Source organism: Rana temporaria, chromosome 9 (genome assembly GCF_905171775.1).
Source record: "Rana temporaria chromosome 9, aRanTem1.1, whole genome shotgun sequence".
Classification (NCBI taxonomy): domain Eukaryota; kingdom Metazoa; phylum Chordata; class Amphibia; order Anura; family Ranidae; genus Rana; species Rana temporaria.
This window is the reverse complement of record NC_053497.1, coordinates 119,462,887-119,534,975: the sequence shown is the minus strand read 5'-3', so window position 1 is coordinate 119,534,975 and position 72,089 is coordinate 119,462,887. Positions and strand designations below refer to the sequence as shown.

Below are 72,089 nucleotides of genomic sequence, written 5' to 3'. Positions count from 1 at the left end.
GGGTATTTCTGCTTTGCAGTTAGGTGACACAGCGGGGGGAATTATGGAGCCTGGACAAATACTTCTTCCCCTGTAAGCCTGAGTTAACCCTTGCTGCCCCTCCCCCTGCCACATCTGCTATGGCAACGTCGGTGGTGTTTTTCTCGCCAGGTTTGAAGCGACTGGTGGCCAGATGGGGGGGGGGGGTATATTAGCGCCCCCTCCCTTGCCTGCTTCTGGGGATATCTGACACTATTGTCAGATGATGCGGGCTTAACCCACGCGCACAGTGAGAGCGACTCTGATTCAGGGTCGGTTACTGATGGGAATTGTTGGAGCTATTTTTTCTGCGGGCGTGATACTCAGTACTTGAGGATGTGTCGGTGGTATCTGCTGTGCCAGTCCCTTTTGGGTCCCGCAAACCGCCACGCACTGACAATGCGTTTCCTTTTTGGGACAGTTTGTTCTACAAGGAATGGGATACGCCTCAGACAGTTTGTGCATTGCGACTCGTTATCCCTTTTGTGGAGGACCTTTTTAATAAAGTGGGTCTTTCCTCCGTCTGTGGACCCTCCCGTGTCTAGGTTGAGCCTGTGGATGGGGCTCCTGCCTTTGAGGACCCCGCGGATGGGAGAATGGTGGCTGTGGCCCGCTCCATCTTTGCGGTAGGGGGTTCGGCTGTGAGACCGGTTTTGCCCGGGGCTCTGGTGTCACGGACTCTGACTGTACGGGCAACACTTTTTTGCTGGAGGAGCAGGATGCTTCCGAGACCTGCAAGGACATAGCTGAACAATTAATTCTGGGTCTGAAATTTGTCTGAGTCGGTCCTGGTTAAGCTCTTGCTTTCCAGGGCTTCCGCCTATGCGGTGGTACTGCGCCGCCTTGTGTGGCTGATATGCTGGTCTGCGGACCAGTCTTCAAAATGGGCTTTGGTGGTTTTACCCTTTGAGGGTGAACTGTCTTTTTGGGCATCCCTGAATGGCATCATTAAGGATGCCATGGGTGGCAAGAGCACACTGTTCCCACAGTCTGGGAAGGGCTAGGGGCCTCGCCATGAGCAAGGGCCCTCCTTTACTACCCCCAAGCGTTTCCCCCCTGCCCTGTGCAGTGGGGGAAGGTTTGCAAGGTGCTAAGACCCCCGCTGCGGGGCAGTAGCGCACCTGGTACCGCAAGCCCAACAAGTCATACCTGCTCCGCCTGAAGGTCTGCCCCGCGTCTCGGGGTAGGGGGGACCGGCTCGGCGGAGGTCTCTCCTCTCTGACCGTTGGGTTTGTGAAGTTTCCTCGGGGTACAAGATAGTTTTTCTCTCTTGGCTACAAACAATTTTTTTTTCCCCTCCAACCGGCTCTGTTAGGGGCTGCCCAGGATTTTCTGGTCGGGGGAGTGATTGTGCCCGTTCCCTCGGTTTTACTCCAATCTGTTTGTAGTCCCCCAAGAAGGAGGGGGTCCGTCCAATCCTGGACCTCGAGCCCCTCGTTTTGTCAATTTCAGGATGCTGTCGATTCGCTCGGTAATAGCGGCACTCCGTCAGGGGACCTTCTGGCGTCCTTGGATGTCATGAACGCGTAATTGCATGTTCCCATATGCTCAAAGCACCAGAGATTTCTGCGCTTTGCGATCGGGGAGGACCATTTTCAATTTGTGGCCCTCTCGTTCGGCTTGGTGTCGGCACCGTGGATTTTCTCCAAGGTGCTCGCCCCGATACTGGCCCTGCTGTGACAGCGGGGGTTTGGTATCGTGGGATATCTGGACGACGTTCTCCTACGAGCTTCTTCCGACTCAAGATTAGTAGAGGACGTGTCTATCACGTGTCAGACTCCAAGAGTTCGGCTGGTTTCTGTATTGTCCAGAAGTCAGTGTTGGTTCCGTCTCGGACGGGAATACCTGGATTCTGCCGAGGTAAAGTTTTTCTCCGAACGGAGAAACTTCAGACTCTGCAGTGCAGCAGTTGTCGATCCAGAAGTGGTCATTGCTGCGATTCTGCATGAGGGTTCTGGGTCTGGTGATGACCTCTTTCGAGGCGGTTCTGTTTGCCCAATTCCACACCAGGGTGCTACAGAGGGAACTGCTGTCACAAGCTCCCATCATCTCTGGATTACCAGATTCAATTGAGTCAACTGGTCAAGTCTCCCTTGGTGTGGTGGATGGTGTCTCCGGTGCTTTGGAATGGGAAGTTGTTTTCTGCCGTGCCACTGGACAGTGGTCATGATGGATGCCAGCCTCTCCGGTTGGGGGGGCGTTTGGGGCACCCAATCAGCCCAGGGGCGCTGGACTCGGGGTGAGTCCCGCCTACCGATCAATATTCTGGAGCTCCGAGCAATCAAGCTGTGCCTTGCCAGGTGGTCCCTGGATCTGCAGGGCCGACCGATCAGGGTCCAGTCCGACAACGCCACGACCGTGGCGTACGTCAATCATCAGGAAGGCACGCGGAGTTCAGCTGCAGCGACGGAGGTCGCGCACATCCTTCGGTGGGCCGAAAGGTATCGGCTGTGTACATTCTGGGAGTACAGAATTTGGCAAGCCGACTTCCTCAGTCGCACTAGACCTAGGAGAGGGGTCTCTCCACCCGCAGGTGTTTCAGGGTCTGTGCAAAAAGTGGGGCACTCCGGACCTGGACCTTCTACGTCTCAATCGGTAGGTGCCACAGTTCGTGGCCAGGTCGAAGGACCTGTGGGCGGATTTGTCATTCGCGTTGGTGCCTTGGGTCACTATCGCCTAATTTACGCCTTCCCTCCTTTGAAGCTTCTTCCTCGCCTGCTGCGTACTGGCATATTTTGGACACTGTGCGGCATCCCTGGTCACCATAGGTGGCATACCTGGTCATCCATCTTTGGTGGCCATCACTGGTTGTCCAGTGTGGGCATCCATGGGGGAGGCTGCACTGAAAATCAGCGCAAACCCCCTCCTATTAGGAGAGCTGCCGATCAGCTCGCATCTGTCAGATACAAGGCTTTTCCTGTTTACACTGATACGTGATTGGACACGGCTGATCATGTGGTAAAGAGCCTCCATCAGAGGCTCTTTACCGAGATCGGTGAAGCAGTGTGTCAGATTGATACGCCGCACCACCGATCGTCAGCAGTTATCCTGAAAGATGTCATATATCGCCCAGTCAGGATAACTGAACCACTGTCCGGCTGTCATTTTGCTATAGGCCTGGCGGGAAGTGGTTAAAAGAGAAGTATGGTTGTTTTTTTTTTTTTAATTAATACTAACCTCTGTCTGATACTGCATCTGTCCCCCGCTGTCTCCTGGCTCGGTTCTCACAGCTCCCCAAGAGGAAACAGTGAGAATACATACACTGTTTGCACAAGTCAATGATCTAATGCTGGTTTTAATTTTGCATCTTGTAAGCATATTTTGATTTTGGGGGGAAATTGGTATTAATAAAGAAACAGTATTGCACTATGCAGAGTGTTGCTTTGTTTTCCATGGTGTACTACTGCGCTATCTTATGAGGAGCCTTCATTGTGCATGAACAGGTGCCAATCAAGAATTCTTTGGAGACACCAGGCTTGGTTTTCTCATACCTGTGGTGAGTGTATTACCATAGGGGAGATAAGTGCACATGATGTAACGGTGTCGGTATACAGGGATGACATCGGGCTCACTTTTGCTCTTCATTGGATACGGATCACCCCACATATGTTATGGACTACATGTTTTTTATGCAGTGATGATTGTGTATTACCACATGTTTTATTCAATGTCATTCAACTTTTTGCACTAAGTATGTTTGGTTACTTTTAAACGCTGTTAATGCTTGGATGACTATCAAATCTTTCCTGCATTAATTTTTTACAGTTCTGGGGTTGCTGAGGGCTTGGGGTATTCCCAGGGGCGGACTGACCATTCGGGCACTGCCCAAAGGGCCCCATGCCACTAGGGGGCCCCATCAGGGTTGCCAGCCTCAGTAAAACCAGGGACAGTATGTAAAAATCATTTTTTTACATCTGTCCCTGAAATGTCCCTTACTGACATCCTTTTGGTCTAAAAATCCCAAGGTTATAGCTGGATGGATTCACCATCCTTTATAATATGTAAGTGAACAATTGTATATGTGTGTGTATATGTGTGTGTGTGTGTGTGTGTGTGTGTGTGTGTGTGTTATACATGTATGTAATTAACTCTATGTATTCTTACGCTCCAGATGAACTAATTGTCCTTCTCTACACACCCCTGAAGGAGGTTATCCCGAAACGCGTCGGGTGTAAAGAAGGTTCTTCTTGTATTTACCTATATGGTGACAATCTTTGGAACTCTGTATATGGTGACAATCTTTGGAACTCTGTATTTTAATTTAATATTTAAACATTTTTTGATGAATATGTACAATTGTGAATAAAACCTTTTTTTACGCTCAATATCCTGTATATTTTGAAATATTATTAGTGCCCTAAAAGTCCACCCAGGGGAACCCCCCTTTTTCTTTTCTCATATTTACTGGATGTGGCACAAGCATACACTTGCCATTCACCCTCCTTTCTTCCAAGGTTATAGCTGCCCTGCTTCTCCAGTACCGTCTCAGTGTGTGTGTGTGTACTGTGTGTCTGTATTCTGTGTGTATGTATACTGTGTGTATATTGTGTGTCTGTATACAGTACTGTGTAGCCCCATAATCTATTGCCTGGGGACCCCACAATCTCTTATTGCCTGGGGACCCACAATCTCTTATTGCCTGGCCATGTCAGTCCACCCATGGGTATTCCCATAGTGGGGTACCTGCATGACCTGCTGCTCAGGGTGCAATTGGCTCAGGCAGTGACATCCAATGTCCAACAGATGGTACAGTGCCCGGAGAGGTTTGGTTAGGTACTGAACACAGGAAAGGGGTCTTAAGCTCTGCAGAATGTGTTGCCATTCGATAAATAATTGATGCAACTAAAGGGATTGCGGCATTGCATATTACTAAATGTAAATTCAGCAGGAGTACTTCTTTAAAGGAAGAGATTTAGGGGTTTATTTACTAAAAGCAAATCCAATTTGCACTACAAGTGCTCTTGGCAGTGCAGTCGCTGTAGGTCTGAGAGGAACATGTAAGGAAAAAAAAAAAGCAGCATTTTTACTTGCACATGATTGGATGATAGAAATCAGCATTTTGAGCTTCCCCTCAGATCTACAACGACTGCACTTCCAAGTGCACTTGCAGTGCAAAGTGTATTTGCCTTTAGTAAATAAACCCCATTGTGTTGCTAGGTCTGCTTTAAAGAAGTCTGTCCATACACTTTTTCATGCAGTCAGCAGTTTTTGTGGATAGCGGACACAGATCTGGCTCCAGTCTCAGTGGGGCTCGGAGAATGCATATGCTTGGTCAGCAGTTGCACCAGACTGACGTGTTCTCTTGGGAACAGAGCTGCAGAAGGATATTACCGAGCACCCACATATACTGGAGCAACGTTTCCCCAAATCAGTCCTATAGATGGCCATATCTGGGTTGTCTGTTGAGGTCTGGACATTTTCCCACACCAGAGGCTAGCAATACAAAGTGTAAACTTCCAATAACAAAATACTGTGATTTAAAAAAATAAGCTCACCTACTTTTTTACTTTCAATAGATTTTTATTGTATATTGAGTGTAATATTCACTTACAGATAGTATACACACGTCAGGTAAAACATCATACCTGTGGGATCATTCCCGTCAAGTCTATACAACAAAGCGAGCAAAAAGAGGTAACCATATAATCCGATAAGGATGTAACACCCCTGAGAACTGATTCCTTGAATAAACAATTCAAGTGGAATGAGCGGGGGCATCCACTGATGTGAGGCTATGTTCCCGAGAAGGCCTGGCCCGGACCCCAGAGCTACAGGGGTCCCCTCACCCTCAGCACCCGTTCACCTTTTTTTTTTTTTTTTTATTGGGAGCCTAGAGCATTGCAGCCATGATATCACAGGTGCAATGAAGGGCTCTTGCAGACTGTGGCCCGGATTCAGAAAGGAGATACGACGGTGTATCTCCGGATACGCCGTCGTATCTCTGAGTGTGCGTGGTCATAACTATGCGACTGATTCAGAAAATCAGTTACGCATAGATTTCCCTAAGATCCGACCGGTGTAAGTGTCTTACACCGTCCTATCTTAGGCTGCATATTTACGCTGGCCGCTAGGTGGCGTTTCCGTATAGTTAGCGATGAATATGCTAATTAGGTAGATACGCCGATTCAGAAACGTACATCCGGCCGGCGCATTTTTGTTTACGTTAGGCTTTTTCCGGCGTAAAGTTACCCCTGCTATATGAGGCGTAGCTAATGTTAAGTATGGACGTCGTTCCCGCGTCGAGTTTTTAAAATTTTACGTTATTTGCGTAAGTCGTTTGCGAATAGGGCTGTACGGAAGTTACGTCCTCGTCTAAAGCAATGACGATTTGCGGCGTAATTTCGAGCATGCGCACTGGGATTTTTTCACGAATGGCGCATGCGCCGTTCGTAAAAAACGTAAAATACGTGGGGTCACCATTCATTTAAATAAAACACGCCCACATCATCCCCATTTGAATTAGGCGGGCTTACGCCGACACACATACGTTACGCCGCCGTAACTAAGGGCGCAATTTTTTTCTGCATACGGAACTTGCGCCCAAATTTACGGTGGCGTACCGTATCTGAGATGCGTTACGCCACCCGGAAAGATACTCCAATGTATCTGAATCCGGGCTTGTGAGTGTAAGCTGTCTGCTCATACTTTGTACGAGCAGGCAGTTACACACTGGCAGGTAGCATCAATTAGCTACCCAGAGTGATCAACAGTGCCCTGGTAGTTCATTGAGAACTACAAGCCTGTCGGTACTTGTGGTTTTCACATTCACAGAAAACTGAATGACTGATGCTCACTGTCAAAACAGTGGAAAGAGTGCATGGGTTGCTGCATTTGTAACATGTCACCCCCTGAATATGGGTGTAACATTTTACGAAAGGTGAACTTATTGTTTAAAAAGAAAAAAGCAAGTACATCCTAACAGAGTAATGCTGTGTACACACAATCGGAATTTCCGACAAGAAAAGTTTGATGTGAGCTTTTGGTCGGAAATTCCGACCGTGTGTAGGCCCCATCGGACTTTTTCTGTCGGGATTTCCGACAGCAAAAATTTGAGAGCTGGTTCTCAAATTTTCCGATGGGAAAAGTTCTTGTCGGAAATTCCGATTGTCTGTATGCAATTCTGACGCGCAAAAAAAACATGCATGCTCTGAATCAATTTGACGCATGCTTGGAATCATTGAACTTCATTTTTCTCTGCTCGTTGTACGTCACCGCATTCTTGATGTTTGGAATTTTGTGTGACCGTGTCTAAACCTCTATATTCACTATAGACCAGCCCTCAAAATTTCCACTCGCCTACTAGCATTTGGCGAGTGAATTTAAGCTGGGGGCGAGTGACAGGGCTGCATGACCAATCTCCCTCCAATCTGTGCCTACACTTAGAGTCCCGATGAGATTGGCGGCCGAAGAGGAAAGATGCATGCTCGGGAAAAGTAGTCTGGTGAGCCGCGCACAGGCAGAGCAGTACACAGGTGCTCTCCTTACAATTCTCATTAAGCCATGGGACCTAACAGTATGACCTCTCTGAGCCTGCCCCCCTCCCCCGGGCCCCGACCAATGTAGCTGGAGAGCAGAAAGTAATGAGTGAGGTGGAGGATTGCAAAAATTACCACTCCGGTGCAGTGCTCACTGAAAGTTGCCCTGACATGAGAGCGGCAGCCTTCTAGTTTGTGCAGTTTTCTTCTCCTTGTGCTCTATGTAAGTGTCCAACAGTTTAGCCTGAGCACTGTGAACAGACTGGTCTCAATGTGCTGTGCGGTGTCAGTGTGCGCTGTGCTATGGTGTCAATGGCTGTGCAGGTGTGTGGATCTCAGCGCTGAATTGTACTCCAGCCTGAATAAAAGGGGGAAGTGGGGACATGCAACCGTGGAGCCGCACACACAGGCTCCTGATGATGAGATGAAAGGGAGAGAGAGAGAGGATGGATGGGAGTTGCAGAGGAGACAGCAAGAGAATGGGGAAGAGACCCAGTTCTAGTGCCCTGTCCCTCTGGTGTGCTCCCAGTGCCCTGTCCCTCTGGTCTGCCCCCAGTGCCCTGTCCCTCTGGTCTGCCCCAGTGCCCTGTCCCATTTTGTTAAAGTTGTTGTTGGTAATATTTAATTTTGTAACTTGATTCTGCATAAAACATTGTCATTCCATGAGATAATCGTCGAGGGCATGTTTACGGGTGCAATTAGGCGCAGGGCAGTGTATGAATTAGGTGGGGCAACTGGTGGCGAGTAACTCTTGAGGCCTGGCTAGTAGCTCAGGACTTGAAATTTTGAGCCCTGCTATAGACTTTAGAGCCCTTAGACCGTCCCATGTGTATTGAACTCATATTTTTTAGTGTATTGCATTAAGACATCCTGTTCACTTGCTTAACTGTCTCTGGATTCAATACTATATGAGTAATTGACGGGGAACAAGTCAGAACTCTTCTGCGTACCTTTTCTACTTTTGTGCCACAGGAAATATTAAAGCCACTGGACCAGCATGACAGCCAGGCACCAAGCATTTTTAGGAGGTCAGTTTCATATTCTTTCAGTGCTTTTCTCTCAAGTCTTCATGAATAAGTTATTCACATGTAATAATAAACAGCAAAATGATCATAGATTAGGCTTTACTTTTTATTATTGCAAAGCTGTCCTTAAAGCAGGGGTTCACCCTAAAAAAATAAAAAAAACATTGTCTACCATGCCATCCAGCATACTAGCGTGAGTATGCCTTTATTTTTATTTTTTGTGCTGTACTCAGTTTAATCCGTTAGTTAAGTTTCGGACTCGTTCCTATGAAGAGGGGAACATGATTGACGGCCGGTTATGGCGCGTCACGCTTCCCGAAAATAGCCGAAATAGGACTTGGCTCTTCACTGCGCCTGCGCAGTCAGCTCCTAGTCTGTGCGCAGGCGCCGTATAGCGCCGTGAAGAGCCGAGTCCTACTCCGGCTATTTTTGGGAAGCGTGACGCGCCATAGCCGGCCGTCAATCATGTTCCCCTCTTCATAGGAAAGCCTACTCCCCGCGGGGAGTCTGAAACTAAACGATTAAACGGAGTACAGCACACAAAAAAAAAAAGCATACTGTAGCTCACGCTAGTATGCTGAATGGCATGGTACAAAGTTGTATTTTAGGGTGAGCCCCTGCTTTAAAGTGTTTGTTACCCTAAAAAAAAAAACAACACCCACAGACCCTAGCTAAATGCCCAAAGCGACTGCACCACCTGTCTCTGTACAGGTCCCTACGTAGAGGGTTTTCGCCCTTTAGGAGTTGGGCTAACTTTTGTTTGAATGTAGACATTTCTTGCCTCGGTTAATTCCTTAATGGCAGTCTGCATCTCCGACGGGGGTAAAGGTGCCAAAGCCTCCTCTTTTACGTTAAGCAGTTTGTGCCTCTTTGTCACGGTGACTGCAGCCTCTGCATCTTCTTCCTCCTGTGCCATTTCTTCTACTACTGTGTCACTGAAAGAGGGAAGGTTGAGTCTTCGCTAGTTTCTGTAGATCTCTCCTATCGGTACCAGCCCCTTCCTCCCACAAACTGGTCCCACAACAACTTGTCTGAGGTGCCTATATCAGTACAGCCATGCGCGGCTTTCTTCTCTAGCCATTTCCTAAGGTTTTGAGGACTACCGCAAAGTGTGTGAGGCTTTTGTCCTGCTGCCGCCTGCAGACGGAAAAACCTGAACCTCAGTTCCGGCACTGTCACGTTCTCTTCAAGCAGGCCTTCCAGCAGCGCTACAATTTGTTCTAGGCTAGCCCGTGAGTTTCCAGTAGCACCATCACTGCTTTGTGAGCATCATCCTCTAGTGAGGTAATGGCCAGCTCTGCGATCAGCGGGGTGGGGACCCGATACAGGCAGGCGGCACTCTCCAGACTCTCTTCCCACTCTGATAGGGAGATGTTGGACCTGTTGAATTTGGGCACTAAGGCCAAGGCTGCTCCTAGTGGGGCCATGGTGGCCCCCACTCCTCTGTCTGCACCAGCTGCAAAATGGGGCATTACCTGCTGACTACTGCCAAGTGTGAGCAGGGTGCAGTGTGGTATGTCGGTGAACAGGGATCACACAGAAGCCAGGGTAAACAGTGTATTCACAGGAAATCCCAACAAGGTAATACCAAGCCCGGCGGGTAGACACAGCTGACCGGAGACACTTACAGAATCTGCAGAAAATATCTTTTAGTAACTAACTGGGAGGTCACTCCAAGCAGAGGACAGACGTAGCCCCTACTCCTCCGGAACGTCTCAACACTTTCCCTGACAGACAGGAAACCTGTCCCTTCACTCAACACTCATAAAATGTGCACTGGGCAAGTCAGGGCACCAGCGTCCAATCGGATGGTTGTTCCCTTGACGACAGCAGGAAGTTGTAGAGGAATAAAGTTGCTCACTCCTTTCTTCCCCTTCTGCACTGTCGCTAGAGCCTAGCGCCACCTACAGAAGGGAGTATAGACTGCACCTGAATACAGTTGGCCTCCAAATTCTCCAGATCTCCATCCAATCGGGAAACTGGAAACACAAGTCCGATCCATGGAGGCCTCACCTGCCAACTTGCAGAACTTAAAAGATCTGCTAGACGGCTTGGTGCCATATACCACTGCATACTATCACAGGTCTAGTGGTGTCCATACCTCGAGGGGTCAGGGCTGTTTTGGCAGCAAATGGGGAACCTATCAGTGGCGGTCGTTCATTTGGGGGAAACCGCCCCCCCCCTAATCTCTATGTAGGGTGCCAGATGCATGGATTTCAATGTTTTTTTTATTGGCTTCAGAAAGGGTGTGCTCGGGCGCAATGAATATCCACTAATGTCTTCCTGCTTCTCCTCCCAGCCAATCAGGAAGCGGGTCATGAGACCCGATTTGCTGGGAGTCCTAAGACCCAATTGAGGAGAAGCGACCGCCAGGACCCAGGAGAAGATGCAGAGGGGAAGCCGCCGAAGCCACGTCCTGGATGGGGTAAGTGTGGTGGATGGGCAAGCAGGTTAACGATCAATTGATAGGGGGAAGTGAGGGGACCAGGTTTGTTTGCTTCCATTGCCCCCCAAAAAAATTGAGCACCAGCCACCACTGGAACCTACCTAATAGGTGGGTAGTCATAATAGTTATGGCTGATCGGTGTAAATAACAGCTGCCTGGATAGAACTTGAGAACTCGTAGCTGACTAGTCACTAGTGTGATTTGACCACGCTGACTCCCCTGCTCTGTCAGCTTGTTCCAGGGTCACAGTGACGACAGAGGGTTATAATCACACCCAACCAACATTCAAAGGAGGACAGAAGCGATAGCTCCGCCCAGCACTGTCATCATGCCCGGCCCCCTTTTATTCCTGACACTTGTCTTCACTCTATTACATCACTGAAGGATCACGGCGCTTCCCGCGAAACTAACGTCACCAGACGGCTCCGCCCGCCCCTTGTCCCTTCGCGTCAGATTCACAGACCGGCCACGCCCATTATTTCCCCTGATTGGCTGACGTGTGCCGGCTGCGCGCTGAGGTCTCCATCCTGACGGCGGAGTTGATTGGCTACAGAGCGGCTTGGGGCCGGGGCTCCGCCCGCTCTAGGTGTAGCCTGTCGTGCTCGGCGTGTGGGGGATAGGCGGCGCGTGGCACCCCCAGCTTCTCCCGCGTGTAGCGGCGCGAGCTCCGGCGGTAGGGCAACACGCGCCTCTTCCCGCGTCCGGAGCGGACCGACCTCTGAGAAGAGAGACACGAGCGCCGCCGGGGCAACGAGGACAACCGCCCCCTCCTTCACCGGCCATGACAGACTTCAAGCTGGGTATCGTGCGCCTCGGTCGGGTGGCTGGCAAGGTGAGCTCTGGAGCTGACAATACACCCGGACACGGTGTGGGGGGGCATAGGCTCACCCTTCTGTGGGAGGGACCTTCTCTGCTCCTCCCTCTGTACGGCGTGAGGTAATGTGAGGGCGCCACGTGCAGAGCTCTATTCCCTTATGTGTGATTACTGCACTTCACCACCAGGGGGAGCGCTGTCATCTGTGTGGGGTACCTGACTTTACTGTACACTTCCACCAGGGGGAGCGCTGTCATCTGTGTGGGGTACCTGACCATTACTGTACACTTCCACTAGGGGGAGCTCTGTCACCTGTGTGGGGTACCTGACTTTACTTTACACTTCCACTAGGGGGAGCGCTGTCATCTGTGCGGGGTACCTGACCATTACTGTACTGTCACCTGTGTGGGGTACCTGATCCTTTACTGTACACTGCTTCCTGGGGAGCACTGTCACCTGTACCTGACTGTTACTGCACACTGTCACCTGTACCTGACTGTTACTGCACACTGTCACCTGTACCTGACTGTTACTGCACACTGTCACCTGTACCTGACTGTTACTGCACACTGTCACCTGTACCTGACTGTTACTGCACACTGTCACCTGTACCCGACTGTTACTGCACACTGTCACCTGTACCCGACTGTTACTGCACACTGTCACCTGTACCCGACTGTTACTGCACACTGTCACCTGTACCCGACTGTTACTGCACACTGTCACCTGTACCCGACTGTTACTGCACACTGTCACCTGTACCCGACTGTTACTGCACACTGTCACCTGTACCCGACTGTTACTGCACACTGTCACCTGTACCCGACTGTTACTGCACACTGTCACCTGTGTGGGGTACCTGGCCGTTACTGTACACTGCCACCAGGGGGAGCTCTCACCCCTGTGCAGAGTATAGGTATATGGACATCTAATACTACTGCGTGTTGCCACTAGAGGGAGATCTCTCACCTCTGCAGGTATAACATTACTGTCCATCAAAGGAAGCTTTCCTGTGCAGGGTATAGGCATGGGACCATCTAATATTACTGTGTGCTGTCACTAGAGGGAGCTCTGTTGCTGGAGGTGCACTGTAATGCAGGGGCATTTTTACCATCTCCTGACTTACTGCAGTCAGTGGGCATGGTCATCTGCCCAGAGCACAGCGTGACATGCCTCCCCGCCTCAGCGCGCTCACTACAGACCTGGGACTGCCTGCAGACATGTGGAGACATCTGTGAGCTCTGCACCTGCAGGTAGGAGCTACACCATCACCCGGGGAGCATGGCTGTCTGTACACCAGAGGAGGGGGTTGGGGGTGACACCGGAGTAATGATAGTGAATGTGATTAGGGGGCAAGTGGACATCTTTTATTACACCCAACAGAGTTTTAGATTCAGTTATTTTCATCACAAAACGGAGCTTATAAGCTTAAATACAGTATTTGTAAATCCGACAGACTGTTTAAATGTTAAATTTAATGTGAAAATCAGAGGTGTTCATAATGCATAAGCAGAACTGCATGGACCAGCCATCTGCGTGCAAAGTGGGGATCAGTGGGCAACTCCAGCGAAGCCCGCTCTGTGTGTGAGGCCTCTAAGGGTCCATGCACAGAGGCTGCGTCTACAAAACCCTTCTTGTTTGCATTTTTGATTAGAGCTTTCTGGCAGAAAAAAAACTCTAAATACTCTGTGTATAAAATGCTCTATATTTGTTTAACCCAGTGTGCATGAAGCCTAATAAATCACCCCTGATCTGGTTTACTTTCCATTTCCTAATTCAGGTGAACCGATTGAGAGGCGTACCAAGTTCAACTAGTTAATCTTTTTGGATGTGCTAGATCAGGGCTCAAAATTTCAAGTCCTGAGCTACTAGCCAGGCCTCAAGGGTTACTCGCCACCAGTTGCCCCGCCCAACCCCTACCATGTCCCGCCCCCTAGACACACCCTCATAAATTATCTCACGAAATTGACAATGTTTTATGCAGAATTAAGTTATAAAAATAACCATGTGCCATGTGGAGCCCTGTGTCCCCAGTGGAGCCATGTGTCCCCATTGCAGCCTACCTGTGCTGGGTAAGAGAGTGGAGAGCCAGGCAGCCGCGACTCTCCTCTCTCTTCCCCTAAATTCACTCCTTGCTCGCCCCCCCCCCTCTGGTCCCAGGCAGCCCACACTCGCCAGCCCTCAAAATCTACTCGCAAAATGCGAGCAGGCCAGTGGAAATTTTGAGGGCTGTGCTAGATACATCCAAAGGGTGAAGCGTTAAAAAGAGCAGTATGGCCAAAGCTTTTTTGGAAATGCTTCTCTTGTGGGTCACAGGAGTGCACTCATTTGTGCTCTCTTGTGACCCAGAATCAATCAAGCTAAAGCCCCATATTGTTGAGATCCACTCTGCTGTCTGAAAGCTGGCTCCAGCTCTCAGTGGATAGCTGAAGCCAGCTGCACCTGAACCCTCTCCAGTGATTGATCAAGGAGCAGAAAGTAGGGATTTGCAGTCACTGCGGTCAACTTTGAGAAGACGGAGAGCTGAGTGATCAGCGGTCATGTGATCCCTCAGTTCTCGGTCTTGGAACCAGCAGGTAACATCTGCAGCATGATAGAGGTGAGTACAACGAGGAAAATAATTATTTGATCCCCTGCAGGTTTTGTACATTTGCCCACCTACAAAGAAATAAAGGGTCTATAATTTTTATCATAGGTGTATTTTAAATGCTAGAGACCGAATATCAACCAAAAATCCAGAGAAAACATGAGAAATTTTTATATAAAGTGAGTTGCAGTTCAGTGAGTAAAATAAGTATTTGATCCTCAAGCAAAACATGACTTAGTACTTGGTGGAGAAACGCTTGTTGGCAATCAGAGGTAAGAAGTTTCTTGTAGTTGGTGACCAGATTTGCACACATTTTAGATTTTGGTCCACTCTTCTTTACAGGTCTTCTCTAAATCCTTAAGGTTTCTTGGCTGTCACTTGGCAACTCGAAGTTTCAGCTCCCTCCATACATTTTCTATAGGATTAAGGTCTGTAGACTGGCTGGCTATGACCTTAAAGTGGAGTTCCACCTACAAAAAGTGTAGCTGCTGACTTCTAATATTCAGACACTCACTTGTCCCACAGTCCAGCGATGTGGGCATACGAAGCCCTTCTCCTCTCTGAGGGGCCGGCATTCTAACTGTGGGCGCCCGGCTGTGGCTTCAGAGGTGAACTTCCTTGCAGAGCCAGGGGAGAAAGTGGGTGCTATAAAAACAGAGTACCCACTCCTCCCCCAAAAAAATTACATGCCAAATGTGGTACGTCAGGGGGGTCACCTGAACTTAAAGCGGAGGTTCACCCTAAAAACAAGTATATACCATTCAATCCAGCATACTGTCGACTTTTTTTTTTTTTTTTTTTTGGTTTACACACCGTAGTATAGGTAATTCCCCCCCCCCCCCCCCCCCTGACTTCCAGGTAGTGAATCCCGCGGGAGTGGGCGTTCCTATTCAGAGACTAAGTGATTGACAAAAGCTTCCCCCCCCCCCCCCGGCGCAAAAGGCGCGTCACCAGTTTCCAAAAAAAGCCGAACGTGGATGCGCAGGCGCCGTATAGAGCCAACTCGTAGTTCGGCTTATTTCGGAAACTGGTGACGCGCATTATGCGCCGGGGGGGGAGCTCTTGTCATTCGTCAATCACTTAGTCTCTGAATAGGGACATCCACTTCCGCGGGATTCACTACCCGGAAAACCGGGGGGGGGGGGGGAAAAACCTATACTACGGTATGTAAACCGGAAAAAAAAAAAGTCAAAAAATTGCTATAATATTGTGTGTCTGCACTAAAATATTATCTTTTCCAAAAATGTAGCAAATATTAAACGGCTGTGCACACAACTACCGTATCTTTGTACTCTCGTCTGCTTTTAGAAAATATATAATGATTTGGGGGGTTTCAATTTTATAGCCAAAAACATTTTTTACGAGAGTGCCAAAAAATGAAAGATTGCCCTAATGCTGAAGTTAGTTTAGGATTACGTATTTAAACCCAAGAACATAATTTTTACATTGTATGTTGCATCTTATACAAAAAAATGGAGTAGCGCTGAATAAAATAGAATGAGGGCCTTCAAAGGACAGAAGGCTGTGTGAAAAAACAATGTCAATCAAGATAGTGTGATATACATGAGTGAAGACAGTTATTAATAGTCCAAGTGAAAATCAGGTTCGGAGCGTGACACCCCAATGTGAATCAGGATAAGTGAAGTCTGGCTCCAATATAGGAAATGCGACTTGCTGACCCTTACCACAAAGAAAGATCCTAGCGGACCTAGTCAAGCTGGATTCGCTGGGTATGCTGGAGTAGACCTTATCTGTATATACAATCCCTCCAGGGGTCACCAATCGATCAATGAAGCAACCAAAAAAAAAAGAAAAACTCATATAGTGTAAATCCGTGTATGATGAACACATAAGTGCATACCCCAGTGACTGGTAACAGACAGTGTGAACATGAACAAACCACCACCAGTACACACACTGACCCTTACCAGAGCCTATGATCCATCAGGATCAGTCAGAGCATAGGGGATATACACAGTAGGCAGCGGTGGAACGTCTCAGCCAATGGTGGAACGGGAGATGCAGCAGGTACGATATGTGAGAGGAAGAAAGAAAACTCACATAGCGTAATAACGTAGGAGTATTTAATAAAATACTAATATAATTGCGGGGGAAGAGAGCTCCGGCGGGTAACAGAAGCAGAGAGCGGCTCTATAACAAAGATATTTGGCACAATTATATTACAGAAACACACAAATTGTACATTATATAATACTGTAATAGAGTAGATTATAGGATTTTACTAGCATTTTAACTCAGTTCACACTGGGGATTCCTGACAGGCAGGGAGGGAGAGGGGGGGGGGGGGGGACATCACATACATAGTAAGACCACCCCTGAAAATAAGCCCTACTGTGTGTTTTGTTGGCATAATTAATATAAGACCCGGGCTTATTTTCGGGGAAACACGGTAGCAAAATAAGGCAATGAGATCTATGTTGTGTCTTGTCAAGCATGATTAGGATTGTGCAAGATCTATAATAAAATACTTGTGAGGCTGGGTGTGTCTCCACCCAATCTGTAGTGATCCCAGCCTCTCCTCTCAAGTTTTCAATGCTTATATATTGTTTAGATTTTCAGGGACCTTGTGAGTTCCAAGTCCATATCGTTGATTAATTTTTAAACTTGAAAACTTTGGTATATGCAGTGTGTTTATCTAAAAGCTGGTTAGCCTTTTACAATTTTTGTATTGATGTTTGTCTAGTGACAACCTCCACTATCACCTTTCCCCTTAATTGGTTTGAGGCTTCAGTTCCCATTGTTATATTTCTGCTAAGCTGGATGACAGATTGACTGAAGACATGTATGGATGTTTAGATACACTGTCAGTAGTTTTCTCCTGAGACTGCAGTTTCTTATCTTGTACTTATTGAAAATGTTATTTCAATTAATACATTTAAATGCTCAATTTAATAAACACTTTTTTTTTTTTTTCTTTTAGATCAAGTATACACTAATTGATGAGCAAGACATCCCTCTTGTTGACAACTATTCATTTGAAGTAAGTATTTTCAAGACCTTTAAATTGGTCAACCCTTTAACCACTTACCCCCCCGGACCATATTGCTGCCCAAGGACCAGAGTACTTTTTGCGATTCGGGACTGCGTCGCTTTAACGGACAATTGCGTGGTCGTGCGACATGGCTCCCAAACAAAATTGGCGTCCTTTTTTTCCCACAAATAGAGCTTTCTTTTGGTGGTATTTGATCACCTCTGCGTTTTTTATTTTTTGCGCTATAAACAAAAATAGAGCGACAATTTTGAAAAAAATGAATATTTTTTACTTTTTGCTGTAATAAATATCCCCCAAAAATATATAAAAAAACATTTTTTTTCCTCAGTTTAGGCCGATACGTATTCTTTTACATATTTTTCGTAAAAAAAACATTATGGCGGACATTTTTTACACATTTTTGGGACCATTGGCATTTTTATAGCGATCAGTGCTATAAAAATGCATTGGATTACTATAAAAATGCCACTGGCAGTGAAGGGGTTAACACTAGGGGGCGGGGAAGGGGTTAGTATGTCCCTGGGTGTGTTCTTACTGTGGGGGGGGGTGGCCTCACTAGGGGAAACACTGATCCTCTGTTCATACATTGTATGAACAGAAGATCAGCATTTCCCCTGCTGACAGGACCGAGAGCTGTGTGCCCGGTCCCCGCTCTGTACCGATCGATCGCGTGTGCCCGGCGGCGATCGCGCCCGCCGGGCACGGGAGTCGGGGGCGAGCGCGCCCCTAGTGGCGGCTGAGAGAGAGGACGTTATACTACGTGCTCTCGCCCAGCCGAGCCGACCTGCCGACGTAGAACGGCGGTGCGCGGTCGGCTAGTGGTTAAACAATTTTTCCAGTGTTTGGTAGATGGTATGGTAGATTTTATGCAACCTAATATCCTTCAAGGATTCTGAGATCTTTGCTCATTTCCCAGCTTTTCTCACCTACTGAAGCTGGTTTGAGGAGCTCCCACTATTGTTACTACATCATATTCAAGATAATATTCCAGTATGTGAAATGGAACCACAAATTGTAGTAGGTGGAGCAAGGTGGACAGGTAGAATTGGCAGCTATAGCATCGATATCTTGTTCCTGGAGTCCCCAATAGACCTTTTAACACTTGAAGACCAGCAATGTACCCACTGCAGGCATCTTTCCGGAATTCTTTTCTTTAGCCGGGGCTTAGCTTTTTTGTAAAGGCAATCCTAACTGCTAATTAGCTGCTGGGTTGCTTTTACAAGCAGTGTGATGGGACACCCCTTCCATGGCTGTTTCCGGGCTCCCTCGTCCCACCAACTGACTATAGAGCTGATCAGAGACTGGAACGCATACGATCATCTCTATGGTATTTCGTCACTTCCAGTTTCCTGGTTGCAAACAAACCCTGTGATTTGAAAAAAAGCATTGGACCATACCGATCCTGGTATGAATTGTAGCCGTAATAGAACCCACCCCCTGGGAAGCACTCTCCCAAGGGGGTTAGCTTGCGGGCGCGCTCCTGTGATGCAGTCCGTGGCCATAGCCGCCAAGTGCATCACTCGGCCATGGCACGCCGCGTCATTGAGTTGATTGACAGCAGCAGGAGCCAATGGCTGCGCTGCTATCAATCATCCAATGAAGAGCCGAGAAGCCAGCGCGTTCATGACTTGGGACTTTCGAGGGCTCAGGTAAGTAAACGGGGGCTTGTAAGCATCAGATGTTTTTTTCACCTAATGCGTAGAATGCATTAAGGTGAAAACACGAAACTTTACAACCCCTTTCTTTTAAAGCGGTGGTTCACCCTTAGAGGGCACTTTTTCCCCTTAGATTCCTGCTCGTTTTACTAGGGGAATCGGCTATTTGTTTTAAAATATGAGCATTACTTACCCGTTACGAGATGCATCCTCTCCGTCGCTTCGGGTATGGGCTGCGGGAATGGGCGTTCCTTCTTGATTGACAGTCTTCCGAGAGGCTTCCGACGGTCGCATCCATCGCGTCACGATTTTCCGAAAGAAGCCGAACGTCGGTGCGCAGTATAGAGCCGCACCGACTTTCGGCTACGAGTGACGCGATGGATGCGACCGTTGGAAGCCTCTCGGAAGACTGTCAATCAAGAAGGAACGCCCGCTCCCGAAGACCCATACCTGGAAGCGACGGAAGAAGATGCATCTCGAAAACGGGTAAGTACTGCTCATATTTTAATACAAATAGCCGATTCCCCTAGACCAGGGATATGCAATTAGCGGACCTCCAGCTGTTGCCAAACTACAAGTCCCATGAGGCATAGCGAGACTCTGACAGCATCAAGCATGACACCCAGAGGCAGAGGCATGATGGGACTTGTAGTTTGGCAACAGCTGGAGGTCCGCTAATTGCTTATCCCTGCCCTAGACCGAACGAGCAGGAATCTAAGGGGAAAATGGAAAAATTTTTATAAATGGGTGAACTCCCGCTTTAAGTGCTTCTTTTGACCCAGATGGCTGTCTCACTGTTGCCAACCAGTTTAAGTTAGTGGCTAACTTGACCCTTCTGTTTCAGGCTCGAATGGAAGTGGATGCTGATGGCAATGGGGCTAAATTTATGCCTATGCATTTGACAAATACAAAGGAAGGGGTTCTGGTGCCCGCTTCACGAGTTGCTATGGTATGTATTTAAAAAAAAAATAATAAAAGCAGATTGTGTAATTAACATAAATACATTTTATGCATGTGTACACTGCTTTTTACTTTTGCTCATAACAGCTAGTGGCTAAAAATGCTGCCAAAAAAAAAAAAAAAATGTACACAACATTGTTTACTGCTAGTGTCAGTTTCTGTGCAGCAACTTTGTGGAAAGGCTGCACTGGTTGGCACAGAACACCACTCTGCTTTCAGGGAACATCGTGGGTGCACTTTGCATAGTGTGACAATCCTGAACGTTTCTGAAGGGGATCAAGAAAATCATTTATATGTTGTAGAAATGTCTGTGGACAAAATACTTGCGTGATGCAAAATACAAATTCACTTTATTAACCCTTTTATACAGGCATACCCCACTTTTAAGTACACAATGGGACCAGAGCATGTATGTAAACGAAAATTGTACTTAAAGTGAAACAATACCTTTTTACCACTTCTAGGGTGTAGTGGGTGTCAGGGGCACACTGGAACAGGCGGGCCTATGCTCTTGGAGTTTCAGCTCCTTCTACTGCAGTTACAAAATGTCTGTAGAGTACTTGTAAGGCACTTTACATACACTCGCGGGTATGTCCTTACTCGCGAGTGTATGTAAAGTGAGTGTACTTAAAGCGGGGTTGCCTGTACTGAGGCTGATTGTAGTCTTAATGTATGCAAAGCCAAAACTGAAGTGTTGAGCAGTGGATACTTACTGATAAAAGTACTCCTGTGTTTGAAGACATCTGCCTCTGGGCACAAATTTTAAAATGTATTGCCTCCTAACCACATAGGATATAAATTCACTTTGTGTTTATTAACCACTATATGCAAAATTGTGTACCTTATTTATGTCATTTGCTTAAAGCCGATATACCGGGGTGATGCCTGGCATCGGCCGCTACTGTTTAATGAACCGCTCGGCTGTTATCACCGGGTGTGGGAGGGGACATTATCCATCACCAGGAGACTGGCGCGACCATCCGACATGTCTGACGGCTGTGTGGAGTCCTGAATGAAGCCGGTAACAGCTTACATTGAGTCTCCTATGTAAAAACACGGCGTCTTTCAGTGTATTCGGCTGCCGATGGCGTTGATTTAAAATAAATGTCAGTATTCCAAAATGCAGATTTTTGGTGGCATTTTGAATAGTAGTGGTGCACTGCAATTTCGGCCACGATGGATTATCGGCCGAAAATGGAAGCCAAAAAGAGGATGGGGTCAACCCAGGTGCCGCCCATTGCGGGGGTATTATGCCCCAGTCCTCCCCAGGCTGCATCTGACTGGCACTTTTAATTTTTGCTAATCTTTACATTCTTTTTCTTATTAAGTAAATAATAACATTTGTATAGCTGAAGACTGACTTTCTATGTTTGTAACCCTGTTTTCCAGGCAACGGCACAAAGGCGGCGATGCTGCAGGATTCCAGGTGTTACATTTAAATGGTAGTATTTACGGTTGATAACAGACTAGACAATCTACAAGTGGTTCCTCGGGGGTGGAAACATGCGATAGAGGAGGTGTCCAGCAAGCAAAGGTAAAGAAAAGACCAAAAACTTGTGCCTTTCATCTAGCTGTTCAGGGTTGACTTTCCTTTTTCAAAGACATATTTGTCTTGTATCCCCACTTGTATGATCACCTTATGCAGTCTGAGAAAGTTAATTTTTGGCAGTCAGACTGCATTAAAATCCGTATTTAGTATAATTAAAGGCAAAATGAAATTTTGTATAAAGTGGAGAGGGATTAGAACACCTGTCAGTTTTTATTGCGGTCTGTGTGCCTGTTGGGGAGATTCCTCCTCCCTATTTGTCCTGTTTACCATATCCTTGAAAGAAAATCCCAAATTTTGTGTTGTCCTCAAGGATTCCCTTAATTTGCAGGGGTTTCCTTTCACTCCCTGTTTGGCTATGGGACAGGAAATGAAGGGAAGACACTACAATGGGACAAGGATGATGGAAATTGGGGGTGGGTGGGGGTAGAGAGTTTTGCCCATAGTTCTACTTTACGGTTCTCTTGAGTTTTAGAGCATTACTATGCTGTGCTGTGCTAAATGGTCTTTTTGGAGATAGAACATAGCTAGGATGGAGGGCAGGCTGGCCACTCATGTACGTTTTCTTGTATTATAGGGAACAGTCTCTCTACTGGTTGGCTATACAGCAGCTTCCCACTGACCCCATAGAAGACTTGTTTCCACTGCTGAATGTTACCCGTTGCTACAATGCTAATGGAGAAGTGGTGCGGGAAGAGGAGAACTCCTGCACATATTATGAGTGTCATTATCCTCCTTGCACTATGATGGAGAAACAGGTATGGGTCATCTGAATGATCAGTGAAATTATTTAAAAAAAAATCTTTCCTTCCTTTAATTATACAGTTTGTTTTTGGTGTCTGAAAACAAACATTTGTTTCTCACAACAAATAGTTTTTATTTTGTTTAATATTGTACATGACCGTCCCTAATTTCTTCTACACCTTTTTGCTCATAATCCAAAGTACTTGATATCACCAAAGCGGTGCCTGCATACCGGCTTTGGCTTTGAATCCTGCTCGTTTCGCGAGACAGCACTCGCAACGGAGTCAGGATTTTTAACCACTTTAAGCTCGAACCATTTGGCTGGCCAAAGACCCAAGCACTTTTTGCGATTCAGCCCTGCGTCGCTTTAACTGGCAATTGCGTGGTCGTGCAACATGGCTTCCAAACAAAATTTACGTTCCCCCACCCACACACAAATGGTGATTTCTTTTGGTGGTATTTGATCACCTCTGTCGTTTTTTTACTTTTTGCGCTATGAACAAAAAAAGAAGGGACAATTTTGGAAAAGCAGTATTTTGTACTTTTCGCTATAATATCCGCAATATTTTTTCTGCGTTTAGGCAGATATGTAGTCTTCTACATATTTTTGGTAAAAAAAATCGCAATAAGCTTATATATTTTGCACAAAAGTTATAGCGTCTACATAATGGGGTATAGTTTTATGGCATTTATAATTATTATTTTTTACTAGTAATGGCGGCAATCTGTGTGTCCTAGGGAGTCATTCTAAGTGTTAGGGGGAGGAGCTACCAGTGACACGTCGCTGATCACTGTTCCCTATCACAGGGAACATTTGATCAGTGACATGGCAGAACAGGGGAATGCTTGTTTTACAAAAGGCATCCGCCTGTTCTGCCTTTGCCAACCGCAATCGCCGGCTGCCTGGAAACATCGAGTTCCCAGGATCCATGAGCACGCTCATGAGGCAGGGCGCGCTCACCCGCCCGCTGGGCATCAAATTTAAAGGGACGTACAGGTACGCCCTTTTGTCTGCCCATTCTATTGTGCGTGCGCTGGTCGCCAAGTGGTTAAAAATACAGTGCTCGTATTGCGAAACGCTTGTCAACTGCGTTACTCACAATCTGAGGTTCCACTGTATAATGATGCAGTGCGCTTAACCACTTTAGCCCCGGGCCTGTTTTTCAGAGTCGGTGTTTACGAGACAAAACCATTTTTTTTTTTGCTAGAAAATTACTTAAAACCCCCAAACATTATATATTTTTTTTTTTCTAACACCCTAGAGAATAAAATGGAAGTCATTGCAATACTTTTTGTCACACCGTATTTGCGCAGCGGTCTTACAAGCGCACTTTTTTTTGAAAAAAATCACTTTTTTAAATGGAAAAAATAAGACAACAATAAATTTGGCCCAATTTTTTTATATATTGTGAAAGATAATGTTACGCCGAGTAAAATGATACCCAACATGTCACGCTTAAAAATTTCGCACCGCTCGTGGCATGGCGTCAAACTTTTACCCTTAAAAATCTTGATAGGCGACGTTTTAAAAAATTCTACAGGTTGCATTTTTTGAGTTACAGAGTAGGCCTAGGGCAAAATTAATGCTCTCGCTCTAACGATCGCGGCGATACCTCACTTGTGTGGTTTGAATACCGTTTTCATATGTCGGCGCTACTCGCGTATACGTTCGCTTCTACGCGCGAGCTCGTCGGGACGGGGCGCTTTAAAACATTTTTTTTTTTCGCTTTTCGCATTTATTTTTATTTATTTTACAAATTTTTAACACTGAAAAAAAAAAAAAAAAAAAAAATTATCACTTTTATTCCTATTACAAGGAATGTAAACATCCCTTGTAATAGAAAAAAAGCATGACAGGTCCTCTTAAATATGAGATCTGGGACAAAAAGACCTCAGATCTCATATTTAGGCTTAAATGCAAAAAAAAAAAAAAAAAAATTTGGAAATGTCATTTTTTCAAATGACAAAAAAAAAAATGTTTCTTTAAGACGCTGGGCGGGACTGACGTATTGACGTCACTTCCGCCCAGCGGAGCTATGGGGACGGGCGAGGAGATTTTTCCTTCAGTCTCGTCCCCGCTCACCATCCGGATGGTCGCGATCTCCTCCGCCGCTACCGACGGCTCCGGTAAGCGGCGGAGGGGCGCGGAAAACAGCGGCGGGAGGGGGGGGGGGCCCTCTCCCGCCACCGATAACGGCGATCTCGCGGCGGATTCGCCGCGGAGACCGCCATTATCGTTAAACACGGCCGCCCACAGAAGAGATGAATATCTCGATTGTGGCAGCAGCTGCTACCGTTACCGAGATATTCATCTCTAAAGTGATGACGTATAACGACGGTGGGCGGTCGGCAAGTAGTTAAGAGGGACCTGGCGGCAGTCTGCTGCTCAATTCTTATTTTATTTTTTACCACATGCTTACTGGGCACTTAAACACCCCCTCCTGCCCAGACCAATTTCCTGCGTCGGCGCTCACTCTTTAAATGACAATTGCGTGGTCATGCTACACTGTACCCAAATGATTTTTTTCCCCCCACAAATAGAGATTTATTTTGGTGGTATTGATCACCTCTTTTTTTTTATTTTTTGTAAAAAAAAAAATACAAACATTTTTTATATTTTTTTATAAAATTTTGCAAACGTTGTATCGGCGTTTTTTTCTCCTCACGGTGTCAGTGTGAGGAGAAATAAAGATTACCAAGCTTTGTTTACATCACGTGGTCAGCTGTCATTGGCTGACAGCTGATCAAGTGGTAAGGGTCCGGGATCGGCTATAGTGTGGACCCCTAGTGGTTAATATTCCTGCATGGTAAAGTCATAATGTGGTATACTAGCATATTATGTGAAACTTACCTTAAAACTAAGCTGTTCCAGCGCTGTGATGTCGGTGCTGCAGCCGCTTCCATTTTCACCAGTCTTGCTTTCCGGCTCTTGCGGGCTACACATGCGCCGCCGTTCACGGCACAGGGTTTGGAAGGAAAGGCACCTGTGGCCGTTCCTTCAGAGCGCATGCGCCAGTGATGTTACTGGCTGCACGGAATGTAAATGTTGATATTTACACTACCTATAGGTAAGCCTTATAGGTTAATGTCTTTTTAGTAAAACAAATTATCAATGCAAATGATTTTGCAGTTAAATATGCATTTCAAATTTTCAAGCCTGCAAAGCACTGATTGCGAGTACAATGGCAGGTTCCTGACATCTATCTGCCCCTGTACGGGCAGACGGATACCGAGCTACAGGGAGTGTCGATGAACTACGAAGGTGCTCATCAGCGTGCTTGTAGTTAATTGAGAACTACAAACAGTCTGACGCAGTGGCAGACGGGACTTGTTGTTCATTCACAGATCTCAATGAATGATGAGGCTGTGTGGGCAGTGCCTGTGCTGTTTCTAAAATGACAGTGGCTACGGGAGAAGAACCCCTGCCTGTTGTCACAGGGAAGGGGGGATCAAGGGGTGGGGGTGCTGAACATGCTAAACCCTAAATATGGGGGTGGCTCAAAAGGTGAATTTAGCCTTTTAACATGTTTAATGTGGGGGGTGGGAAAAAATATCTAGCAGCAAAAGGGTTAATTTTGGTTAATTGCCATAATATATATATTTTTATTTTTTTCAGTTGCGTGAATTTAACATATGTGGTAGATGTCAACTAGCAAGATACTGTGGTACCCAGTGTCAACAGAAGGACTGGCCTGCCCACAAAAAGCACTGTTCGGAGAAGGTGCGAATCTCTCAATGTGAGCCGGAACCAGAACGGTGACCCCAGCCATGTCATTCTGTACTGCAGCACGCTTCGTGTTTGAGGGGTGAACAGGATGTGTTCTGCACACTCACAAGTGACTGGTCAGTGGTGCCAGAGGCACTGAAGAAAATCCTGTGATGCTTGAGCGGATTTAGGGCTATGATGGACAATGCCGCCTAGAACTGGCTCTTTTGGACTATGCCGCCTGGAACTGTGACGACTAAAGGAGTGGGGTGTTCCATTCCAGTATTAGCATTTGTCTCACAGACTACTGTGAAAGCTCCAACCAGGAGCTTGTAATTTATGTTGTTCGTAAAAGTTTAATGTACAGTTTTTATTTTATTTTTTGGTTTTGATTTTTTTTTTTTTTTTTTTTTATGGTTGAGGCTACAAACAGTTGATCCCAGATTCCAGAGTGTGAACTCTTACAGGCTAATGTTCAGCTTTCCTTTCCAGACCTTACTCGCATTAACGTTTTCACAGCAAAAAACGCAAAATGCTTTTGGATATATAGTCTGGTCTACTGGGAAAATATGATGTGCATGGAGATGTTCTAAAAAATTAAAAAGAAAAAAAATGAAGTGTTGTGTTTTAACCATTTAAGCTCCAGAATGTTTTACCCCTTTCATGATCAGAGCATTTTTTTCGCTATGCGTCACTGTGCTACTTTACCTGGTAATTGCACAATCTACACTCTTGCACTACTCAAATTATATATAAATCAGATGCGCACATAAGGCCTCAAATTGTCGTCCACTAGATAGATGTTGACAGCTGAGCAGAAGAGAAAATGCAACACTCACAAAAATTCAACCATAAAGTAAGATGGCAAGCTGAGCAATAACTATAAGTGTGGCCTTGCTGTTTCAAATGGTGGGGCTGGGAAGTTCTGCACCTAGCCACGTGTCCATAATCTAGCGGCTTAATGCTATGTTCATTACAGCACCAGAAGGCAAAATGTAGCCAGTAGGGTAACCAAACTTGTGGGCATCTCAGATGCACAAGTACAGCCCCTAGGACTGTCAAGTAAAAACATCCCCTGAACAGTATTGCTTGCTTTTTTATAGAGTGGTGTAAAAATGAATAAAAATAAACCCAACATCAATGCAGGAGTTGCACAAAAGGATTAGGAAATTTGCCCATCCAGGAATTCAATGTTGCCTCACCAGGGAAATTTTCTCACCATAGTGACACTGTACTACTCTTGGAGTGGGTGATCAGGGATTTTTTTAACACGGTTATGGAAGATCACTATATAAGCAATTGTTTTGACTCTCATGAATGGGTTAACCATTCATGAACAGCTTGCTTTTAGTTGTGACTGGCTTCAGCTAATCACAGGGTACAGGTAGCAAGGTACCATGTGATTGGTGTGGGCCAGTCACAGATCACAACCATAAGAAAGTTGTTCATGAATGGAAAGCCAGTCATGAAAATTTGTTTACTTTATCACGTGATTCCATTGAGTAATCATAGCGATCACATGATGCACGTTTACCGGTAACAAATCGGTTGCACGAGGAGCGCATACCTAACTTTCAGCAGGCGCAATGATGAACATGTACATGATTGTGCTGCCCCGCCACAGTATATTTGCTATGGTGGGTTGGCAGGTGGTTAATCACTAGCTGCCCAAGCCAATTCTGACACTTCTCATATTCATATAAAAAAAGCAGATTTTTTAGAACTAGATAATTACTACCCAAACATACATTTTCTAAAACCAAAGGCCCAGGATAGAAAAATGTTTGTAGTTGACAATTTTTTGTAAAAAAATTCACTTTTACCACTTCCTGCCGTCATTATACAGCTGCTCTTTGAAGAGGGATATCGTTGTTATAGCAGCAGCTAGCTACCATAAGCCCCGGTATCCTCTTCAACAGGCGGTCCGCTTTCAGATAAGTAGTCTCTGCGGCGGATTTGCTGCAAGATCAGCAACGCGGCAGAGGTGATTGTGTTCTGTTCCCTGTTGGATATGGAGATGAGTGAGGGGAAGATGGGCCCCCACCCGTCTCCATACCATAGCAGAAGTGATGTCAAAACGTCACTTCTGCCCATACGTCTTAAAGGGAATTTTTTCATTTTTTTTTTTTTTTTTTTTTCAAATTACTTTTTTATTTTGCATTTAAGTCCAAATATGAGATCGGAGGTCTTTTTTTCTTTTTGACCCCCAGATCTCGTATTTAAGAGGACCTGTCATGCTTTTTTCTATTACAAGGTATTTTTACATTCCTTGTAATGGGAATAAAAGTGACCCTTTAAAAAAAAAAAAATACGGTTTTAAAAACAATGAAAGTAAAATGAAAAGAATTGTTTTATTTATTTTTTTAAAGCGCCCCGTCCTGACAAGCGAACACATATGTGAGCAGCGCCCGCATATGAAAATGGTGTTCAAACATGTGAGGTATCACTGGAGTGAGAGCAATAATTCTAGCCCTAGACCTCCTCTAACACAAAACATGCAACCTGTAGAATTTTTTATGTCGCCTATGGAGATTTTTAAGGGTAAAAGTTTGACGCCATACCACGAGCGGGTGCAATTTTGAAGCGTGACATGTTGGGTGGGTATCAATTTACTCGGCAAAACCATTATCTTTCACAATATAAAGAAAAATTGGGCTAACTTTACGGTTTTATTTTTTAATTAAAAAAAGTGATTTGTTTTTGCAAAAAAAAAATGCGCTTGTAAGACCACTGCGCAAATATGGTGTGCCAAAGTATTGCCATGACCGCCATTTTATTCTCTAGGGTGTTGGAACCCCCAAACATTATAATATTATTTTATTTTCTAGCAAAAAATAGTTTTTAACTTGTAAACTCCAAATCTCAAAAAGAGGCTCGGTCCTTAAGTGGTTAAACAAGGCACAGCCCGCATGAAGAACAGTGTTCATACCGCACATGTGAGGTATCGCCGCGATCGTTTGAGCAATAATTCTAGCCCTAGACCTCCACTGTAACTCAAAACATGCAACCTGTAGAATTTTTTTTTTAAACGTTGCATATGGAGATTTTTATGGGTAAAAGTTTGTCGTCATTCCACGAACGGGTGCAACTTTGAAGCGTGACATGTTGGGTATCGATTTACTCGGCGTGAAATCTTTCACAATATAAAAAAAATTGGGCTAACCTTACTGTTTTTATTTATTTTTATTCAAAAAAGTAATTTTTTTTTCCAAAACAAAAGTGCACTTGTAAGACCGCTGCGCAAATACGGTGTGGTTGTTAGAACCCCTCAAACATTATATATATTTTTTTCTAAGTAATTTTCTAGCACAAAAAAAGATTCAAACTTGTAAACAACAAGTTTGGAAAAATAGGCCTGGTCTTAAAGTGGTCAACAAATTTTTAGTGCAGCTAAACGCAATAGAATACCCAACTACTGTAGTTTTAGTGCACACAAATACAATCATTCCCATTTTTATCTTTTTTTGTAAAAGATTGTTACGCTGAGTAAATACTTAAATATGTCACGATTTCAAGTCTCATACACCCATGGAATGAATTAACAAATTAAGGTATTCAAAAAATCTCCATCGGTGACATGTCCTGTACTACTTTTGGGGCGATTTGAATAGACATCTGTGCAGCAATCAATCAAGGCTTTACATTTATTTAATTAAATGTTGTAATTTTTTTTTTTTACTTTATTGTAATTGCAAGGGCTTTGAAAAGTCCTCTTTATGGAGAGATCTATGGTCTATTATACCCCCAGATCTTTCCTTTGCCCTCAAAAGCATCCGATCAAACCAAGATCTGTCTGATAAGATGCTATTGCAAGCCAGTCAAAAGTTTGTAAATAAACTGAAAACGGAAGTGACAAAATGCTTTCGGCTTCATGGACCATTCAGATCAGGTAGCTTTTATTCCTCCTTCATCTCTATGGTCAGCTGGCGAAAGCACTGAAAAATGATCCAGTGGCTGCTCTGTAGCCGCTCAAATCACTTTTATATATGACCTAAAAAACAAAACATACTGGCTGCATCCATGACCCCAGTATAACCACTAGGATGTATAGGCATGTCCTAGAGACAGGAAGGGGTTGAAAGATGTCTGGGGGCCACCATGGCTGACTTCTTTCTCTAAATGCCTAGGTGACAGGGGCTTGACTGATTTGAGTCACTATCCTGGAACAAGTAGCATAAAATTGAAGCTGCAACTTTTCATCCGTTTACATGTTCCACATTGGCAAGCGCTGAAGCAAGAGGCTCAGTATGACAGCCAGGCAAAAGCATGGCGGCAGGAGGATGAGCTTGATAGCCAGGCAACTACTTGGGTTTACCCAATACAGGTTTGGTTTATAGAGAACTGCATGGAATGGGTATCCATCTGAAAGTCTGCCATGGTCCTGCTTTGACTTTCTTAATCCTTCATGATGCTATTCTCCTTACATGATTTCCTAGTTTGCACTGAACATGAGGCATTTTAACCAAGGGGGCTGATCTTTGAAGCGTGGATTAAACTAAAGAAGCCTATTTGCAATGTTTCTCCTGTTAGGTACATGTATTTTAAGATCACTATGGGGACTGACACATTTCTGCCTGGTTCAATATACCATGAACAACTATGCATTAGGCAAGTGTCAGGTGTTGAGATTCTATTCTATTATCGCCCTCTTGGGCATGCACCATGGGGCCTGTCTGACAAAAGCAGATTTTTCTATTTAGAGAAAATGTATTTTGTTATAGAAGCAGCAGAGGATCTTCTCTTGATAGGGTGCTATGGCCAAATGCTTTTTATTGAGATTACACTAATTAATGTGGTGTGCAACTGATTCCCCACAGCCAGAATAGACCCCTATGGGTAAAAAAAGGATGGCTAAAGCTGGCCACACATGGACTGAAATTTGTCCGGTGTCTGCTGAGCCAACGGATTTTTGATCCATGTATGGCCACTGTGGTTGAAGAGAAGACAATCTAATGATCAACCTTTATTCAACCGCCCTGTTATTAAAAAGCCACTCAATCAGAGCTGCTGGTTATAGACTGCAGAGCTGATCTGTGTATTATAATGGCAGGGAAGTCTACCTGCTTTCGGAATACAATGACCTAGTGTGGAGGAATTGTTTTTTATTGAGGTACTGTTATGTCAGTATTGTTAACCATTGTTTGCACTGCAGGAACGCCAATCGGCTACAGCACTGATCTGAGTTTTTTTTTTTTACAGCAACAGGATACTGCTCTCAGTATACATACATCAGTGCCTACAGCACTGCAGGAGGAGATTTCTCATCTGCATTTAGATAAATGAATGTGTATGCCCAAGCATGAGGGGCTTGGGGGTGGTGAGTAGGCAGATCACTCCTGTGCTTCGCGATATTTATATTTTCACTTTTTATCTGGCAGAGATTTCTTCATTCACATTGATGTGAATGGAGGAATCTATTAGGTTCAGCCAACATTACATGTATGTACAGCATTAGAAAAGTGGTTGGATGTGTAGTGGAAGATTCTAATAGTGGGCATAACATGCCAGGACAGTTCAAAACACCCCCCAAATGACCCCTTTTTGGAAATTAGACACCCTAAGGTATTTGCTGAGAGGCAAGTTGAGTCAGTGGAAGATCTTTTTTGCCACGTGTTTTAAAAAAAAAAAAACACATGCCATTGGTATATGTAGAATTACACCCCAAAACACATTCTGCTACTTCTCTGGCGTATGGGGGGGGGCAATCCTATGGTACCTTGCTGCCTACAGGGATTCCTGTACTGACTCCACTTTCTGAAACTCATCCTTTTCAGCACCTATGTAGTTCAAAAGGCAGGCTCTGCGAAAGGTGTGACACAGCAGTCAGCACAGAAACCGGGCTCTCACCAGAAGCCCCGTGTCCTGTACTACTGATTGTGACCTGGGACTCCTGGTTTCCAGCTCACCTAATCGCTGTGATAGCCTCTGATTTGCTATCACAGTGATCAGTCACTGTGCAACGCCCCCTCCCCCTTTGTTTTTTTTTTGTTTTTCTTTGAATGGAAGGAGAGGAACATTGTATGTCTGTCATCTTGCAAGGAGAAAAAGGTAAAAAATAGCTAGATCAATGTTTGCGTCAAATAAGGGTCAAAGGTCAGTGTATTTTGGGCAGGATTAAAAAAAAAATTGTTAAGACCCCTTTCACACTGAGGTGTTTTTCAGGCGCACAAGGGCTAAAAACTGCGCCTGTAAAACGCCTCCCCTGCGCTGGCAGGATGTTAACAAAAAGTCCTGCAAGCAGCATTTTTGGAGCGCTGAAGGGCGGTGTATACACCGCTCCTCCACCGCCCCTACCTATTGAAATAAATGGGCACCGCTGCCAAAATGCTTCGGCAGCGGTGCTACACGGCGCTATTAATCTTTTTTTCAGCCGCTACCAGGAGTTAAAAGCACCCTGCTAGCGGTGGAAAAGCACAGCTAACGCAGCCGCACTGTTCTAAGAATAAGTTCACCAAAGTAACATGTTCCCAATGCTGCAACTGCTTGCGTACCCCCTTCGCTCCCTATTTTTTGCATTCACACATCCTTTGAATCGATCAGCTTGTAGTTCTCAATAAACTACCAAAGTGCTGTGGCATCGCTGGTGCAGTGCTTTCCAGGCTACCTGCAAAAACATTTTTTTTTTCTTCATTTAGCTGTATAATTCTTGCCACTACCATAACCTACCACCAAAGAACAACCTGAAATAGATTCAAATAGTATGTTAGTTGCCCAGTAACAATTATTTATTTTTTTATCCTACCTGAAACACACTGACACGAACTTAAAATGATACTAAACCGTAAAACGTTTTTTTACCTTAAAGCCGTGTTCCACCCATAAAAAAGTGTAGCTGCTGACTTTTAATCATCAGTCACCTGTCCCGTGGTTGAGCGAAGCGGGCTGAGGAGGCTTAGCTCCTCTCCCCCAGGCATTCTAACTGTGGGCGACCGGCTGTGGCCTGGAAAATTACAACAGTTGCGGAAATCTTACCTGGGAGGGGGTACCTGGTTTTGACAGGACAGGTATCCTCTCCTCCCTGAAAGATGCCAAATGTGGCAGTGGAGGGGGGGGGGAGCAAGCAAATAAGCGAAGCTTCCTCTTTTGGGTGAAGCTCCGATCTCCCTAATACTATCATCAAATAATTTTTACTGCTGCTGCTATCACCATGTCGGATGTCACCAGTCAGATGGTTAGGACAAGAATCCTACTTTGATCCGACTTCAATGGACTGAAGTAGGATCAAAGTCGGACCAAGCATTTTCAAAGTTGGATCGACTTGTGTCGGACCAGTTAAGGCGGCTACCAATAGGGAAACATTGATTTGCACACGTCATGCAACATAAGCTCCCAATGTCGGAGCGTTTGTCGTACCAGTGTCAACCCGGCCTATAGGTGTTTTGTAGTCCACATACATAGCAGGGAACAATGCTAACAGATAACAGTCCAGAGGCAAAGTGTAAAGTACATGATCGGCTAGGGTTGCCACCTGTACGGGAATGACCTGGACAGTGCAATTTTTGACAGCTGTGTCCGGGTTTGTGTTCTCCTGAAAACGGGACACAGCAGCATAGGCTACAGACCCAGCCAGTGTGGGAAGTACTGCTGCAGCCCTCCTTCAGCACTGTCCATGCCACCCCAAACCCCCGCCCTGCCCCACTAAATGCACTCTCTCTTTCTCTCCAGAGTCACACACCCCACCCCACCCCTAGATGCACTAAGCAACCACCCTGTTCAGTACAGATCGGCAATCGCAGAAAACTCTCGCCCACCAGCAGCACACAGGAAAATCTTGTGCCCTGGGCGCCATTACTGGCAGGAGTAGCGACAGCGGCATCGCTACTCTAGCCAGTCCAGCGCTGGGAGCAGAGCCAAGACAAGAGGAAAGGGGACAATTGGGCACAATTTAATGATCCTGGTGAGGAGCTCACTTGAACTTACTGCACAAGCTTAGCACAGTACTGCATAACGATCGGATCCAACACATTTCCCTTCATGTTCCTTCTGTATATTCAGTGAGAATGCAGAAAAAACTCACAGCGTATCCAAGGGGAAGAAAGGTGTAGCGGAGTACAATATTAAAATCCACGATCTCCGCTGGCAACCAGGGTAAATCCACAGTCAGCACTGAAAAGTAAGGCAATGTCCCAAATCCCCCCCAGTAACCGGACGAAACACAGCTCTGGGAGTCAACTGACTTTTTATTCACAGGCTTCCATATTTATATAATTCCCCATGCAAGGGGTTTCCAAACAGCCAAACAGATTTAGCAGGGGTAATACAGTGAGGACCACATGGGGAACTTAACATTTTGGATAATTCTCCCATCAGGCATTGCTGCACGAGAGAACGGTCGGTTGATAGCTGGGGTCTGGGGTTATGTGTTGTGAGAATACCGCTCACATCCCAGCTAAAACTACCGAACGGTGCCCGAAATACCCTTAACCATCGAGTTCGGTTTAAAACTACCGAACACCGATGGGCAACATAAAACGAAGTACTTGAATGCTAGTGGCTTACGACTGCTAGCATACGAATTACCATGCCCACATAAGACCCAGCAGAATACATAGCACATAATACAGACAACCCTTTGACATGTAACGTCCAGCGTTCTAGAAGTGGCTAGGTTTGCCACAGAAGGGTATGACTGATGTCAGGGAAAACTGGTCTCTGCAATTGGGGCAGTTGGATTGAAAGGGAATGCATGTCCATTTCCATCCGATTGTCTAGGGATGAGCCGAACACCCCCCCTCCCCGGTTCGGTTCACGGCAGAACATGCAAACTGTCAAAAAGTTTGTGCGAACACCGTTAAAGTCTATGGGACCTCACGTGAAAAATCAAAAGTGCTAATTTTAAAGGCTAAAATGCAATTTATTGTCAAAAAGAGGGTTTGGGGACCCCTGTCCTGCCCCAGGGGACATGTATCAATGCAAAAAAAAGTTTTAAAAACTACTGTGTTTTCGGGAGCAGTCATTTTAATAATGCTTAAAGTGAAACAAAAGTGAAATATTCCTTTAAATATCATGTCTGGGTGTGACTATAGTATGCCTGTAAAGTGGCACATGTTTCCCGTGTTTAGAACAGTCCCTGCAGCAACATGACATTTCTAAAGGAATACAAGTCATTTAAAACTGCTTGCGGCTGTAATGTATTGTCGGGTCCCGGCAACATAGATAAAAATCATTGAGAAAAATGGCATGGGTCCTGTTCCCCCCCCAGTCCATTACCAGGCCCTTTGGGTCTGGTATGGATATTAAGGGGAACCCCGCACCCAAATTGAAAAAAAAAAAGGCGTGGGGCCCCCAGTCCCTATATACTCTGAACAGCAGTATACAGGCAGTCCCCGGGTTACAAACAAGATAGGGACTGTAGGTTTGTTCTTAAGTTGAATCTGTTTGTAATTTGGAACAGGTACATTTTTTAAGTGTAGCTCCAGCCAAAATATCAGTTTTTAAGCTTTTTGGATAACACCCCTGTAACATTTGTTTTGCTGTCTGTGCCCCTGTTCAGAAGATTCCACCTCACTTTCTGTCCCAATGACAATTGGATTTTGAGAAATTTGGGTTATTAGGGAAACAAGGATTGGTGATAAAATATAAGTGGAGACACCCTTTTCCCCATATTAACCACTTGACCACCGCCCCATGTCAAAAAGACGTCCTGTTTTTAAAGTTGAATATCTCGGTAACGGCAGCAGCTGCTGCCACAACCGAGATATTCATCTTTTCAGGGGGCGGTGGTGTACACGATAACGGCGGTCTCCGCGGCGGATTCGCCGCTAGATCGCCGTTATCGGTGGCGGGAGAGGGGGCCCCCCCCCCTCCCGCGCCCTCCGCCGCTTACCGGAGCCGTCGGTAGCGGCGGAGGGGATCGGATGTGTCCGGCAGCTGAGTGGGGACGGGACTGAAGGAGAAATCTCCTTCACCCATCCTCATAGCTCTGCTGGGCGGAAGTGACGTCAAAACATCAGCCTCTTAAAGAAACATTTTTTTTTTTGTCATTTGAAAAAATTACATTTTTATTTTTATTAATTTTTTTTTGCATTTAAGTCTAAATATGAGATCTGAGGTCTTTTTGACCCCAGATCTCATATTTAAGAGGACCTGTCATGCTTTTTTCTATTACAAGGGATGTTTACATTCCTTGTAATAGGAATAAAAGTGATCAATTTTTTATTTTTTTTTATTTCAGTGTAAAAAATTATAAAACTAAATAAAAATAAATAAGAAAACAAAAATTTTTTTTTTTAAAGCGCCCCATCCCGACGAGCTCGCGCGCAGAAGCAAACGCATACGCGAGTAGCGCCCGCATATGAAAACGGTATTCAAACCACACAAGTGAGGTATCGCCGCGATCGTTAGAGCGAGAGCAATAATTCTAGCCTTAGACCTACTCTGCAACTCAAAAAATGCAACCTGTAGAATTTTTTAAACGTCGCCTATCGAGATTTTTAAGGGTAAAAGTTTGACGCCATGCCACGAGCGGGCGCAATTTTTAAGCGTGACATGTTGGGTATCATTTTACTCGGCGTAACATTATCTTTCACAATATATAAAAAAATTGGGCAAAATGTATTGTTGTCTTATTTTTTAATTCAAAAAAGTGATTTTTATCCAAAAAAAGTGCGCTTGTAAGACCGCTGCGCAAATACGGTGTGACAAAAAGTATTGCAATGACTGCCATTTTATTCCCTAGGATGTCTGCTAAAAAAAATATATAATGTTTGGGGGTTCTGATTAATTTTCTAGCAAAAAAATTGTGATTTTCACATGAAGGAGAGAAGTGCCAGAATAGGCCCGGTGGTCAAGTGGTTAACTCTGAGGCCCTGTACACACGACCGAGGAACTCGACGTGCCAAACACATCGAGTTCCTCGTCGAGTTCAGTGTGGAAGCCGCCGAGGAGCTCGGCGGGCCGACTTTCCTCATTGAACAACGAGGAAATAGAGAACGTGTTCTCTTTTCGGCCCGACGAGTTCCTCGACGGGTTCCTCGCTGAAAAGTGTACACACGACCGAGTTTCTCGGCAGAATCCAGCTCCGACCGAGTTTCTGGCTGAATTCTGCCGAGAAACTCGGTCGTGTGTATGGGGCCTTACAGGAGAGAATTTCCCTTCCTAGGGGTAGATTTCCTCTGACTTATGCCGCGTACAGACGGTCGTTTTTTGTGATGAAAAAAAACGACGTTTTAAATCATGAAATAAAACGACGTTTTTGAAACATCATTTTCAAAGACGAAGTTGCCTACACACCATCGTTTTTTCACAATGCTCTAGCAAAGCGAGGTTATGTTTCACCACTTTTTTCCATTGAAGCTCGCTTCATAACTAGCTTCTGGGCATGCGCGGGTGTAAAAACGTCGTTTTAAACGTCGTTTTTGCTACACACGGTCAATTTCTGTGAAGTAAAAAACTACGTTTTGAAAAACGACACAAAAAATTCAAGCATGTTCGAATTTTTTTTTGTCGTTTTTTTGAAGACATAAAACGACGTTTTGCCCACACACTATTATTTTAAATGACGTTTTTTAAAACGTCGTTTTTTTTCATCACAAAAAACGACCGTCTGTATGCGGCATTACTCTTGTCTCCCTTCATTTGTAAGTAGGAGTCGTTTGTAAGTCGGATGTTTGAAAGTAGGGGACCGCCTGTCTATACTATACGGCCTGCTTTATATACTCTGCAGAAAATTGGGTTTTAGATGTTGGTGGTACCAGAACACTGTAAGCCATCACAGTTACTCTTGGTGGGCACTGGAACAGGTCCTGCTGTGAAATATTATATCAAGGATTGTAATTACATACCTCTGTTAGACAGGGGCATAAAAATTGGGCCTTAGGCAGTGATAGTGGTGCCACAACACTGCAACCCCTCACAGATACTCTTGTTGAGCGCAGGAATGAGCCCTGCTGTGAAATATTAGATCAAAATCAATCGGTTACATCAGCATCAGGTGCTCGGTAGCTGGTGATCCAAGACTGATTCATTTTTATGAATGTGAGACGATCAACAGAGTTTGTGGACAGGCACACTCTGTGATTGGTTACAAAGCCTCCAGCAGCATTAAATGTGCGTTCAGAAAGAACTCTGGATGCAGGACAGGCCAGTAGCTCAATTGCATATTGAGCATGTTCTGGCCAGTGGTCCATCCTCAAGACCCAGTAACCCAGTGGATGTTCTGTTGGAAAGGTCTCCAAGTCTGATCTTGCCCCTAGATATTCCTGCACCATGTAATTCAGAAGCTGGCGATGGTTGCTGGAACTGATTAGACCTTGGCGCTGAGGACTGAAGAATTGTCTGAAGGCATCAGTCAGCTGAGCACCTTCACCACCGCTCTTTCTATGCCTTAAATTGAAGCCTCCCAGGCCCTGGAAACGCATTGCACAAACCTTTCTGCAAGGCCTCTAGAAGATGTTTCATCCCCTGCTCCCTCTGTGAAGGCTGGATAAGTTCTGCAACCTTACCCTTGTAACGTGGATCAAGAAGGGTTGCCAGCCAGTAATGATACCAGTAACGATCCCTCTCCTTGATACCATGAATCCTAGGGTCCTTTTGCAGGATCAGGGAGGCCATGCAGCTTAAAGTGGAGTTCTACCCATAAATATAACATTACATCAGTAGTTTTAAAAAAATGTCATTAGTCCTTTACTTTTTTAAATTCCTTCAAAGTGTTGTTGCTAGGTAGAATTGTTAATCTTCCCACTTCCTGCACCTAGGTGCTTAATGCTTCCTAACCTACACCGCACAGACTCCTGGGAATGTAGTGGGTGTAACTTTCCAGGAGTCTGTGCACTCCCCAGTCTCAAAGAATCATGTGACTTGGACAGCACAGGTGCTGAAACCTGATCTGACACTGCTTGTTCAGCACTGAGCATGTGCTAGATCTGCAGGGCTGAAATCCAGGAAGTCATACAGTCTGGCTTCATGATGCCCACACTTAAGATGGTCCCAGTCAATTTCTATTTTATAAAGTGTCTAAATGCTGTAACAACCTAACAAAACAGACTTTAGTTTACAGACTAACTTTACTAGAATACATTAAGCTTGTGTATTACAGGGGTATTTATATTTAAAAAGTGAAATTGTGGCCGGAACTCCGCTTTAAGTTTGCAGAGGCATTCAATCCTGAATCCTCTGGGTCACATGATCTGGAGCCACCTCCTCCCAGCCACGTACAATTTCATAGGTTTCTGGGGACTGAAAACGATCCTTTGAAGACTGCTGCTGAGTGTTATCCTTCACCTCCATGCTGACACAATCCTCATCCTCCTCTTCTTTTTCCTGTGTGTTCGGCAGGCTTACAGGAATACTATCTAAATAAAGGGGGCCTTGAGAGGTAAAGAAGTTCTCCTCTTCCTCCTGCTGTTCTGCCTCAAGTGCCCTGTCCATTATTCCACGAAGTGTATGCTCCAACAGGAAGACAAGAGGGACAGTATCACTGATGCATGCACTGTCACTGCTCACCATCCTCGTGGCCTCCTCAAATGGTGACAGGACAGTGCATGCATCCTTAATCAGTAGCCACTGGCGTGGCAAATAAAAAGCCAAGCTCCCTGACCCTGTCCTTGTGCCATACTCATTGATAGCCCTCTGCTGCGGGTGCAGCCACTGCAGCATTGCCAACATTGAGTTCCAACTGGTGGGTATGTCACAAATGAGGCGGTTTTTGGGCAGGTTGCATTCCTTTTGAATGTCAGCCAGCCGAGCATTGGCATTATATGACTGGCGTAAATGACCACAGACTTTCCTGGTCTGCCTCAGGAGATCCTGTAAGCCTGGGTACCTGCTCAAGAACTGCTGCACCACCAAATTCAGGACGTGAGCCAAACAGGGAACATGGGTCAAGTGTCCCTGTCGGAGAGCGGAGAGGAGATTGATGCCATTGTCGCATACAACCATTCCTGGCTGAAGCTGGCATGGCGTCAACCACCTCTGAACTTGCCCCTGCAGAGCTGACAGAATCTCTGCCCCAGTGTGGCTCCTGTCCCCTAAGCAGACCAACTCAAGCACCGCATGGCATCTTTTTGCCTGAGTGCTTGCGTAGCCCCTTGAACGCCTACAGAGCACCGCTGGTTAAGAGGACAAATCTGCAGAGGAAGAAGAGTAAGGGTTGGATGCGAGAGCTGTGGCAGAATCACCACTAGCATTTTGGAGGCATGGAGGCGGAACAAGCTCCAACAACCCTGTCCTGCATCCTTCCCAGTTGCCAGCAGAGTTACCCAGTGTGCCATGAAAGAAAGGTAACGTCCCTGTCCATGCCAGCTAGACCATGAGTCAGCGGTAATATGCACCTTACTTCTGACAGCCCTGTCCAACGAGGCCAAGACATTGCCTTCCACATGCCGGTAGAGAGCCGGAATGGCCTTCCGTGAAAAGAAATGGTGTTTGGGAACCTGCCACTGAGGTACCGCACATTCCACAAATTCACAAAAGGGGGCAGAGTCTACCAGCTGAAAAGGCAGCAGTTGCAGTGCTAGCAGTTTGGCCAAGCTAGTATTCAGACGCTGAGCATGTGGATGGCTGGGACCAAATTTCTTTTGATGGTTTAGCAACTGGGGTAGGGCTGCTAAAATTGGATGTTGGTGTACCGCTAGCAGATTGGCCACAAGTACTTGGGACACCTATTTCTATACCTTCATTCCTCTTAGTGCAGGTTTCTGAGAGGACTGGAGGTATAGTGGAGTTGGAGATACCAGCTGATGAGGAGCAAGGAGAGGTCCGCCTTGTTCTTTGATGTGGGTCTTTTAAGCGCTGTTGCCAACGGACTGCATGGAAGGTCGTCGTATGTCTGCTCAAGCATGTGGTGCCCAAGCGGCTGCTGTTTTGGCCACGCTTGATACGCTTCAGACATAGGTGTAATCTGCTGCACATGTGTCAAAAAAGGCCCACACCAAAGAACTTTTCAAAATATGCGGGGAGTCAGCAGCGCCCTGCACCTGCTTAGCTCTGCGGTGTGATGCAATAAGGTGGCTGCCCTTATCGACTAAGCACTGATCGCAGTGCAAATAAAGACAACCTAAGGGTTTTTTTTGGAGGTGCGGCTGTCCATCCTTTCAGTTTCTACATTTTGCCTTGTGCATTGCCGGCACTCCTGGCCTCCTGAGCAGCTACTGATTGTCCAGCAGACCCACCTGGAGCGGTAATTTCTCTTTCCCTTGGCTGCCCTTAAGCTGCCCCCTGGAGGGCATCCTGCCTCGGAGATGTGTCTCCTCCTCCTCTCTTCTATCAGGCACCCAAGTAGAGTCAGTGACCTCATCATACCCTCCCTCCTCGACACTGGAGCAAACTTGGCAGTATGCTGCAGCTGGGGGAACATGACTACCAGTTTCTTGTCCTTCTTGGGCAACCCCTCTCTCTAGGCTCATGTTACTCCCTTCCTCAACCTGGGTACCATCATCGGAGCCTTCAAATCACTGCGCATCCTCCTGCAGCATGTACCCGACACTGTGGTTGAATAGTTCGGGGGACTCCTCTGTGCGTGATAGCGGGGCTAGGGAAGAAGTGACTGTTGACATGGAGCCGCTGGAATAAGCCGCTTTGGCAGCTGCATTGGCAGGCAAACTACTCTGAGCCTGAGTGACAGATGATGAGGACTGCTTTGTTATCCATTCCACCAACTCTTCTGCTCGTGTGGCTCAATAACACGGCCAGCTGCAGAAATAAAGGACAAGCATGCCCCACGGCCACATGCAGAGGATGCACCACGTCCATGACCAGCACTGTTGACTGTAGACACAGAGCCTGCTTGCCCTCTTTTAGTGGCCTGTGAGCGTCTGCCTCTCCTTGGTGGCCTTCCAGACATGCTGTAAATTTTGTTTAGCAAAACCATACTACATTATTGTGTACTGTGTACACCACCAGAAAAGTAGTACCAACTGCACTAGGGGTGCACGGTACTGTGTACACCACCAGAAGTCTAATAGCAACTATGGGTGCACTGTATTGTGTACTGTGTACACCACCAGAAAAGTAGTAGCAACTGCCTGAAGTGTATTAGAAAAAGTACACCAGGAATGGCCTGCAGTCAGATATAGGCTACACTGGATGCAATATATATATATATATATATATATATATATATATATATATATATATATATATATATATACACACACACACACAAGACTGACTGTATATATATATATTAAATACACTGCAGCTAACTAAATAACCTGCCTGCCTGAAGTATATTAGAAAAAGTACGCCAGGAATGGCCTGTAGCACTATCCCTGAAGGAGCTGCTGGTTTAAATTTGTGCCTGCCGTTACCTTACTGTTCACCATTCTTGTCCTAGGGGTCCTTTGAAGAGTTACAAATGTCCGCACCAACACTTTGTTTCTTTTTCTTCAAAGGTTTTATTAAACAAGTTCCATTAAGGGAGTGAAGGGGTAGGGAGGTTTCAGGTACCTTGCTTTGCGGGTCACAGGTATGATCTTAGATCCAGAGGACAAAAATAACGTTTCCACACTGGATGCAGCAACCACCGGATAGGCCTCTCTCACCGACCTAGCAGCCGGTGCGAAAGTTTGTTCAAAAGTCTCTTCTACAGACTTGATGAGTGTCGTCGAATCGTTACATGGTCCTCTGCCACAGGACCAGGCAACCACCCACACACTTTGCAAAGTTCAAAAAAATTACACAGCTCACGGTGCCAGGATCTTTCAACCAAGCCGGTGATTTGTCGTTATGGTTCCCCTATCCAGATGGTTCCTGTAAGGACTGCGCAGGCGCAATCCTTGCCGACGGAAATCTCCGAACCTCGGCCGGCATCCAGGCTCATTCCTTAACATCCCCGTGGATTAGAGGATGTTAAAAAAAGAGCCAGGAGGCCGAGCTAGCGGAGGCCGACTTTACTCAAATTCCAGGTCGCCCTGGATGTCGGCCGGGGTTCGGAGATTTCCGACGGCAAGGATTGCTCCTGCGCAGTCCTTACAGGAACCATCTGGATAGCCAGAACCATATTGGCAGATCACCGGCAGCACGGTGAGGTAAGTTGGCCAGGATGCGTCCTCCAATTGGATCCCCAATCGTTCGACTTCTTCCCTTAGGCAAGGCTGCACAGGACCACCCCTGGACCAGTAGGCCCCCAGGAACTCCTGGGCCTACTTGCAGTAACGGAGCCTCTGGCCAGCAGGCCCCGAGACCAAAAGGTTGTTAACACATCCCTGAGGTCAGGAGGGCCCTCAGGTCAGGATCGGAAGACCCCGCCAGAACGGTGGCTGTCCCTTAAGTACCCCTCCCCAGAATGCACAGCGGCAGAGACCACGCCACTGAGCCGCTTCTGGGCAAGAGGCACCCAATACACCCAGCCCATTGAAGTTCCATCCTTGACCCCTAGTGACAGCGACACCCACAGTCAGGTGGAAGATGTGCAACACAGCCGAGCTGGAACAGAGACCCATAATTTGGCATAAAATTCTGAGCCAAGCTACAGCTCAATAACTAAATTTACAAATAGCGCCTACTCAACAGGAGCAGGGCACTACATTATATATATATATATATATATATATATATATATATATATATATATATATATATACACATACACATACATACATACATACAAGACAGACTGTATACTGTATATATATATACCGTATTTATCGGCGTATAACGCGCGCCGCGTATAACGCGCACCCCAATTTTAAGAGGGAATTTTCTGGAAAAACTACAGTTACAGTTATTTATAATCACTATTTAACCACTTGCACATATACCCCCCTCCTGCCCAGGTGAAATTTCAGCTTCCGGCACTGCGTCGTTTTAACTGACAATTGCGCAGTCGTTCGACGTGGCTCCTAAACAAAATTGACGTCCTTTTTTCCCCACAAGTAGAGCTTTCTTTTGGTGGTATTTCATCACCTCTGCGGTTTTTATTTTTTGTGCTATAAACAAAAAAAAGCATACATTTTGAAAAAAAAATCAATATTTTTTACTTCTTGCTATAATAAATAGCCCAATTAAAAAAAATGCGAATGGTTTGCGCAAAAGTTATAGCGCCTAAAAAATAGGGGACAGAATTATTATTTTTGTTATTATTTTTATTTTTTACAAGTAATGGCGGCGATCTGCGATTTTTATCGGCACTGCGACATTATGGCAGACACATCGGACACTTTTGACACATTTTTGGCACCATTCACATTTATACTGCGATCAGTGCTATAAATATGCACTGATTACTGTATAAATGTGACTGGCATTGATGGGGTTAACACTAGGGGGTGAGGATGGGGTTAAATGTGTGCCCTGCATAGTGTTTCTAACTGTGGGGGAAGGGGACTGACTGGGGGAGGTGACCGATCTGTGTCCCTATGTACAAGGGACACAGATCGGTCTCCTCTCTCCCTGACAGGACGTGGATCTGTGTGTTTACACACACAGATCCACGTCCTTGTCTCTGTAACCGCCGATCGCGGGTGCTTGGCGGACATCGCGGCCGCCAGGCACGCGCATCGGCATCTCGCGTGTCCCCCAGTGGCTGGAGGCTGTATATAGACAGCCTCCCAGAAATTTAGATCCACCCTGCGGCCGTATAAAGTCGTACGCCCGTCAGGAAGTAGTTAACATTAGACACAAACTTTTTATGTATTCTTAAAATTACTTCTTATTCTCCCATCTAGACTTTCATGATGTCACAAAAAATAAGCAGAATTTCTTTTACCTGACACCTGTAGCGCGGCTTGGGGCTTCTATACCCAAATGTTCAGCATTCTCATTCTGTGGTGAAGGGGAGGGTGAGGAAACCCTTAAACGCGGGCAGAGCGGCAGCGCTGGCTAAAACTGTGGCGTACCTATGGCATACCTCGGAGGGGAAGGAGGGGGACGAGTGCCCGCCGGAAATCACAGACCCGTCATCTCCACTCGGGTGTCACGTCACACACGCACAGTCCCGCCTCCGCCACCGGCATTGGACCATCTCCTGTGACAGACAGAACACTGGTCCAATGCTGGTGGCGGAGGTGGGACTGTGCGTATGTGACGTGAGAGCCGAAAGGAGATGATGGCTCTGTAATATCCGGCGGGCTCTCGTCCCCCTCCTTCCCCTCCGAGGTATGCTATCGGTGTATAGCACGCAACCCGTGATTTTCCCCCTATTGTCAGGGGAAAAAAGTGTGCGGTATATGCCGATAAATACAGTATATATATATATATGAAATACACTGCAGCTGAGCTAACTGAATAACCTGCCTGGCTGCCTGCTCAATCTAAATCACACTCTCTCTCTCCGTCCACGCCAACACACTACACAGGGCCGGCGTGCAGGCAGCCTTATATAGTGTGGGGCGTGGACTAAGGCTTCATTTCCACTGGCGTTTTTACAGCCACTGTTGTTAGCCTTTTTTACAGCTTAAAAACGCCTGTCCATGTTTATTTTGAAAAAAAAAAAAAATTTTGTTTTGTGAGCTGCAGCTTTAAAAATGTCGCGTTTTTGAGCGTTTTCGCGCGTTTTTGAGCGTTTTTTAACGTCTGGCGTTTTTACAGCTCTACTCTGGAGCTTCAGAACGCCCTGGTCCTGCGTTTTTTTTACAGCTCAAAAACGCCTATGCCATTTGCAGCTCAAAAACGCCTATGTGGGTATGATGCCATAGAATAACATGGACAGGCGTTTTTAAGCTGTAAAAAACGCTCAGAAAAGTGGCTGTAAAAACGCCAGTGGAAAGGAAGCCTTAGTCCCCCTGAGCCATGATTGCCCAAAGGCACCCTGCCTTTGGCCAGTTATGGCTCTCTTAGCTGAGGGTGCTGGGATTGGCCAAAGCATGAAGGTCATGGTGCATGCTTTGGCCAATCATCATACAGCAATGCACTGCAAACACGCAGTGCATTATGGCGCATGAATTTGCCGCAAGTGCCCAACAATGTTTGTTTTTCCACAAACGGGCGAACACCCAATATTCGAGTCAAACTCATGTTCGACCCAAACATAAAGCTCATCCCTACGATTGGATGGATGGGGAATGTATCTCCATACGTCTGTTTTTAGTGGACGGATTGGATTGGATGCCCGGCAGGTGTCAGCAAACACATGTTCGCTGACAACTGCTGCTCCTTAGAGAACAATGGGTGGTTTGCTTGGGTCCGCCTGAAAAATAGACAGGTGGCCCTGATCAGTCCGCTGGTGTCAAAAAGGGCGTCAAGTGTTCGGGTTTGGCTTGAAGAAAAGGTGGCATCCCTATGATCAGCTCACAAGATTTCTGGCTAAACAGCTATTTTATTTTTGCTCCTGTCAAATAGAATAATGAAACGTTTTCAGTTTTACATTTCACCAGACCAAAAGGGAGAAAATAAGAGAAATGTATTGTTAGAGATAGAGCATGTAAGCTAAAAAAGCTAGACTTCCTCTTGCTGACTGGGGAGGAGGCAAGAATGAGCCGTCACACCCAGCTCTCTTCTAAGACATTCTCTATTGGCTGAGCCTCCTGTCAGTCACTGTGCAGGGAGGCAGATCCCAGCGCTGCACAAACCCGGAAGTAGTTATAGCTCTTGTGTTGCTGGCAGTGCTGCATGTAGGTGAGTCACGTGTACATGAAATGCATGCTGTGTTCATGTCACATGTATAATCCCAGCTCCTGTACATGGAATGCGTGCTGTGTTCATGTCACATGTATAATCCCAGCTCCTGTACATGGAATGCGTGCTGTGTTCATGTCACATGTATAATCCCAGCTCCTGTACATGGAATGTGTGCTGTGTTCATGTCACATACATCCCAGCTCCTGTACATGGAATGCATGCTGTGTTCATGTCACATACATCCTGTCCCCTGTACATGGAATGCGTGCTGTGTTCATGTCACATACATCCCAGCTCCTGTACATGGAATGCGTGCTGTGTTCATGTCACATGTATAATCCCAGCTCCTGTACATGGAATGTGTGCTGTGTTCATGTCACATACATCCCAGCTCCTGTACATGGAATGCGTGCTGTGTTCATGTCACATGTATAATCCCAGCTCCTGTACATGGAATGCATGCTGTGTTCATGTCACATACATCCCGTCTCCTGTACATGAAATGCATGCTGTGTTCATGTCACATACATCCCAGCTCCTGTACATGGAATGCGTGCTGTGTTCATGTCACATGTATAATCCCAGCTCCTGTACATGGAATGCGTGCTGTGTTCATGTCACATGTATAATCCCAGCTCCTGTACATGGAATGCGTGCTGTGTTCATGTCACATGTATAATCCCAGCTCCTGTACATGGAATGTGTGCTGTGTTCATGTCACATACATCCCAGCTCCTGTACATGGAATGCGTGCTGTGTTCATGTCACATGTATAATCCCAGCTCCTGTACATGGAATGCATGCTGTGTTCATGTCACATACATCCCGTCTCCTGTACATGAAATGCATGCTGTGTTCATGTCACATACATCCCAGCTCCTGTACATGGAATGCGTGCTGTGTTCATGTCACATGTATAATCCCAGCTCCTGTACATGGAATGCGTGCTGTGTTCATGTCACATACATCCTGTCCCCTGTACATGGAATGTGTGCTGTGTTCATGTCACATACATCCCAGCTCCTGTACATGGAATGCGTGCTGTGTTCATGTCACATGTATAATCCCAGCTCCTGTACATGGAATGCGTGCTGTGTTCATGTCACATGTATAATCCCAGCTCCTGTACATGGAATGTGTGCTGTGTTCATGTCACATACATCCCAGCTCCTGTACATGGAATGCGTGCTGTGTTCATGTCACATGTATAATCCCAGCTCCTGTACATGGAATGCATGCTGTGTTCATGTCACATACATCCCGTCTCCTGTACATGGAATGCGTGCTGTGTTCATGTCACATACATCCCAGCTCCTGTACATGGAATGCGTGCTGTGTTCATGTCACATGTATAATCCCAGCTCCTGTACATGGAATGCGTGCTGTGTTCATGTCACATACATCCCAGCTCCTGTACATGGAATGCGTGCTGTGTTCATGTCACATGTATAATCCCAGCTCCTGTACATGGAATGCGTGCTGTGTTCATGTCACATACATCCCAGCTCCTGTACATGGAATGTGTGCTGTGTTCATGTCACATACATCCCAGCTCCTGTACATGGAATGTGTGCTGTGTTCATGTCACATACATCCCAGCTCCTGTACATGAAATGCATGCTGTGTTCATGTCACATACATCCCAGCTCCTGTACATGGAATGCGTGCTGTGTTCATGTCACATACATCCTGTCCCCTGTACATGGAATGTGTGCTGTGTTCATGTCACATACATCCCAGCTCCTGTACATGGAATGTGTGCTGTGTTCATGTCACATACATCCCAGCTCCTGTACATGGAATGTGTGCTGTGTTCATGTCACATACATCCCAGCTCCTGTACATGGAATGTGTGCTGTGTTCATGTCACATACATCCCAGCTCCTGTACATGGAATGCGTGCTGTGTTCATGTCACATACATCCCAGCTCCTGTACATGGAATGCGTGCTGTGTTCATGTCACATACATCCCAGCTCCTGTACATGGAATGTGTGCTGTGTTCATGTCACATACATCCCAGCTCCTGTACATGGAATGTGTGCTGTGTTCATGTCACATACATCCCAGCTCCTGTACATGAAATGCATGCTGTGTTCATGTCACATACATCCCAGCTCCTGTACATGAAATGCATGCTGTGTTCATGTCACATACATCCCGTCTCCTGTACATGGAATGTGTGCTGTGTTCATGTCACATACATCCCGTCTCCTGTACATGGAATGTGTGCTGTGTTCATGTCACATACATCCCAGCTCCTGTACATGGAATGCGTGCTGTGTTCATGTCACATACATCCCAGCTCCTGTACATGGAATGTGTGCTGTGTTCATGTCACATACATCCCAGCTCCTGTACATGGAATGCGTGCTGTGTTCATGTCACATACATCCCAGCTCCTGTACATGGAATGCGTGCTGTGTTCATGTCACATACATCCCGTCTCCTGTACATGGAATGTGTGCTGTGTTCATGTCACATACATCCCAGCTCCTGTACATGGAATGCGTGCTGTGTTCATGTCACATACATCCCAGCTCCTGTACATGGAATGCGTGCTGTGTTCATGTCACATACATCCCAGCTCCTGTACATGAAATGCATGCTGTGTTCATGTCACATACATCCCGTCTCCTGTACATGGAATGTGTGCTGTGTTCATGTCACATACATCCCAGCTCCTGTACATGGAATGCGTGCTGTGTTCATGTCACATACATCCCAGCTCCTGTACATGGAATGCGTGCTGTGTTCATGTCACATACATCCCAGCTCCTGTACATGGAATGCGTGCTGTGTTCATGTCACATACATCCCAGCTCCTGTACATGGAATTTTTTTTTACCCATTTATTCACCTTTCTCTGTTATTGGTGATCTGTACATATGTAGAGGGCCCTAGCCTGAATGCAGCAACAAGTCACATACAGTACACTTTATTTTGCCCCCAGTCGAGGTTGTTTTTTTTTTTTGTTTGTTTGTTTTAACTTTAAAGTAACTTGTAAAGCCAACATTTTTTTTGGAGTAAATGGAAAAAGTCAATTTTTCTCTCACATTTCTTCTGTCTGTGTCCCATTGAGAAGAGTTTTGTAAGCGAGAGGAAATCTCTCCAACATGAGAGGAAGGCCCCTGTTAGACAGCTGTCATTAGGACAAGGTCCCCCCATGGGAACATTTTCCCTATTCTTTTGTTCTGGTGACAGCTAATGTTTTGGATTTTTCATTGTCTTCTGTCTTGGTCAAAAGGACAAATAGGATAAATCTCTATAGCAGGTGCACACAATACAATAACCCCTACCTCTGTGTAAGGACCCCACTATCTGCTCCCCTCAGCCAATGCATAATCCTGCTGTCCACTCTCATCCACGAATGCAGGAACCTGCGGTCCGCCCCCCTCCGCCAGCGCTGGACCCTGCGGTCCGCCCCCCTCCGCCAGCGCTGGACCCTGCGGTCCGTTCCCCCCTCAGCCAGCGCTGGACCCTCTGCGGTCCGTTCCCCCCTCAGCCAGCGCTGGACCCTCTGCGGTCCGTTCCCCCCTCAGCCAGCGCTGGACCCTGCGGTCCGTTCCCCCCTCAGCCAGCGCTGGACCCTGCGGTCCGTTCCCCCCTCAGCCAGCGCTGGACCCTGCGGTCCGTTCCCCCCTCAGCCAGCGCTGGACCCTGCGGTCCGTTCCCCCCTCAGCCAGCGCTGGACCCTGCTGTCCGTTCCCCCTCAGCCAGCGCTGGACCCTGCTGTCCGTTCCCCCCTCAGCCAGCGCTGGACCCTGCTGTCCGTTCCCCCCTCAGCCAGCGCTGGACCCTGCTGTCCGTTCCCCCCTCAGCCAGCGCTGGACCCTGCTGTCCGTTCCCCCCTCAGCCAGCGCTGGACCCTGCTGTCCGTTCCCCCCTCAGCCAGCGCTGGACCCTGCGGTCCGTTCCCCCCTCAGCCAGCGCTGGACCCTGCGGTCCGTTCCCCCCTCAGCCAGCGCTGGACCCTGCTGTCCGTTCCCCCTCAGCCAGCGCTGGACCCTGCTGTCCGTTCCCCCCTCAGCCAGCGCTGGACCCTGCTGTCCGTTCCCCCCTCAGCCAGCGCTGGACCCTGCTGTCCGTTCCCCCCTCAGCCAGCGCTGGACCCTGCTGTCCGTTCCCCCCTCAGCCAGCGCTGGACCCTGCTGTCCGTTCCCCCCTCAGCCAGCGCTGGACCCTGCTGTCCGTTCCCCCCTCAGCCAGCGCTGGACCCTGCTGTCCGTTCCCCCCTCAGCCAGCGCTGGACCCTGCTGTCCGTTCCCCCCTCAGCCAGCGCTGGACCCTGCTGTCCGTTCCCCCCTCAGCCAGCGCTGGACCCTGCTGTCCGTTCCCCCCTCAGCCAGCGCTGGACCCTGCTGTCCGTTCCCCCCTCAGCCAGCGCTGGACCCTGCTGTCCGTTCCCCCCTCTGCCAGCGCTGGACCCTGCTGTCCGTTCCCCCCTCAGCCAGCGCTGGACCCTGCTGTCCGTTCCCCCCTCAGCCAGCGCTGGACCCTGCTGTCCGTTCCCCCCTCAGCCAGCGCTGGACCCTGCAGCCCGCTCCTTTCCCCCATTGCTGAAACTTGCTGTCTATTCCCTTCCACCAATGCAAGTCCCTCCTGCCTGTTCCCTTCTGCCGATGCAGGACCCAGCTGTCAGTTTCCCTTCACCAACGAAGGACCCTGCTGTCTCCTCTCCTCTGCTGGCACAGAACTCGTCTGTCTGCTACCCTCCACCACACAACTCAAATGTCTGGCACCACATGACCTCATTGTCAGCCCTTACACAACCCTGGTGTCTGCCAATGCATGACCCCAATGTCCACCAACCCACATTTCTGCTGCCCAAACATCACTGAAGCGCACTTCACTCTGTCACACTTCTGTATTTGACCAATTAAAGAATAGGCACACTTTTGGTAGTATACAGTAAAATATGTTTTTTCTTTATATGTTTGCAATGAACTCTCCTGTTGTTATTAATATTATTATTATTTTTATTATATACAGCTCAAACATATAGACTTTTTTAAGATCCAATGTACATTTGTGTGTACATATGTTGTGATTTTGTAGTATATTTATTAAAGGTTTATATGTTTTTCTCTGGTATTAGGAGAGGTAATGTCCACAGACAGACATGTCAGCGAGCAGCAAGACTCAGACATTGCAGGTCACAGACACGGAGTACAGTGCGGATGCTGTGGAATGGTGTCCTGTGGATGACTGGAACACGATCCTGGCATGTGGCACCTATCAGCTGAAGAAGCCAGATAATGATGTGAGTACTACATACTTTTCTATTATTGGCTGGACTTCTACATTGACTGTTATTTCCCTGCTGAAAGTGAGGAAATTAATGTTTCAAGATGTAACAAAACTGGGTTATACTACTATTAGAAATAGTCATGAAAATGGTAAAAGCAGGCACCGCTCTAGTCTTTTCATGTATATGCTTAATCTGCAAACTGCCAATCTGCAGCAGTTGGAGGATGTAGAGCAGCTAAAATCTGCTTCATCAATGGTCATCTTGTAGCAAGAAATTTGAACTGTATCTGAAAAAAAAAAAAAAAAACATTTTCCTAAGGTAAAATTGAAGTTCACTGAGGAAGGGAATACACCCGATTGTACAATCTCCCAACATCTATGTCATACAAGGACCTGCCAGATTAGATATAAATTAAAAAGATTGTTCAAATAGACCCTTGCTTTACACAGTTTTGGTGAATCTACTTGAGATTGTACAACTAGATTGTAACATGTATGGCCAGTATAGGTAAAATCTGCATTTCTATGGACCTCATATGTACATAAAAAACTATTTCCCAAAGTTCTCTTCCAAGAGAGTATAGATGAGAGATGGCTCCGCTTACCAGACCCGTTTGAAAAGGAGCCCTCCTCAGTACTGCCTCAGTCATGTTTATTGCACACCATTAGCCAGATGTGCAAAGGACCCCTGTCTGATTGGCTAGATAGTGCAGATCAGAGGGGTTCTGTAGACCCGAGGCGATCGGAAGAGAGGAGAATCCCTAAATATATCCCACATTTGCTTGTGTTCTGGGTTTGGAATGTATCATAAAATAGTAATGTGGAAAATATTATATACATCTAGTTGATCTCTTTTAGGTGCAAATCAAAAAAGAAAATAAGACCATTTAAGGAGAACCTGTCACGAGAAGGGAAACTGTAGTTATGAAGTGCAGGTACCTAGCAGCACACATAATTGCTGCAGCCTTCCAGTCATGGCTAGATGGTGGACCTTTCTTACACCTCCAAGTAGTGTCAGAGCTTTTCACTAATCCTGGGGCCTACACATTTCATTGGCCTATCGCTATGATGGGCTGCCTTTCAGGCCAATAAAAATGTGCAGGTAGGTGAGGTAGGAAGGCGTAGGCTAGCTTCAGCACTATCGGGAAGTGCTGAAGCTTTCCTTGTCAGAACTACCTGAGAATCAGCTATTGCAGAAGGTTTTGAGGAATACCATTGGTATGTGCCTACTAAAGTTTGTCACCCATTGACATGTCTCTTTAAAGTTGGCTTCTTACCTACACGTTTGCATTAGGCAGGTTTGTTGTCTTGGGTTCATGTACCCTGCCATTCCCAACAATAGACCTTTTAAGGTGTGTCACACACTGCACCAATGTGAACTAGTGCCATATGGCAAACCTATCTATGTGCACATCTGATCTTGGATGGATATGAATTGTAGATATCTATCCCTTTCTCCTTCTTGATAGAAGGTAGTAACTGGATGCTGATGTTGAATCTGAGTCCCTTTTAAAAATAGGGAGTATATATTTTTTAGTAATTAAGGGCTTATTTAAAGCGGTTCTAAAGTCCATTATTTTAAATGAGTGGCAGCTGGTGCTCCAAATTTTTGAGGGGGCAGAATTAAACTGAAAAATTCGGGAAAAACCCCATCAATTGCAGCCTCACTGTGCTTATCAAACGCAGCCACTGTGCCCCAAGTGCTGCCCCCGCCTGCGCCCTTTATGGATGCACCGCCAATGTCTGTCTCTTTCTCAGCATCTCCTGACTTGGATGGGGCTTGTCCTCCATCAGATCACAGTCTAGCAGAATGAGCCTGTGATTGTAACACCCATTAATATTGCAATGAAATTATTTTTTCCTTTTGGTACCCCCCTTCTCTTGGGAAAGAGGAGGACCCATTTGCAGAGTTAAGGTATGCAGCTGGCAGTTTTGCTTGGAGAGAGGTAGGGAAGAGATGCTGGTGGAGAGCTGATCCCGGCCGGCTCCTCCCGCCGCACACAGACAGCGGACTCCGCTTTTCTCCCGGCTCATACACTACAGGGAGTCACTGTCAGCGTGTGGCTGGCTGTGTGGAACGGAGGGGCAGGCAGCAAGGTCTCATAGAGACCGAGAGAAGAGAGTGTCTGGGGTCTGCAGCACCAGGCCAGCACTTACCTTCAATGGTGCTGCTGGTCTGAATCCACGCGCGCACACCAGACGACTCCATCCCCATTGTGGCCGGGAAACCGGATGTGACGAGTGTCCTCTCCTCCGGTCCCAGTCGACTCCACCCCCACATGTCAGTGATGGGGAAAAAAAACACCACCCACTGTCCTCTCCCTCGGTCCCCTCTGCACCAATTCTAGCCAGTTAATATGGCATACTAACAAATCACAGTAGAGTGGAGGTGTTTGCAGGTGCATTGTGTGCGCCCTGACCACACCCTAAACACGGGCAAATCAGCTTCCCAGTCTTCAATCAGCTGATTGCAGGCTGGGAAGCTTCCCATAGACCGCCACATGTCCGGCGCTTGGTCACTCCTAAAGTTTTTTTGTTTTTTTTTAACGGCTTGGGGGGGGGGGCCCGAGCACCCCCTATGGAGGGCCGCCACTGTTTTAAATTTAAAATAATAAAACATTTCTACTTACCTGCTGTGTGCAATGGTATTTCACAGAGCGGCCGTTTAACTCCTGTTCTTGGGTCCCGCTGATGCTCTGTGCTGCTCCTCTTCTGTGTCTGGCACCATAGCAAGCCACTTGCTGTAGGGGCAGACATGCGATCCTGAATTGAACTGTGTGCATCACCCGCCACTCCCTGGCATTTGACTGACAGCACCAAAAACCAATGGAGAGGAGGGAGAAGAGAGGAAGCCGTGCACAGCCCTGTATTGATTGAGAACTCAGGTAGGTTCACCCAGCAATGTGCATGAGAGCAAAAGCTCTCCCAAGTCTCTCTCTCCTCATTGGCTCAAACTGTCAATCATAGCCAATGAGGAGAGTGAGGGATGGAGCTGAGCTGCGCTCTGATCGTGCTGCTGTCAATCATAGCCAGTGAGCCAATGAGGAGAGAGTGGGGGGGGGGGGGTGGGGCTAAGCTGCACTCGAACAGTGGCTCCAGAGTGAGCCTGTTCCAGTACTCCCATAGAAAGAGGCTTGCTATTGAAGGCACTTGGCAGGGGGGGGGGGGCAGGACTGCTGGCGAGGGACCCAAGAAGAAGAGGATCAGGCAAAACCATTACAGAGAGCAGGTAAGTATGACGGTATTAAAGAAAGAACAAAAAAAAAGGCAAACCTTTAGAATCTCTTTAATGCTGGGAATTCATTATGGTAAATGTTTTAGCTTTATAACTACTTCAAGCTTCTGAAATACATCAGTCATTATTTTAATAATAATATTATTAGAAACTTGCAGACTACAGTAAGATGGCAACCAGCCAATAGATTTATTTCAGGTACCTTTTATAGCGCCGTCAATTTACCCAGCGCTTTACATACACATCAGTCCCTGCCCTCAAGGAGCTTACAATCTAAGGTCCCTAACTAACTCACATTCATACTTACACATACTAGGGCCAATTTAGACAGGATCCAATTAACCTACCAGCATGTTTTTGGAGTGTGGGAGGAAACCCAGGCAGGAACAAGGAGAGCATGCAAACTCCAGGCAGGTAGTGCCGTGGTTGAAATTTGAATCAGCGACCCTTTTGCTGCTAGGTGAAAGTGCTAACCACTACACCACTGTGACCATTATTATTTTGACCTCTTACAAACTAGCTAAAGGTGAAAGATCATTGGTTGCCGTGAATGATGGCTGTTAATCACCTTGAGCATTACTGTGTTGCCTCTTGACCAAATAACCTGTTGTTTTACCCCATAGCATGGCGAGGAGAAAGGTGATGATCCCCACATGCGACTGGGCCGTCTTTACCTTTATAACTATGATCCCCACCAGCTTTTCTCACCCGTATCGGAACTGCAGAGGATTGAAACAGCTGCCATATTGGACATGAAATGGTAAGGATGCTCTTGCCATATAATCTTTCCTATGAAGCCCAATACAGTGTATACATATGTTTAACCACTTGCTGCCTGCCATATAGCAAAATGACGTCGGCAAAGTGGTTCTGTTATCTTGTCATATGACGTCGGGGGCGCGGTGTACCAGTCTGACACACTGCACCTCCGATCTAGGTAAAGAGTTTCCAACAGAGACTCTTTATCACGTCATCAGCCGTGTCCAATCATGGCTGATCACAATGTAACCAGGAAGAGCCGTTGATCAGCTTTTCCTCACACGCGTCTGACAGACGCAAACAAAGGAGAGCCGATCGACTGCTCTCCTGATAGGGGGGGGGTCTGTGCTGATTTTTTTTTCTGGATGCCTGCCCAGGACAGCCATCCACACTTGACCACCAAACAGGTATTCCCCCCCCCCCCTAGACCACCAGGGAATGCCAATCAGTGCCCAGGCAGCTGCCAATCATTGCCCACCCACAATGCCTTCCACTGCCAGTGCCACCAGGGATGCCTATCAGTGGCATTTACCAGTGCCGCCCATAAGTACTCATCAGTGCAGCCTTTCAGTGTCATCCATGAGTGACCATCAGTGTTGCCTTATCAGTGCCCATCGGTGTTGCCTTATCAGTACCCATCAGTTAAAGAGAAACTTACTTATATGCAACATTTTATAACAGAAACAAACGGAAAACTTTTTTTTCCCCAACATTTTCAGTCTTTTTATTTAATTTTTTCTCAGCAAAAAAAAAAAAACACAGAGGTAATCAAATACCACCAAAAGAAAGCTCTATTTGTGGGAACAAAATGATAACATTTTGGTTTGGGTACAGTGTAGCATGACCGCACAATTGTCATTTAAACAGCGACAGCGCAGAATTTGAAAATTGACTTGGGCAGGATGGGAGGTAAATGCCTGCTATTGAAGTGGTTAAACAACTTTACAGGATGTGATGTAAATAAGGCAAAGGCTTTTAATAAGTTTTAGCACTTCCCACACAAAGACATACCCAGGATTCAGTGGTTCTATCAGTGCCAAGGCTAAAGCTGTAGCCATGACAATATTGGAAACAGACAAATTCCATTCAGTATGGATTTGCACGTTTATCACCCATCAAGAAATTAAAAACAAATATCTTATTTTGTGTCTAGGTGCCACATTCCCCTCTCAGACCATCCTGTGTTGGGCATTGCTAACGCTAAGGGTGCACTAGAGCTGTATAAACTACAAGGCAGCAGGGTAAGTGTGTACATCATCCTTCATCTAGTTATACTACTGTTTAGTCCCTTGGCTTATGACAAACACAAAGTGCAGTAACTCAAAGCAGCCAATCAGAACTCCTATTTAATAGATTGGCCCTATGATATATTCTATGCATAGCTGTTCAGCAGATCAGGTTTCTGCAGTGACTGTTTGTTTTTTTTCCAGTAGGAAAGTTGTCAGGTGGAGCCTGTGCACAGCATAGATGTGGGTGATGACTGCCTGGCGTTGTCCCTTGACTGGTCCACAGGAAAAAGAGAAAGGCAAGTTATGAAGATGTTGGGACAATTTGTGAAAAAAAAAAAAAAAAAGATTCCCAGTGTCCGATTTCAGCTGCAGTTTATCTATTGACACTTAGAAAACAAACTTCTAGGTTGATATAAAAACGCATTCTCAGTTTTGTGATGTGTGGCCTGCTCTCTCCTGTTCAGTAGTTCACCTATAAAGATCATCTGCAGCGACTCAAAGGGGCGCCTCAGTTTGGTGCAGGTAGAGGGGTCCTCGCCATCCCTGGACATCCAGTGTCAGTGGGGAGCCCATGGCTTCGAAGCCTGGATTGCTGCATTCAACTACTGGAATTCCACTATGGTGTTTTCAGGTGTGTGTGTAGAAACTGCAAGTCTGTAGCTAATAAGGAATGATGTGAATTTATAAAATAAAATGTTCTTCATTGTAAAGTGTGTCAAGCATGTCTAAACGCTGGGGACATGGGACTGGGGGCCGTGAAAGGGGACACGGGACTGGGGGCCGTGAAAGGGGACACGGGACTGGGGGCCGTGAAAGGGGACACGGGACTGGGGGCCGTGGAAGGGGACACGGGACTGGGGGCCGTGGAAGGGGGCACGGGACTGGGGGCCGTGGAAGGGGGCACGGGACTGGGGGCCGTGGAAGGGGGCACGGGACTGGGGGCCGTGGAAGGGGGCACGGGACTGGGGGCCGTGGAAGGGGGCACGGGACTGGGGGCCGTGGAAGGGGGCACGGGACTGGGGGCCGTGGAAGGGGGCACGGGACTGGGGGCCGTGAAAGGGGACACGGGACTGGGGGCCGTGGAACGGGACTGGGGGCCATGGAAGGGGACACGGGACTGGGGGCCATGGAAGGGGACACGGGACTGGGGGCCGTCTAAGGGCACACGGGACTGGGGGCTGTCTAAGGGGACTGGGGGCCGTGGAAGGGAACGCGGGACTGGGGGCTGTGGAAGGGGACAGAATGAAAGTCGGTAAGGGGGCAGGGCTGAAGGCCAAGGAAGAAGACAAAACAAAGTCCTTTGGAAGGGGACAGAACTTGGGAGCATATAAAGGGGGGGGGGGGGACAGGACTGATGACCCCCCGGAAGAGCAAACGACCAAGCACTGGATCCTTGGCACTAAATAACACTGCATGCAATTTGGTTACAGCAGGTGAAAGTCTCTACACCATAACAGCTATTACTTATTTCTCTGGTCAGGTGGAGATGATTGTTTACTGCGAGGATGGGATACAAGATCTACACCAGACCACCCAATATTTACCAGCAAACGGTGAGCACAACTATTGTGTGCCCTAGTTTATAATGTATTAATGCTTTTTCTATTATTTTAGTTAATTAAAACTTGACTGTTATAGTTGTCAACATATAGGATGCTGAAATTCTCAACTATAACAGAATTTAGAAAACCTATAAAATCTGGTTACCATTGATGATGACATCTGTGATCAGTGAAAAGTACGATCTTTCCAATAAGTGAATGTGACTGTATCCCCAATAACATTGTTATGGTTTTGTACTTGTGTCTCTCATTATCAGACATTCAATGGGAGTGTGCAGCATTCAGAGTCACCCTCTTCGGGAGAACGTTCTGGCAACAGGAAGGTGAGGAATCGGAAATCTTCTTATTACCATAAATAAGCTGTATGTAAAAATGAATGCTTTGAATCCATCCATGGTACATGCAAGTTTTTGAAGCCTGCCTGCACTACTCCTAGTTCACCAGAAGATGGTAGTGAAGCGTTTCAGTTCATGATTGTCACCCCAGTCCAGATGAGAACTTACGTATATTTTACTTCTTATGCCGCGTACACACGGTCAGAATTTCTGACAACAGATGTGAGGTTGTTGTTGGAAAATCCGTCCGTGTGTAGGCTCCATCGGACATTTGTTGTCGGAATTTCCGACAACAAAAATTTGAGAGCTGGTTATAAAATTTTCCAACAACAAAAGATGTTGTTGGAAATTCCAACCGTGCGTACACAATTCAACGCACAAAAATTTGACGCATTTTCGGAATCATTGAACTTTTCCCGTCTCGTCGTAGTGTTGTACGTCACCGCGTTCTTGACGTTCTCAATTTCCGACAACATTTGTGTGACTGTGTGTATGCAATACAAGTTTGAGCCAACATCCGTCAGAAAAAAAAAACCTGGTTTTGATGTCGGAATGTCCGATCGTCTGTACGCGTCATAAGTCATCAAAGCCTGTTTGGAAAACAGAAGTGAAGGAAACACTTAAAGGTTTTGGCCACAGCAGTTAACCAATTTTTATTTTTATGTATAACACTTCAGAAACAAAAAGTGTCTAGGACTAGTTGTGTTCAGCTCATCTTGATTATTTTGGTGGCAATGTTTGTCATTTTACATTTTGATGGGTTGTGGATTTTTTTTTAATACTAAACTTATACTTTGTTATGCCGCATTTGTTCTACATCTGTAAACAGTCTTGTGACCCTTCTACAGGTCACATTTGTTGTTGGTGTAATTTATTTTGTTTAGGAGGACCGCATCCTAATGGATGAGTCAGCCATCTTTAATAAGGTGGTATGGTGTTCCCGACCTTTTTAAAGCGGGTGTTCACCCGAAAAACAATTTTTAACATTAGATTGAGGCTCGTTTTGTGAAGGGGAATCGGGTAGTTTTTTTAAAATCGAAGCAGTACTTACCGTTTTATAGATAGATCTTCTCCGCCGCTTCCGGGTATGGTCTTCGGGACTGGGCTATTTGATTGACAGGCTTCCAACGGTCGCATACATCGCGTCACGAGTAGCCGAAAGAAGCCGAACGTCGTTGCGGCTCTATACGGCGCCTGCGCACCGACGTTCGGCTACTTTCGGAAAATCGTGACGCGATGTATGCGACCGTCGGAAGCCTGTCAATCAAATAGGAACGCCCAGTCCCGAAGACCATACCCGGAAGCGGCGGAGAAGATCGCTCTCTAAAACGGTAAGTACAGCTTCGATTTAAAAAAAACACTACCCGATTCCCCTTGACAAAACGAGCCTCAATCTAATGTTAAAAATTACGTTTTCGGGTGAACCTCCACTTTAATAGTTAGTTTTGGTATTCAAACACCCTTGCCTTGTCCGAAGGATGGCATCCCTATTTCATACTGTAACTTTCACTTGAATTATAACTGCAATTTTCCAGCAGGAACCATAACACTGCCAAGGTCCTTTTTGTGCTCTTCCTGTAGGCTCCTCTCTCTTGCCCCCAGAGCCTGAATCATGTTAGAGTAACAGCACTTTGTCAGGCAATCGAAATGTGATTTGCTTGACAGTGCAAAGTGCAAGTGATTTGTATTGTGAAAAAATAATCTAGAGTTCAGGCATTGATAATGGCATTTTAATAAGGATTATATACATACATACATACATACACACACACACACACACTGTATTTATCGGCGTATAACACGCACCCTAACTTTAAGAGGGAAGTTTCAGGGAAAAAAAACTTTCCACAGCCCCCTGGCACAGTTTACCCTCTATTTTCAGGGTAAAAAAGTGAGTGTTATACGTCAATAAATACAGTGTGTGTGTGTGTATGTATAAGTCTCCGCCTTTTACTCTTTAAGATTTGGGAATACATGGAGGAATCCGTCCAGGATTTAGGGCTTTTCGCTCATTAATTTGCTTGGGATAGCAGAGGTCTGCAGAAATCGGAGCTCTTATCTAAAACCAGCATTTCCTAGACAAGATTTCTGGGGTAAGGTGCTGCCATAGATATTGACTCACTTGTAGAAACGATCTGGTTTCAGATAAGGGACCAAAGATTCAGCTGTAAAATGTACTGTAAGTTAATGGACTGTGTAGGCTTTAAAATTCTAAGTAGTTTCCTTGTTATTGGTGTTAGATTTTTCTTTTTGTATCTCAGTTATGATGAGCATGTTCTCATCTGGGACTTACGACAGATGAAGCAGCCTGTATCTGATACCCATGTTCAGGGTGGTGTCTGGAGGCTGAAGTGGCACCCAACAGAGAGCGCCCTCCTGCTGGCCGCCTGTATGCATAGCGGCTTCCACATTCTGGACACGGCATCTGGTAAGTTGCAGGATTAAAGAGTCAAGAAATTCAGCCAGCTCAAGGGTAGAATCACTCGCTAGTCTTTTCTCTCTGAGGCTGGATTATTGAGATTCCCATGTGTTTCTGCTGCTGCCGCCCATAAGGTTATAGTGAAAGGGCACCTCTTGCAGCTGAACGCCACAATTCATTTCATATTCTACATTTTGGCAAATCAATCCATTGAGTCCTTTAGCTTACTGGGTGAAAGCTGAGCTAGGAAACATTTCTTTATCGTTACATCACGGGACACAGAGCGGCATTCATTACTATATGGGTTATATGGAGTACCTTCAGGTGTAGACACTGGCAATCTTCAAACAGGAAATGCCCCTCCCTATATAACCCCCTCCCATAGGAGGAGTACCTCAGTTTTTACGCCAGTGTCTTAGGTGTTAGTCATGGTTTAGCTTGCCTCCGCATCCTTGGGATTAGGTGAGCTACCGGTTCTGTCCAAAAAAGCCTGCGCGCTAAAGTGGTCAGTAACCGGACCCCAAACCCTTGGGGTATAGCCCATAATGCTTTCTTTTTAAGAGAGCTGGACCCTGGGCCCAGAACTTAGAAACCTTTGGGGCGCCTAATGTTTTCTGTTTGCCAGGGTGCTGTATGGGCCCAGGACAGTGGATCCTTCATGGAAGAAGAAGGTTCCCAGGGCCTGAAGGTCTAGACATCCCCACGGAGATGGGGGAAGATTGGACCTCTTGCTTGGCAAAGTCCTGCGGCATGGAGCAGGTAAGTAAGGGGAAAAACCTGCGGGGCTTGGCTCTTAGCAAGTTTTTTCTGGGAGGTCACAGGGGACATGCCTAAGGGTTATGCATTGCATCTGGCAAACCAGTCACATATCATGAAGATAGGATGGCTCTATATGTTATAGTTCCCCATAAAAAGTGACCTCCCTGGTAGTGTTGTAAAAGCTGTGAGTGGGGCCTTTTATGTACAAGTGTATGTGTGTGTCAGAGAGCTATGCTTACCTGCAAGCCTCCAGGCGATGCTCTATCCAGTCCTCTCCCTCATGCCTGCAAGGCAGGCAAAACGCTGACCTCCTCGTGTGTTCACAGGCCTGCGGCTGCAGGAACAGAGAGGCCCTTCCTCCCAACCCCCCCCCCCCCGTCGCGGGCGCGCGCGCGGTGCGCGTGCACGTGTTATAGACGCATTTGGCGCCGTTTTAGCTGGGGGGGAAGGGCGGGTCAGTGGTTTAAAGGAAGGGGCGGCCCTTCCTTAGATGCCACAGCTCATTCATTTCTCTGGCTTAAGGGAGGAAGGACTGGAGGGAAGCACGGGGCGCTGAGGACACACAGTGGCCAGAAAGAATACTACAGTCTTCAGAAGATTGTGGTTTAGCCTAGGAATAGGCTGGTTTTCTTTTCCATCTCATAGTCTTTTCTTTGGCAATACTACTCAGGGGGATAGAATGTTTTTTCTTGCCTAGATAGAAAAAAAAAAAAAAAAAAAAAAAAAAGAAGAAAAGTTTTTCTTTGAAAAAAAAAAAAAAAAAAAAAGTGTCATCTAGGGTAGAGGAAACATTTTTTATTCCCCAAACAGGTGTTTGGGCATTTAACTATTATAAGTCCCAGGTACCAATAAGTAGCAGGTGTACCTCGGTATTGTACCATGGCATCAAGATCAGAGGGTACAAAAGGTGGGGATTCCCCCGCAGAGTCTGAGGTCTCGGATAGAGCTATGCCGCTGCTTTCCCCACAGGGAGCCGTTGGGCCATCGGGGTCTGGGGCTAGAGCTGACGCGAGTCAACCCAACCCTAAGGTGGTCACGGAAGAGGTGTTACTCGCCTCTTTAAATGAGATGCGGAGAAGCATGGGAGAAATGATAGCCGCAGCCATGCGGGGTAGTAAGCGGAATAGATCTCCGTCACCCGTGCGCGGACCCTCGGAAGAGGAGGTCCTTTCCTCTGGGGAATTGGACGACCTCTTGGACAGAGACCAAGTAGGTTCAGGGATCGAAGATCCGGATACAGAGGAGTCTGGGGCAGTCTCCCTGAGGGAGAGCTGGTGGATTCAGGGCTTGACGGACTTGGTCCATAAGGCATTCAACCTGCCTGTACCAGATCTCCAGGTATCGACGGTTTCAGCTTTGGGCTCACTGAGGGCGCCTCAAAGCAGGGCTGTGTTTCCGATCCATCCTCTCTTAGAGGGAGTCTTGTTCCAAGAGTGGAACAAACCAGACAAGGTTTTCTTTCCACCTAAGAAATTTTCTGTCTTATATCCTATGGAAGAAAAGTTTTCCAAGAAATGGGCTTCTCCTGCAGTAGACGCAGCCATCTCATGTGTTAACAAATCGTTAACATGTCCTGTAGAAAACGTACAGGTTTTCAAAGATCCAGTTGATAGACGCTTGGAAGCCCTACTTAAGAACTCCTTCACTTCTGCAGGGGCAGTAGTACAGCCAGCCGTGGCTGCGATTGGAGTCGCTCAGGCTTTATCGGATCAATTTAAACAAATGCTTGAACTTATTCCTGCCGAGCAGGCAGAAGAATTTTCGGATGTCCCTAAAGCCATATGTTTTACGGTAGACGCAATCAAGGATTCTATCCAACAAGCGTCACGTTTATCATTATCCCTTATCCATATGAGAAGACTCTTATGGTTAAAAAGCTGGGAGGCTGAGCCCCCATGCAAGAAGCTCCTGGCAGGGTTTCCCTTCCATGGAGGACGGCTCTTCGGAGAGGACTTAGATAAATACATTCAGACCATTTCAAACGGCAAGAGTACTCTCTTGCCAACTAAGAAGAGGGTTCAGGGGCCTGCGTTTAAACGACAGTCCTCCCCTGGGCAGGGGCCCTCTAATGCCAGGCAGTATCGACGGCCTCCTGCAAGAACAAACTTCGGCTTCAACAGCAGATCAAGAGGACAGGCTGTTAGGGGCAAGAGGCAGTGGTTTCGCAAGCCGGCAAAACCAGCCCCCAAGTCTACCTCATGAAGGGGCGCCCCCACCCACGAAGGTGGGGGGAAGGCTGCGACTCTTTTCGGAGATTTGGGAAGCCAGCATTCCCGACGAGTGGGTATGGTCTTCCGTGGCCACAGGCTACAAGCTAGAATTCCTAAGGTTTCCTCCTCCTCATTTCCAGGAGTCGAGGATTCCAAACGATCTGGAGAAAGGAGCCGCATTAAAGTCGGCTCTAGATCATCTACTTTCCCAGGAAGTGATAGTGGAGGTACCAGTCCTGGAACAGGGGCTGGGTTTCTACTCCAACCTATTCATCATCCCAAAGCCCAATGGAGATGTCAGGCCAATTTTGGACCTAAAGATGGTAAATGCATACTTAAAAATCCGCTCATTTCGGATGGAATCCGTGCGGTCAGCAGCTGCCACACTCCAAAAGGACGACTTCATGGCGTCCATAGACATAAAGGATGCCTACCTTCATGTTCCAATTTATCAGCCACATCAAAGATATCTACGCTTTATGGTGGCTTCGCGTCATTTCCAATTCGTGACACTTCCCTTCGGGTTGGCTACGGCCCCCCGGGTGTTCACGAAGGTTCTAGCTCCAATCCTAGCCAAGCTAAGGATCCAAGGGGTCACGATCCTAGCATACCTGGACGACCTCCTAGTCATAGACCACTCGTCTCCCGGCTTGGAACGAGCAGTGGCCCTCACGGTCCAATACCTCGAGAGGTTCGGCTGGGTCCTAAATCGAGAGAAGTCAGCATTCCAGCCCACAAGGCAGTTGGAATATCTCGGCATGAGATTAGACACAGAACAACAAGGGGTGTTCCTACCTCTGAGGAAGGTCAAAGCCATCAAGGAATTAATCCTACTGGTTCTAAGCAAGAAAGAACCGACTATTCGCCTATGTATGAGATTACTAGGCAAGATGGTGGCTACTTTCGAGGCGGTGCCATACGCCCAGAGCCACACTCGCATCCTGCAGGCAGCCATCCTGTCAGCATGGAGCAGAAGGCCACAGGCCTTGGATATCCCATTGCCTCTCTCATCAAGAGTCCGACAAAGTCTGTGTTGGTGGTTAGACCCTCAGAATCTACTGAAGGGGAGGTCTTTCAGCCCAGTGGCTTGGAAGATAGTGACCACAGACGCCAGCCTGACGGGCTGGGGAGCGATTGTGGATGGTTCCACTCGCCAAGGTATTTGGACAAAGCCAGAGAAGCTTTTACCCATCAACATCTTGGAGCTCAGAGCTGTTCGACTAGCCCTCAGGGCTTGGACGTCGAAATTGCAGGGGCTCCCGGTGAGAATTCAATCAGACAATGCCACGGCAGTGGCATACATAAATCACCAAGGGGGGACCAGGAGTCAGGCCACTCAGAGAGAAGTGAGCTTGATTCTCCTATGGGCAGAGGCTCATGTGCCCTGCATATCGGCAATATTCATTCCCGGAGTGGACAACTTTCAGGCGGACTTCTTAAGCCGCCAGACTCTATGGCCGGGGGAATGGTCTCTGCATCCACAAGTCTTTCAAGCACTCTGCCAAAGATGGGGAGTGCCGGACGTGGATATCATGGCATCGAGACTCAACAAGAAACTAGACAGGTTCATGTCCCGCTCAAGGGATCCGATGGCCTGCGGAACCGATGCGTTGGTTTGCCCTTGGCATCAGTTCAAACTTCTTTATGCGTTTCCCCCGCTCCAGTTACTACCCCGCCTGCTGCGCAGGATCCGGGTGGAGCACATACCAGTCATCCTGGTAGCTCCAGCATGGCCCAGAAGGGCATGGTACTCACTAATCTTAAGGATGGTAGTGGGAGACCCTTGGACTCTTCCTCTACGGCCAGACCTGCTATCGCAAGGTCCGATCCTCCACCCTGCCTTACGGCATCTAAATTTGACGGCCTGGAAGCTGAATCCCTGATTCTCAGGGGTAGAGGTCTGTCTCAGAAAGTAATCTCTACCCTAATCAGAGCCAGGAAACCGGTCTCTAGGGTGATTTATTACAGGGTCTGGAAGGCCTATGTAGGCTGGTGTGAGTCCAAGCGATGGCTTTCTCGCAAATTTACCATCGATAGAGTATTAAGTTTTCTCCAGCTAGGAGTGGATAAAGGATTGGCATTAAGCACAATCAAAGGACAGATTTCTGCTCTGTCAGTGTGGTTTCAGCGGCCGCTGGCCACCCACTCGCTGGTTAAGACCTTCCTTCAAGGGGTCTTACGTATTAGACCTCCAGTTAAATCCCCGCTTTGTCCGTGGGATTTAAATCTTGTTCTGTCAAGTTTACAGAAACAACCGTTTGAGCCGTTGGCTGATATTCCTTTGGTTCTACTGACAAGGAAGTTAGTATTTTTGGTTGCCATAGTTTCCGCAAGAAGAGTTTCGGAGCTGGCAGCCTTATCCTGTAAGGAACCATATCTTGTTTTTCATAAGGACAGGGTCGTTCTCCGCCCTCATCCTTCCTTCCTTCCGAAGGTCATATCCAGTTTTCATTTGAACCAGGATTTGGTATTACCATCCTTCTTCCCTAAACCTACTTCCAGAAAGGAAGGGTTGCTGCATACCTTGGATATTGTCAGGGCCATGAAGGCCTATCTTAAAGCTACAAAGAAGATCCGGAAGACAGATGTGCTGTTCATTCTACCGGATGGGCCCAAGAAGGGGCAGGCAGCTGCAAAGTCCACCATTTCTAGGTGGATTAAGCAATTAATCACTCAGGCCTACGGCTTGAAAGGGTTGCCTCCTCCAGTATCATTAAAGGCTCATTCTACTAGAGCCATGGGCGCCTCCTGGGCAGCACACCACCAGATCTCTATGGCTCAAGTTTGCAAGGCGGCAACCTGGTCTTCTGTCCACACGTTTACAAAATTCTACAAGTTGGACGTAAGAAGGAATACTGATACTGCCTTCGGGCAGGCAGTGCTGCAGGCTGCAGTTTGAGACCCTCGGATTCCGGGGGCTCCTCTTTTTTTTGAGTTAAATTTAAAATTTAAGATTATTTTTCTCAAATAAGTTGGATTTATTATGATTTGAGTATATCTCTAAATTAAATCCTTTTGTCTTGGAGATGTTCTCCCTCCCCTCATTGTAAGCATTGCTTTGGGACATCCCATATAGTAATGAATGCCGCTCTGTGTCCCGTGATGTAACGATAAAGAAAAAGAGATTTTTAATACAGCTTACCTGTAAAATCTTTTTCTTGGAGTACATCACGGGACACAGAGCTCCCACCCCTCTTTTGAGGACCATTTTGGGAGGCATACTGCTTGCTACAAAACTGAGGTACTCCTCCTATGGGAGGGGGTTATATAGGGAGGGGCATTTCCTGTTTGAAGATTGCCAGTGTCTACACCTGAAGGTACTCCATATAACCCATATAGTAATGAATGCCGCTCTGTGTCCCGTGATGTACTCCAAGAAAAAGATTTTACAGGTAAGCTGTATTAAAAATCTCTTTTTTATTTACTGGCAACCATGCAAAACTGTCTTTAAAGTACAATATACGGTACTTAAAGGGTTGTAAAGGTTTGTTTTATTATTTTTTTAATAGGTTCCTTTAAAGTGGTTGTAAACCCTTTACAACCACTTTAACCTACAAATAAGCCAAGATTAAGGCTTACCTGTAGGTGCAACAAATGTCTCCCAAACCTAAAAGGTTTAGGAGATATTTGCAAAAAATTGCAGCACCGATGTCTACGGCGCACTGAGCGTGCCGCTACTAATGGCATCATGCCGTTAGTGGCGGCTCCCGGGGCGTGACGTCATCGATGCCCAGGCCAGTCACAGCGCCGGAGCAGCGATACCTGGAAGTCACTTGGGGTATCATGGCGGCGTCCGAGAAGGCGAACGAGGGCCACTGCGGGGGCTTCATTTTCAGCTAAGTAATTCATAATGAGCTAGTATGCTATGCATACTAGCTCATTATGCCTTTGTCTTGCAGGTTGTCATTTTTATTTATTTTTTGACAAGAGGGTTTATTTCCTCTTTACGCTAGTGCATTGTTGGTTCACTTACCTTTTCCTTCGATTTCCCTTCTAAATTTGTTTTTTTTCCTTTGTCTGAATTTCTCACTTCCTGTTTTTCCTCAGTAAGCTTTCCACCATCATCCGAGCCGTTCTGGCTGGGGGTTAGACAGCTTACTGAGGAGGAAGTGAGAAATTCAGACAAGGGGAAAAAAACATTTAGAGGGGAAATCGAAGGAAAAGGTAAGTGAACCAACAATGCACTAGCTTAAAGGAACCTATTTAGAAAATAAAAGACGAACCTTTACAACCCCTTTAATGTATAGGTTAAACCAATGGTTACATTAAAGTGTAATTATGCCCCAAACACTTTTTATTTTTTAGTTTTGGATTAAGTGGGGAAGGATTAGGACCCCTGTCAGGGCCTTGGTTAGAAAGAATTTGCCTTGCTTCCTGTACAAAGGACAGCCTTTTACAGCACAGGAAGTGAAAGAAACTCTCTAACAACAAAACAGAAGTAAAAATGTTTATTTTTTATTAAGTATAGGATTGTTTTTGTTCAGATATGGTCAGTTTCCTCAGCTGGTCCAGCCTTAACAAATCAACCACTATACTGGTGAAAGGATGAACCTGTCTTTTAAAGAGCCAATAAGCAATAGAAGTCCTTCCTAGAACTGTTATTACTGGCAGTTCACACCTTTGCGTTAGGGCCACTGCACTACCAACTTATCTTCTGGGCATCTTGGGTGTTCATCAAGGTGCTGGCACTGTTGAGACATTCCTCTCTTCTCTAATGCACAGTGTTGCTTTCCTAGTAGCTATTGCCTCTGCAAGGCCAATTCCTGAACTGGCGGCTTTATCTTGCAAAGAACCATTTTTTTTGTCTTGCATAAGGACAAAGGTGATGTTGAGGCCTAGGACTTCTTTCCTGACCATGATGGCCTCTGCCTTCTTCCAGATCAGGAATTTGTTTTGCCATCCCTTTTTTTACTACTCCAGTTCATCAAAAGGAAAATGTCTTCCATTGTCTGGATGTTTGAGCTGTGTGAGGCTCTTCATCATCCACTGCTTTTTTTTTCAGAAAGACAGATTTTTGCCACCCTGGATGGCCCCGAAAAAGGAGCCCTGCTTTTTCATTCTACCATCTCTGGGTGGCATAGACAGACCCTTGTTTGGGTTTATGGTCTCGAGGATTGGGTTCCTACCAGTCCTGTTGGCATTCCCATCACTAGGACTGTGAATGCCTTTTGGACTTTTCAGAATCCGGCCCATTTCACAGATTTGCAAGATGGCTGCCACTTGTTCTTCTGTTCACACATATTCCCTAAGTTATACCAGGAGGACATACCTAATATGCCATCATCACTGTCCCACCAGGCTGCACAGGGTGAAAAAGATAACATGCAGGATACAAGACCTTTCTTGCAAACAAACCCTTCCTCTCTGAACGGCTAAGTAGGACACAACCTCTACCATATAAACCCCCTGTGCAGCACGCTGTGGACATTGATATCTTGGAAGGTCTCAGTGTCTGCCTAACAAGACCCGCCTGGGTTACCACCTGTTGAATGTAGCCTACACAACTTTGTGGTCATTTTTTTTTTTTTATCCACATGGTGTGGTGGTTCATGTGGGGGCACCCTACTATATACCACCATCACATGCAGTGATTTCCTTGAAGGCATTGTGGAACTCTGAAATGCCTTGGAATTGGCCTTTGTAACCCCTGCATGTGTATTGTATAATTATTGGGCACCTTCGCTATTAGTAACCCTGTATCCAATTTCACCATGTTGACTTTTTATACTGTACTAAATTACTGTTTTGTGTTCTATAAATAAAATTATCTTTTAAAGTGGTTGTAAACCCACTTTTTTTACTTTTACCTACAGGTAAGCCTATAACAAGGCTTACCTGTAGGTAAGGAGAATATCTCCTAAACCTGCACGGTTTAGGAGATATTCCCCTCGCAATGCGCCGCGGCGCATGCGCAGGGGGGGATCTACGGCGAAAGGACCGGCAGCCGCCGGACCTTGCAGAGTTTTAAATCTCCCACGCGCAGGAGTGACGTCATCGCCGCTCCAGCCAATCACAGCGCTGGAGCGGCAATACCCGGAAGACACGCCGAGGCAAGATGATATCTCGCTCGGCGTGGACCAGGTAAGTGCTACACACCTCGTTCCGAGGTAAGTATTTCATAATGAGCTAATATGCGGCGCATATTAGCTCATTATGACTTTTGCCTTACAGGAGGAAAAAAAATGTCATGCGGGTTTACAACCGCTTTAATATAAAATATATGTTTACTCTCTGAGCCTTTTAAAGTCCCATATTTTGTGAGGGTAATTCCCTATAGCAATTTGGGATGCGTCCATTTACTGCAGAATCATCTTCCTAACATATTTCAATATGCCATCTTCAGACTGGTCCTTCAGGCGGACCCCTAGGTCCTAGGTGTTTCACTTGTTAATTGTTTGCTGTGTTGCCCAACACTCAGTTGGACTGCTTTTGGACCTCCCAAAGGTTTAAGAGTTTGTGTTCCTCAGTGGAGGAGAAAAAAAATTACCTGTTACACTTACCGTTAACGGGTTTTCTAGGAAATCTTCCAGGACGGCAGGCCTACTTAGGTGTGCCGTCCTGGAAGATGACTGGAGAAAACATTTTTTTTTGTACTTGCCATAGAATCAATTTTCTCTGATTATGATCGCAGTACTGCTATGCTTTAAAATTGAGGTTTGTTTGAAGTAAAATGAGCTTTTGGTTGGCAGTGTTAAATCTTTGGATTATACTGCCACTTACAAGAAGATTGAAGTCTTCTTGTGTTCCTCAATGGGCTCCAAGAAAATGTATTTTATAGTAAGTAAAAAAAAAAAAAACATGCATATTACTAGTTTACTGTAATCACCAACTCACTAAAATGGCACAGCAGGGAGTTTATGATAAATAGAATCTATGTACAACCCAGTCTTATGTGGTTACTTTTGTCCCCCATTAGATGGCTCCCCTATTGCCTCCTCGTATGTTCTTCACAACTCCTTGGCCTATGGAGCAGATTGGTCCACACTATCGCTTTCATACTCACCAGCCAGTCCTGAGCCGACTTCCTTGCAAGCCAGAAAGTCAGATGCCTCAGGCTCAGATGGGGCTGCACCAAACATTGACCAGCCCATGCAGAATCTGAAAATCTTCTACGAGTCTCCCACTACCAGCTTTGATGTGATTCTTGAGGATGAGCGTGGCGAATACTTGCCTGAAAGTGACCCTGTAAAGGACTTAAACAATAAGGCTCTACCAGAAAAAACGAAATACGTACCAGCAAACACCAGCGTGGTGGCCACCTGCTCTTTTTATGACCATGTCATGCATGTGTGGAGGTGGCAGAGAACACAGTCTGGGGAATGATGTCCTCTCTTTTTATCTCAACTGGGTTTACCAATCTATCCTAGAATACTCTACCTCCTGTTATGCTTGTTCCAAATGCCTGAAATCTTTTCTGAATGCAGGACAAACCTTGGAGTATGGCACTCGGATATAATGTAGTATAAAAAAATGTACCACTTTAAAATGACAAGCCACTAAACTCACTATATATAATCAGCACTTTTAAGGAAGAACACTTACTGTTCTGTGGAATTGTATATTTGTGCTGATCTGCCACAACAAAAGGGGAAACTCATGGTAGCTAGGCTGTAAGATGTTAAAAATAAAAAGTAACCGCAAAAGGGTTCTAGATTCCTGTTGGGTTTACAAATTCCCACACCCCTAACAGTGGAACCCCAGCCAAAACATTGTTGGTTTTGGAAAGAATAAGGAAGCGTTAGACCCTGTCTGGGATTTCCATGCAGGAAGTGGGGAAATCTCCCCATGGTAGGTACTAAAGGTTTTGGCAAATACTACGCCTTTTGTGTGTGCTAGAGGAGAACTCG

The 72,089-nt window shown here is 46.4% G+C and overlaps 2 protein-coding genes across 4 annotated transcripts; both read left to right on the top strand.

Moving 5' to 3' along the window:
• Positions 1-11,452: 11,452 nt before the first annotated feature.
• ZMYND19 (zinc finger MYND-type containing 19) lies at positions 11,453-26,606 on the top strand. Its single transcript, XM_040324302.1, is given in 9 exon segments — positions 11,453-11,796; positions 17,307-17,366; positions 19,878-19,914; positions 19,917-19,961; positions 19,964-19,982; positions 21,383-21,437; positions 21,439-21,527; positions 22,117-22,297; positions 25,900-26,606. Coding segments are annotated over 9 exon segments (681 nt in total). The 5' UTR covers positions 11,453-11,745; the 3' UTR covers positions 26,044-26,606.
• A 19,777-nt stretch (positions 26,607-46,383) lies between these two features.
• Positions 46,384-71,885, top strand: DPH7 (diphthamide biosynthesis 7). Of its 3 annotated transcripts, none has more exons than XM_040324300.1 (10): positions 46,384-46,482; positions 51,583-51,747; positions 55,593-55,729; positions 56,882-56,969; positions 57,162-57,253; positions 57,425-57,588; positions 58,438-58,510; positions 58,777-58,842; positions 61,116-61,282; positions 71,159-71,885. In XM_040324300.1, exons 2-10 carry the CDS (start codon positions 51,607-51,609, stop codon positions 71,563-71,565), a joined length of 1,335 nt encoding a protein of 444 aa, XP_040180234.1. In that variant the 5' UTR covers positions 46,384-46,482; positions 51,583-51,606; the 3' UTR covers positions 71,566-71,885. The 3 variants fall into 3 exon arrangements, with proteins under 3 accessions (XP_040180234.1, XP_040180232.1, XP_040180233.1); XM_040324298.1 differs by having other exon boundaries at positions 57,422-57,588; XM_040324299.1 differs by having other exon boundaries at positions 46,441-46,478; positions 57,422-57,588.
• The last annotated feature ends 204 nt before the right edge of the window (positions 71,886-72,089 follow it).

Bases quoted from the DNA above. Each gene is read 5' to 3' on its own strand.
- DPH7 (XM_040324298.1), top strand. From the start codon at position 51,607: ATGTCAGCGAGCAGCAAGACTCAGACATTGCAGGTCACAGACACGGAG. The intron at 56,970-57,161 runs GTAAGTGTGTAC...TTTTTCCAGTAG, and splicing joins ATAAACTACAAGGCAGCAGG to GAAAGTTGTCAGGTGGAGCC. The intron at 61,283-71,158 runs GTAAGTTGCAGG...GTCCCCCATTAG, and splicing joins CATTCTGGACACGGCATCTG to ATGGCTCCCCTATTGCCTCC.